General features: G+C 42.8%; 5 protein-coding genes and 1 long non-coding RNA gene across 6 annotated transcripts; all 6 read right to left on the reverse strand.

Moving 5' to 3' along the window:
- Nucleotides 1–110: 110 nt before the first annotated feature.
- On the reverse strand, nucleotides 111–5137 carry LOC311107212 (uncharacterized protein; the record flags this gene model as incomplete). Its single annotated transcript, XM_084149706.1, has 6 exons — nucleotides 111–221; nucleotides 3791–3957; nucleotides 4095–4217; nucleotides 4442–4604; nucleotides 4757–4855; nucleotides 5126–5137. The coding sequence occupies 6 exons, from the start codon at nucleotides 5135–5137 to the stop codon at nucleotides 111–113; spliced, it is 675 nt and encodes a 224-aa protein (XP_084005832.1).
- A 632-nt stretch (nucleotides 5138–5769) lies between these two features.
- On the reverse strand, nucleotides 5770–6563 carry LOC311107558. The gene is made up of 3 exons (XR_014610435.1): nucleotides 6532–6563; nucleotides 6386–6424; nucleotides 5770–5840 (listed from the first exon to the last, which is right to left on the reverse strand). It is a non-coding gene; the product is annotated as an uncharacterized lncRNA (long non-coding RNA).
- Nucleotides 6564–19107: 12544 nt separating this feature from the next.
- Nucleotides 19108–31476, reverse strand: LOC311107503 (adhesion G protein-coupled receptor E3-like). Its single transcript, XM_084150000.1, has 12 exons — nucleotides 31391–31476; nucleotides 31240–31278; nucleotides 30563–30694; nucleotides 30325–30456; nucleotides 29677–29805; nucleotides 29506–29549; nucleotides 29026–29127; nucleotides 21490–21652; nucleotides 21142–21264; nucleotides 20839–21005; nucleotides 20528–20692; nucleotides 19108–19688 (listed from the first exon to the last, which is right to left on the reverse strand). Exons 1-12 carry the CDS (start codon nucleotides 31419–31421, stop codon nucleotides 19530–19532), a joined length of 1386 nt encoding a protein of 461 aa, XP_084006126.1. The 5' UTR covers nucleotides 31422–31476; the 3' UTR covers nucleotides 19108–19529.
- A 7339-nt stretch (nucleotides 31477–38815) lies between these two features.
- Nucleotides 38816–42048, reverse strand: LOC311107214 (adhesion G protein-coupled receptor E3-like; the record flags this gene model as incomplete). The annotated part of the gene is made up of 9 exons (XM_084149708.1): nucleotides 38816–39396; nucleotides 39978–40142; nucleotides 40289–40455; nucleotides 40592–40714; nucleotides 40915–41062; nucleotides 41141–41257; nucleotides 41379–41416; nucleotides 41537–41665; nucleotides 42036–42048. The coding sequence occupies 9 exons, from the start codon at nucleotides 42046–42048 to the stop codon at nucleotides 39238–39240; spliced, it is 1059 nt and encodes a 352-aa protein (XP_084005834.1). The 3' UTR covers nucleotides 38816–39237.
- Nucleotides 42049–44541: 2493 nt separating this feature from the next.
- LOC311107611 (uncharacterized protein) lies at nucleotides 44542–49420 on the reverse strand. The gene is made up of 13 exons (XM_084150132.1): nucleotides 49380–49420; nucleotides 49229–49267; nucleotides 48323–48454; nucleotides 48085–48216; nucleotides 47777–47914; nucleotides 47524–47652; nucleotides 47366–47403; nucleotides 47128–47244; nucleotides 46902–47049; nucleotides 46578–46700; nucleotides 46275–46441; nucleotides 45964–46128; nucleotides 44542–45122 (listed from the first exon to the last, which is right to left on the reverse strand). Exons 1-13 carry the CDS (start codon nucleotides 49408–49410, stop codon nucleotides 44964–44966), a joined length of 1518 nt encoding a protein of 505 aa, XP_084006258.1. The 5' UTR covers nucleotides 49411–49420; the 3' UTR covers nucleotides 44542–44963.
- A 13444-nt stretch (nucleotides 49421–62864) lies between these two features.
- On the reverse strand, nucleotides 62865–67050 carry LOC311107312 (uncharacterized protein). Its single transcript, XM_084149797.1, has 11 exons — nucleotides 66802–67050; nucleotides 66564–66695; nucleotides 66256–66393; nucleotides 66005–66133; nucleotides 65847–65884; nucleotides 65609–65725; nucleotides 65389–65536; nucleotides 65065–65187; nucleotides 64762–64928; nucleotides 64451–64615; nucleotides 62865–63385 (listed from the first exon to the last, which is right to left on the reverse strand). The coding sequence occupies exons 1-11, from the start codon at nucleotides 66947–66949 to the stop codon at nucleotides 63227–63229; spliced, it is 1464 nt and encodes a 487-aa protein (XP_084005923.1). The 5' UTR covers nucleotides 66950–67050; the 3' UTR covers nucleotides 62865–63226.
- Nucleotides 67051–71481: the final 4431 nt, after the last annotated feature.

A 71481-nucleotide genomic window follows, 5' to 3' on the forward strand; every position in this document is an offset into this window, starting at 1 on the left:
TGCAACAACAACAACAAAATGTGCACACCCTGGGGGTCAAACAGGAATGGAAGACCTCTGCCCACCAGACAACACCATCATGCTCAGTACCATTTAAACTCTGTCCCTCCTCAGCTCATGAAGTCAGTGACCGAGGCCTGTCCTGACATCACCCATATATACAGCATCGGGAAGAGCCACATGGGCCTCAAGATGTACGTCATGTAGATGGAAAGCATGAGCTGGGTAAGAAGATATAGTTTTATCATAAGGCAATACTACATAACGTATCTACAGTATCATTGCTATAGTACTTTGTACAGTATGCTCTCAGAGACTGGAGTCAACCCTTGTCTACACTGACATGTCGAAAGTGTTTGCTTTGCGCCCATTGAATCGGTCTGCCAGTACTGGCAACCGCTAATACCCTTTGCCGACAGAATTTATAATGGAAGAGAGAGAGCCAGGAATGCCGCAGCATAGACGGAGAACTGGTTAGCCTGCATACTGGAATAGAGAGGAAAACCCTATTATATAGAGGGTGACTAGTCTTAATATGTCAACACTGGAAATTGTTGGCCTGTTTTGTAAGGAGTAAAAAGCTTTCAATGGTTTTTGTCTGTCAACTTGACTGAATGTGTATTTGTTAATCTCCAACTCTCTTGGCAGAGGTTAAGCCAGACTGTAGTTTAATGTTCCACTGGTAAATGCCTCTGTCTCTTCATGTCATGTGCCAGTATTTACAATGTGAACTCACAGATAGTGGGTTCATAGTGAGAGAAATGTTCCTTGTTTCTTTTTTGTGGGGTTCCTTCCTATGTGATGTAACCCTTAATGTGTTGCTGTAACACAAGGCTTAAAGAACGACTGCACTTCCTGATTTGGCCTCGTTTTGAAGATTTCTCATTAAGAAATGCTAGCGGCCATGACTGAAGCCAAACAAGAGTTGTCTTAAGGGTGAGGTTTGATGTGGGTGTGTTATGTTTGCATATCATACCCTGGCTGGTACTGTTGTTTGTCCCTCCTGAGTCACTGTAGCAACAACATAGCCACTAGTCTGAATTAATCTAAGATAAATCAATAAATCTGTAATTAATTTAGGCCACTCCATAAAGGGCTTAGGGCCAAGGGTTATTTCAACATAACGTTGGTGACGTGTTGTCTTATGTAAACAAGTCTGAGGCTCTGCGTAAAGGGCGGATCTGCTGTCTGGAGATTCTGGCTGCTATCTAGAACCTAAAAGTGTTCTTCTGCTGTCCCCATAGGAGAACCCTTTGGAGAACCCTTTTTGGTTCTAGGTAGAACCCTTTTGGTTCCAGGTAGAAAGAAGAACCCTTTTCACAGAGGGTTCTACATGGAATCCAAAAGTGTTCTACCTGGAACCTAAAAGGGTTCTACCTGGAGCCAAAAAGGGTGCTCCTATGGGGACAGCCGATGAACCCTTTTGGAACCCTTTTCTCTAAGAGTGTATGATTGGATAGAGTGCACAGAGCTGATAAAGCGCAATCACCACAGCTGCTTCTCTCGTGTTAGTGGGCACTGGCCAAGTGGGCATTATTTCAATCCATACCCAACCCTCCAGTAAGTCGAGACGAACTCACTTACAAAACTCTGTTTTGCACGAGACTGACTTTATAACCAAGATTATCCTAATTACACTATGTAGTCAATTTTGACACTAGAATGAATGTTTCTGACTCAAATCGATGCCACATAGGCCCTTTAAAACCAGATAAGTTGATTCTAGGGGCAATTGACCTTTAAGGTATGCTGCTGTTACTGGACCTTATAATCACTTTTATGGCTGTGAAAAATAAAGGCAAGACAACAGAAAGGAGAGGACAGAATTGTAAATAGTATGTTTGAGGGTGTCTGAGGTTGTTGTTGTCAAAAGGATGTTCTGTCTGTAATTTCCATGCTTTGTCACGGTCAGGTCCTGTGCCATTTAGACTCCCTGGACACGTGTTTTCAATCAGCAATGCATTGAATCTGTGGCTAAGACTAGTGGCTTTATTTTATTTTCCAGAGAACACATAGAGCCCCGAGTTGATTAGCTAGCAAGTTTACTAGATAGCTACAGTAGTTGCCATGGTAACCAAACAAACAGACTTGCTAGTTTAGCTAACCAAACCATGCGTCCTAGCTCTCTATTATGAAAATCAAATTCAACAATACCAATACTGTTTTCAATTCAACTTTTACTTTCAAAACCAGCTCAAACAAAACTTGTACAAATGTACTATAGCCATTGAATTCTAACATGCAAATATACTGTGCATTATAGTGAAATAATGCACGCTCTAGAATGCCCTTCAAGCCAATCAGAAAGGAGTATCTCACAATGCTATGGTATAAATGAGGGTAAACCTTTATATATACAGTCATTTGGGTAAACCAGAATGGCATGGAAGAGTAGCATCTAACAGTAAGATACCCCCACCCCAGTGATGAAACCTTCTTCCCGTTAGATTTCAATTGTCTGTCAGTAACCAAGTTTCCATCCACAGTTTTTATGCGAGTAAAGTCATGGCATATAAAAAAACAATCGCGACAAGTGTGATGGAAACAGAAAGTGTCGGTACAATATTATAAATGTCGACAGACAATTTGTTCGTTCGACATGGTGGGATCTTTTTGTGTCGGTAAAATTAATTATGCGATAAACACAAAGTGGCATGATACTGGACAAATGCAGCATTGGGTGTATATACCACTATTCTAGGAAAATTCATGCAACAAATGATAGACCAAACTCATTAACCAATTTGTAATTCGCTCTGGATAAGAGCGTCAGCTAAATGACTTAAATGTAAATGTGAAATGAGCCTAAAATGACTTATGTATTTTGCCACATAGATGAGAGCTCTGCTGTTACAGTCTGGAACTGATTAGAGTTCTATACATGAGATATTTTATATCTATTAACATGAAGTTATGTGTTCTTATATTTTTGTTTGTTTGATACATTTTTATACTACTTAATTAAATAAAAATGCTGGCATTTGTCCTTGCAAGCTAAGAGAGAATGTTACAAATGGATTCCAAGTAAAGCTTTTCTTATAACACCAATAGTTCAAATCCATGTCTTATTTGCTATGGAGCTGTATATCATGTTGCAGTCGGTGTCCTCCACGGCGTTTGCGGCTGACAAATCGACACCATAGGGACATGATCAGGGATAGGACCACAAAGGCCAGTGCCACAGAAATGCCCACCCACATCACCACCGACAGCTACCCGCTTCTCTGCAAACGAGGAATAACAAGCATCAGACACACCATCTAGACAGTATGAACATATCAAACACACAGCCGAGCCCCAAAACAACATCAGCACTCAACAAACATCAAAATCCCCTAAATAATGTGACAAATGGATCAAACACTTCAATAATGTAACACATGCATTAAACACTTAAATGTAGCAATATAAAACATGACATTTCCAGAGGAACCAAAGGAAATCTGACACAGATATCTGGGAATATATTTTCTCCCCCTTCAGAACTGCTACAGTGTTCTCATCACCTTTTTGTGGTGGATTCCCACCAGCAGAGCAAATGTGCTGAGATGGTTTGACATCACAGAGGTGCAACCCCGCCCAGACCACTCCCCCGGTCCATTCCCATCCGACCAATAAACACAAGTGGAGTCAACATCACTGGACTAGGATACAGTGTATATATGAGTTGGGGTTAATTCCATTTTCACTCAGTCAATTCAGGAAAAAATTTGACTTCATGGAAAATATATAAATGAAAAACATGTTTTACTGACAGCCAGAGACTATTAAGAAGAGACACAAGTGTTACCTGCAGGTGATTGAAGGTGAGATTAACCGGTTGGGGCAGGTTTGTTGTGTTGGAGTTGCTAACGGACACCGTCTCAGCACTGGACATGAGCTGCTGGCTCTGATGAGAAAAACTGTCCTTCAGAGTATCCAGATTCTTATAGCTGAGCAGAACGACAAAGGCAAACCCTGCACACAAAAAACAAACACAAGAAAACATAAGGCCTGATACAAAAACATGTGCAACAATATCCCAAGCGAATCCATCAATGTGTGCCTGTAATAATATTTTGAGAAGATGATTGGTACTGTAGGACTGCGGCTACCTGGGTAATTCTGGTAATCTCCAACCGCCGTCTCCCAGGTGGTGTCAAGTTGAGTGTTCTCATTGGTCAGGCTGACTGGTCCTTCAGGTGGAGTCTTGTCTCTCCTCACCATAATCTCAGCCTCTGTTTATCAAGATAGACAAAATCAACACAGATCAGAAATCACCATTACTGAAAGAACACAATCTTGCATTTATTTAATTTTTACATTGTCACAATCTAATGTGCTTGTTAGTGCTCCGTTTACAGTCAGTATGGTGTTCAGATTGTGGTAACCTATGGTACCTGCGTGGTGGTTGGTAAATTGTAAATATGTGGTCAGCGTGTGCTCAGTGTGTGTGTGTTACCTGTGTGGTTGGTCTCTATCCTGGTCACGTTCTCTGTCAGCTGTGGAGCGATCAGTCTGATAGAGATTTCAACTGTCCTCAGTAAGCTAGTCACTTCACTGCTACTACGGTGACCGTTGGACTGGAGGCCCAATTGAAGAACATCAGTGGCATTAACCAGTAACTATAGAAGAGAGACATAAGGGTTGTATACCTATGTTTGTGTGTGTGTGTGTGTGTGTGTGTGTGTGTGTGTGTGTGTGTGTGTGTGTGTGTGTGTGTGTGTGTGTGTGTGTGTGTGTGTGTGTGTGTGTGTGTTTCTGTGTGGTGACTTACTGTCAAAAGCACATTTCCTGTAGGTCCAGACAATGTAGATTTACTCAACATCAAACAGATGTTTCTCAGAGACAAGAAACTGCCAAAGCCTGGTAGAGTCTGGGAGGGAGATAAATAAAGAGAAAGAGAAAGAGGAGCGAGAGAGGAAGAGGAGAGAGAGAGAGAGAGAGAGAGAGAGAGAGAGAGAGAGAGCGAGAGAGAGAGAGAGAGATGTGGGAGAGAGAGAGAGAGAGAGAGACAGAGAGAGAGAGAGGAAGAGGAGAGAGAGAGAACATAAATACATACACTACCAGATCAAGTGAGGTATGCTTCTCTAAATTCCAAGCTTACTCATTATTTAACATGAAGAACTTACCTGTCCAGTCGTACCCTGTGTTTCATCTTGGTCACAATTTAGCTCTGAAGAAAAAACATGAAGGAAAATTATCCCAATACCCCACAAAACCAGGTCTACATACCTGCTCTACCACATGCATGACAAAGGAGTGCATCATGGACGACAGGTGGAATGGTGCTTGTCTCTCACCTACACACTTAGTTTGGTTGTTGCCGAAGTTAGTAAATCCAGCAGAACACTGGCACCAGTAGCTGCCATTCAGGTTTTGGCAGATCCCCCTCTTTCCACATACTCTGTCTATCTTACACTCGTTAATGTCTGAAAGGGAAAGAGAGAGGATGAAAGTGTGGAATGACAAGGAAAGGACGTCACACACACAAACACACACATGAACGCAAGACGCACGCACGCGCACACAAACATTTTGCCAGTGATATTCTTGGGCTCTAATCTAAACCCAGGAAGACACAGTAGTAACTGCCTGTGGTGTTGACGCAAGATCAATTGTCCCCACAGATGGGGAGAATGTCTATACACTCATTGATATCTAAATAATATTGATGAGTCCAAGTGTACAAGAGTTTAAAATGTTTGCACCTGCATCACCGAAATGGTACCTTTTCGGTGGCGCAACTGGCTAGTGTGTTGTCAAGCGGACAGTTATGTGTGTTTGCTAGCTACCAACAGTATTGAAACAAGCTGAATTGTCCCCACAGATGAGTGAGTTGTTACTACACTCATCGATATCTATATGACACAACATATACAAAATAACGTTATGACATGTGTAATGTAGTTACATGGCCATTTAAAAGCACAGGTTTTGGCTCGTCTCAAACTCAAGGTAGCCATAAGACTATTGGTTTAAAGCCATATACATCAGAGGAAAATAATGTTATTTCTCACCTACACACACAAGGTTCATACAGACAGCATCCTTACACTAATCTACGTATATATCTACATGAGAAAGGCCAGATAGGTATTTAAAGTTGTGACAGAGATCATATTTAAGTCAAAATAGATACATATTTTCTGAATAAAGACAACCCTTGAAGTGAATGGTGTTGAATGTTCTTGATCAAGGTCTGGTTAATGCTGGAGAATAAACAAATGAGCCATTTATAAATTGCTGATTTAGGTGAATATTACTGATCAACCTAACAATACAATAATTTAAAAAATGTAAGTCTAAAATACATTACACATGAATATATCATATCACCATCAGTCTTCATCATCATTAACATCACAAATAGCATAATACAAAATCCCCTTAGCTTCATCTCCACCTTTCTGTGGAGCTCCATGACCATGGTCCTTGAGAAGCGCTAAATGAAGACATAAACAAAGGTTGAACTGCAAACATACATACATAGCTTTTAAATAGACTAAATTATGATATTTTAGTCAAATAAAAAGCTGAACATTTACTGACCCAGAATCAGGAGAAATATAATTGCTCCCATGCTCGCAGCTCCAGCAGCGCGCCGACCCCGGCCTCGGGGACGGCCAGGAGGACGCGGAGCAGGGCGAGCCGGATAGTGACGGTGGAAATCCTGCAATAGGGAGGGATCGAGGATATCCCTCACCGGGACCCAGCACCGTTCCTCCGGGCCGTACCCTTCCCACTCCACAAGGTACTGAAGGCCCCACACCCGACGCCTCGAATCCAGGATGGAACAGACGGAGTACGCTGGGGCACCCTCGATGTCCAGAGGAGGTGGAGGGACCTCCCGCACCTCAGACTCCTGGAGCAGACCAGCCACCACCGGCCTGAGGAGAGACAAATGAAACGAGGGGTTAATACGGTAATCAGGGGGAAGTAATAACCTATAGGTGACCTTGTTGATTCTCCTCAGGACTTTGAACGGCCCAACAAACCGCAAGCTCAGCTTCCGGCAGGGCAGGCGGAGGGGCAGATTCCAGGTCGAGAGCCAGACCCGATCACCCGGTACGAAGACAGTGGCCTTACTGCGGTGGCGGTCAGCGTTGGCCTTCTGTCGACGCACGGCGCGTTGGAGTTGGACGTGGGCAGCGTCCCATGTCTCCTCCGCGCGCTGAAACCAGTCATCCACCGCAGGAGCCTCGGTCTGGCTCTGGTGCCACGGTGCCAGAACCGGTTGGTAACCTAAAACACATTGGAATGGCGTTAGGTTAGTGGAGGAGTGCCAGAGAGAGTTCTGGGCATATTTGGCCCATGGCAAGAACATCGACCACTCCCCCGGCCGGTCCTGGCAGTAGGACCGCAGGAACCTACCCACATCCTGATTTACCCATTCCACCTACCCATTACACTCGGGGTGGAAACCAGAGGTCAGGTTGACCGAGACCCCCAGACGTTCCATGAATGCCTTCCAGACTTTGGATGTGAACTGGGGACCTCGGTCAGACACTATATCCTCTGGTACCCCGTAGTGCCGGAAGATGTGTGTAAACAGGGCCTCCGCAGTTTGCAGGGCCGTGGGGAGACCGGGCAGAGGAAGGAGGCGACAGGCCTTGGAAAAGCGGTCCACAACGACCAGGATGGTGGTGTTACCTTGGGAGAGGGGAAGATCAGTCAGGAAATCAACACTCAGGGGAGACTATGGTCGTTGTGGAACTGGTAAAGGTTGTAACTTTCCCGCTGGGAGGTGCCTAGGTGCCTTACTCTGGGCGCACACCGAGCAGGAGGAGACATACACCCTCACGTCCTTAGCCAAGGTAGGCCACCAGTACTTTCCGGTCAGACAGCGCACTGTACGACCGATACCTGAGTGACCAGAGGAGGGTGACGTGTGTGCCCAGTAGATCAGACGATCACGGATAAGAGCAGGCACGTACTGCAGCCCAGCTGGACACTGAGGTGGAGATGGATCTGTGCTTAAAGCCTGCTCTATATCTGCGTCCATCGGCCATACTACTGGCGCCACAATGCAGGAGGCCGGGAGTATGGAGGTATTGTCTCTGGGCCTCTCCTCTGTGTCATACAGCCGTGACAATACTTCTGCCTTCACGTTCTTCGTACCCGGGATGTATGACATTGTAAAATCAAACCGGGTGAAGAATAAATCCAGCAGAACACAGGCAGCAGTAGCTGCCATTCAGGTTTTGGCAGATGCCCCCTGATAGATTAATTTGTATTTTAAGAATAATGATTAAAGGATTTCACACCAAATACAGTATAAATGTGTGAACGGTGTTAGAGTTATAATGTAGTGTCAACCCACTAACAGAGGGGGGGAGTTAGAAACTGCTGAGAAAACATTCCAGGGTGAAGGGGACTGAGAAACTGTTTAAAAGCCTCCTAAAGGTGGGCGGAGCAAAGTGCCTTTGTGTGTCAAGGGGTATAAAAGCTGTATACAGTGGGGGAAAAAAGTATTTAGTCAGCCACCAATTGTGCAAGTTCTCCCACTTAAAAAGATGAAAGAGGCCTGTAATTTTCATCATAGGTACACGTCAACTATGACAGACAAAATGAGGAAAAAAATTCCAGAAAATCACATTGGTTGATTTTTAATGAATTTATTTGCAAATTATGGTGGAAAATAAGTATTTGGTCAATAACAAAAGTTTCTCAATACTTTGTTATATACCCTTTGTTGGCAATGACACAGGTCAAACATTTTCTGTAAGTCTTCACAAGGTTTTCACACATTGTTGCTGGTATTTTGGCCCATTCCTCCATGCAGATCTCCTCTAGAGCAGTGATGTTTTGGGGCTGTCGCTGGGCAACACGGACTTTCAACTCCCTCCAAAGATTTTCTATGGGGTTGAGATCTGGAGACTGGCTAGGCCACTCCAGGACCTTGAAATGCTTCTTACGAAGCCACTCCTTCGTTGCCCGGGCGTCGTGTTTGGGATCATTGTCATGCTGAAAGACCCAGCCACGTTTCATCTTCAATGCCCTTGCTGATGGAAGGAGGTTTTCACTCAAAATCTCACGATACATGGCCCCATTCATTCTTTCCTTTACACGGATCAGTCGTCCTGGTCCCTTTGCAGAAAAACAGCCCCAAAGCATGATGTTTCCACCCCCATGCTTCACAGTAGGTATGGTGTTCTTTGGATGCAACTCAGTATTCTTTGTCCTCCAAACATGACGAGTTGAGTTTTTACCAAAAAGTTCTATTTTGGTTTCATCTGACCATATGACATTCTCCCAATCCTCTTCTGGATCATCCAAATGCACTCTAGCAAACTTCAGACTGGCCTGGACATGTACTGGCTTAAGCAGGGGGACACGTCTGGCACTGCAGGATTTGAGTCCCTGGCGGCGTAGTGTGTTACTGATAGTAGGCTTTGTTACTTTGGTCCCAGCTCTCTGCAGGTCATTCACTAGGTCCCCTCGTGTGGTTCTGGGATTTTTGCTCACCGTTCTTGTGATCATTTTGACCCCACGGGGTGAGATCTTGCGTGGAGCCCCAGATCGAGGGAGATTATCAGTGGTCTTGTATGTCTTCCATTTCCTAATAATTGCTCCCACAGTTGATTTCTTCAAACCAAGCTGCTTACCTATTGCAGATTCAGTCTTCCCAGCCTGGTGCAGGTCTACAATTTTGTTTCTGGTGTCCTTTGACAGCTCTTTGGTCTTGGCCATAGTGGAGTTTGGAGTGTGACTGTTTGAGGTTGTGGACAGGTGTCTTTTATACTGATAACAAGTTCAAACAGGTGCCATTAATACAGATAACGAGTGGAAGACAGAGGAGCCTCTTAAAGAAGAAGTTACAGGTCTGTGGGAGCCAGAAATCTTGCTTGTTTGTAGGTGACCAAATACTTATTTTCCACCATAATTTGCAAATAAATTCATAAAAAATCCTACAATGTGATTTTCTGGATTTTTTTTCCTCAATTTGTCTGTCATAGTTGACGTGTACCTATGATGAAAATGACAGGCCTCTCTCATCTTTTTAAGTGGGAGAACTTGCACAATTGGTGGCTGACTAAATACTTTTTTTCCCCACTGTATGTGTTTTTTGGCGGCAGAGCTCTCCATGATTAAACATACAGATCATTCTTGCCGGTTGTGGACCTTTGTTTAATTCATGATTAAACCTGAGCCTTACACCCTCTGGGAATCATTCAGAGCATTAAGTTTGATTAATAAGAGATAGATATTCTCGTGACAAATGGTCCTTCGAGCCGGATCTCAAAATACGTCTTTATCGTTCTGAGGACACCGAAAACCGTGCACGGGCGGATGATAGCATCCGTATAGAATAGACCTGGCCTTTGACGTTAAGGTTATAAACAGGCCGGTGATTAACCTTATGAACGATAAAGACGTTGACGAGATCTGAAAAAGCATTTAAATCCCAACTGCAAGAAAAAGGTCAGTAATTTTTATTCATGGATTTTGGTGAAATTATTTGAACTTGTTCAAGATGAGTAATTCTTGTGAAGGGCAGAGAATAGTTACCAAAATCTCATAAGGGTATAAAGGAAGGAAGGGGGGGTCCGAAAATGACTCTAGGTAATAGGCCTATACCAAAATAAACTAGTTAATATTGAGATTGTACAAGATACAGTCTTTACAATATAAACAGGAAGGGAGATAATTATCATCGTGTGAGATAGATACATTAAACAAGTCAAGAGTCATAAACAACTGGGGATTTGCTCTAACTCTGTCTATTTCATAAAACAGGAGCAGTTACGACCTCTGGGTTACGGAGAGTGTTAGTAAAAAATTGTATAAGGTTGTATACGTGTGAGACCTAATGATCCATCGAAATACGTGATAATTGTTTCAAGGAAGGGACTAAAATAGGTCGCGTGAGAAAAAAATGGTGGTCCCATCCGTTTCATAAAACTGGTGTCTTAAAAAACTCTGGGTTACGGGTTGGATAATTTAAATGGTTGATTGCAAAAGCAGATCATAAACATTTGCTCAAAAGTCGCACCAAATAATAAATCCCAAAGAAAATTATTTTGATTGAATTATTACTAAACGGGGGAATTTCTTATTTTTCTACCATGGGAAATAAATATTCTAAAGAGGTCCGAGAATTAACGGGGGATGAAAGATATATGTTAGGAAGAGATCGAAGAAATATGTTTTATGGATCCATTTGGGAGAAGAGGTATGGATTTATTGGGCATCTCGATGTAGATAAATTAGAGGCTATGATTAGGCAGATGCATGTAAACTGTGGAACGGATATGAAGAAACAGCGAGGGGAGGGGCTAGAGACAGCGAGAGTATGGCTTTTGGAGGCTCGGAAGAGAGAGGAAGGACAGAAAATAATAAAAATGTTATGCAGAGAGAAAATTAAGTAAAAATTGAGGTTTCAGTGCCTCCCCCAGAGCAGAGGGCAGAAAGGTTACATCCAGTTTTAGTAGAGCAAGCTTGGAAAGAAAGCCCAGATGATAACGTTGTCATGTGTAGGAGAAAATTAGGAGTGGTCCCCGCCCCTCCCCCACCATATGATGGCCAAGCCGGAATGTTGGAAGAGGGGGAGGATGGAGGGGAGAGAAGGGAGACCAATAAAGATAAGAAAGAGGGGGAAGTTTTACAGAAAGAACTTACAGAACTCAGGGAGAGTAGAAAGGAAATAGACAGGCTAAGAGTAGAACTGGATAGAGAGAAAGAGTCAGGAAGGGCTAGAGAATGTAAACATAGATAATTTAAACACAGGGAGTTGAAGACATTAGAAGACTATAATAAGCCAGGGAAGAGAGAGTGGTTAGATGATGAGGAAGGGGATGACCAGTACCCTTTGATAGCCTTGCCGAACCCAAGGGCTGGGGAGGAGCATGCACCAGACACACTGGATGTGTATAGGGCGTGGACACAGCGAGATGTAGTAAGAGCTATAGAGGGTGTAGTGCACCCTAAGACAGGAATAGAGGGGTTCAGGAGGGATTTGGAGAGTCTAGCAGCAAGCTTTAAGTTAAACACAGGGGAAATTGAGAGGGCAGTCAGAACACTAGTTGGGAAAGATTGGGCAGCTGTTCGGGGGTAGTGGGTTTCAGGGGATGCCAATGGAGCAGTCCTGCCATGGGCAGTTGATGGGCAATATGTTGGGAAAATAACTGAGTTGTGTAATAATTTAAGGGAACATTACCATCGACATGCTGACTTCTCCAAAGTACATGAATGTAAACAGGAAGACAGTGAGACCATCAGCCAATACTTAGAAAGACTGAGAAATGTATTTAACGCAAATAGTGGCATACCTGAGCCTCCCCAGTGGCAGGGAAATGATACTCCGTACCATCAGCAGCTGAAAATAGCATTCCTCAGTGGAATGAGACCAGAAATAAGCAGGAATATTAAAAGGACTTTAGTGGGATGGGGAATTACTTCGTTAGCCGAGGTCAAGAGATATGCAATCCATCATGAGCAAAATAGTAGACAGGACAGAGTAAGAAAAGAACAGAAGGGAGCAGAGTATTTAATGACCACTCTAGGGGAAATAGCTGGTAGAGGTAGAACTCCAGAAGAGAGGGGAGAAAGGCCTCACTCTTTCCTGCCCTATGGGGGAGGAAGTAAGTGCTTTAACTGTAACAAGGAAGGGCACAACCATCGCGACTGCAGACATAAAGGAAAGAGTAAGCAAGATAATTGGGGTAGAGAAGGAGAAAGGACCTACAGACACCCATCGCCCAGTTCCGGTAAGGAGGAAAAGGAGGATAACGCATGACTAGAACAAGGGGAAGATAGTAGTACAGATAGTGGAGGAGAGGGGTCAGAGGAACCCATTAATACGGGGTGTGAAGTGTTTGAATTGGCAATGATTGAATTGGCTCTGCAGCAAGAACAGAAACCATACCTCACCTTAACAGTACTGGGAAAAAATATTAAATTATTGTGTGACACAGGGGCATGTCGCACAGTGATCTGTGCAGCCGACAAGCCCGAAGGAATTATAATTAATGGGGAAAAAATCATCTTACGCTCGGCCTCGGGCCATCAATTTATAGAGCGATTATCGGCCCCTGTGACTTTACAACATGAAGATTCAGGGGGAAAGGTATGCATACCTGTACTTGTATCAAGCCTGTGTCCAGTCAATTTACTAGGAAGAGATGCCATGACTCAGTTGAACGTAGCTGTGAAGCCGACTCTGAGTGGTATGAAGGCATATGTAGTAAGGGATAATATGGTAGTGAGCGGGGAGGGAGAACCATGCTATTGGTATAGCCAGGATCTGCTAAGAGGGGGACTTACAGACATAACGAAATCACTAATAGACCTAGCAAATTATTTAGTGATTGGATCAACCAAGATGACAGTAGATTACTTACACTGTACATTATGGTGTAATGAGCACCCAGGCCCTAACCCAGATTATGAGGAAGAATTGTTAAAAACCACAGAAAGAACAATTGGGTTAAAATGGGTTCACTATGATTAAAAAAATGTGCAGCTGTAGAGGTGGAGTTGGGACCACAGAGCCAGAGACTGTACAGAGAAAGGTGGAGCCCCCATGTTTCCCTAGTGAAAGAACCTTCAGAGGAATGGTTATCACTAGGTAAATGGGTAAAACAGGGGAAAAACATCACTGACTGGCAGAATACACCAAATGGGGATCAGTCTAGCCACTCCACTGGGAGATACAGAAGAAAGTTTAATTGGAGAGCAAAAACCCAGCCCGGAGTCCACCTGGAGACAAGTTTTGACGAATGACAGGAAGATATTTTCTTAACTCAGGAACAGGAGGATGAGTTAGCAGCAATTCCGTTCAAATTATGGTCACAAGGACCTGCCGATGTGGGACTAATTAAGGGGGTAGCTCCAGTACAAGTGGTTCCTCGATCCGATCACAGACCATACCAAAAGCAATATCCTATGAAGCCAGAAGCAATAAAAGGGATAACACCTACATTTGAGCATTTACTTAAGGGAGGGGTGATCATTCCTGGAGATGAGGCACAATGCAACTCTCCAGTATTTCCTGTTAAAAAGGCGGCACCTAGCGCCGACTGGAGGATGGTCATGGACTTGCAGGGGGTTAATAAAAATATAATTCCCAGAGCTCCATGTGTACCAGACCCACATACATTGCTGAACCAATTGAAACCAGATAACTCCTATTTTACGGTGATTGAATTAGCTAATGTTTTCTTTAGTATCCCAGTTCATCCAGATAGTCAGGGGTGGTTTGGCTTTACATTTCAGGGAAGGAAATGGACTTACGCTAGGATGCCACAAGGCTACTTGGAAAGTCCTACAATCTTTGCCCAGGCTATAACTAGGAATTTGGGAAAGTTTGAACCTCAGGAAGGAAGCCAAATGTTAGTTTATGTAGATTATATTATATTAGCTAATCCCACTCAGGAGCGATGTAAGCGGGATACAATCCAATTGTTAACCTTCCTGGCAGAACAGGGACACAAAGTGAGCAAAAAGAAACTTCAACTTTGGCAGAGCGAGGTGATTTACTTAGGACACACCATAACTCAGGAGGGGCGAATGTTAAACTCATCCAGGAAAACTGCTATACTTGGAACGCCTAAACCGTTAAACAAGAAACAAATGATGAGCTTTTTGGGGATGATAAACTACTGTAGAGCTTGGGTACCACATTATGCACTGCATACTGGGAAGTTCAGTGATCTTATTATTATTATTTTTTATTTTAGTCATTTAGCAGACGCTCTTATCCAGAGCGACTTACAGGAGCAATTAGGGTTAAGTGCCTTGCTCAAGGGCACATCGACAGATTTTTCACATAGTCGGCTCGGGGATTAGAACCAGCGACCTTTCGGTTACTGGCACAACGCTCTTACCCACTAAGCTACCTGCCACCCTTCTATGGGAAGGCAATGGCAGCCCATGATAAAATCATTTGGAACTCCGAGGCGGAGGAACAATTTAGAGAGATAAAAAGGTTGCTCACTTCCCAAACAGCCTTAGCTTTTCCTAGATATGACAGGCCTTTTACCCAAACGGTGGACTGTAGGGTAGGATATATGACATCGGTCTTGACTCAAAAACATGGGGATAAGAACAAACCCATTGCATATTATTCATCTAAATTAGACCGTAGCACAAGCAATGCCTCTATGCTTACAGTCTGTGGTAGCTGCAGCTCAGGCGGTGCAAGATTCGGCATCAATAGTTTTGTACCACGATTTAACCCTAAGGGTTCCGCATGCAGTATCCATACTGTTGTTGGAGCATAAGATGGCCTATATGTCACCCGCTAGACATTTATCTTGTATGATAATCCTGTTAAATATGCCTAATTTGACCATAGAACGGTGTACAACTCTGAACCCCTCTACTCTGGTTCCTATTGCAATAGATGGCAGCCCGCATGATTGTATAACTGAAACTGAGAAACTTGTGTTGCCAAGACCTGACTTGAAAAACCTAGCCTTAGTAGATGGGGAAGTGAATATGTTTGTTGATGGTTCATCTAGAAAAAAACCTGATGGTACGAATGCTACAGGATATGCAGTTGTAACAGAGACAGACGTCTTGGAAGCTGAATCATTACCTAGAAATTATTCTGCACAACAGACCGAGATAGTGGCTCTCACTCGGGCATGTCATTTGGGTAAAGGGAAAAAGATTACTATTTACACCGATAGTGCCTATGCATTTAATACAGTACACGTATTTGCTGCACAATGGAGAAACAGGGGAATGGTAACCACTTCTGGCAAAACCATTACACATGCCCAGTTAATTTTGAATCTTTTAGATGCTGTACTCCTACCAGAGAAGATAGCTATCTGTAAATGTGATGCTCATACTAAAGGTGTAGATAGCATAAGCAACGGCAACAGAAAGGCAGATGAGGAAGCGAAGAAGGCAGGTCTCAAACCACAAGCACCCACATACTTACATCTGAAAGAAGAGGTGAACATTGATAAAACATTACTGATGGAGAGCCAGTTGAGAGCACCAATGAAGGAAGTGACCAGATGGGAGAAAATGGGAGCAGTCAAGAAGGGGGAAATTTGGCATCAGGGTAATTTACCTATATTACCTAAATCTCTGTTTAGATATGCAGCAATTTTGATACATGGCTTCAATTTTGATACATGGGCAAAGCCATGTATCAACCGGGGGGATGGTGGAAATAATTAGAAAGCACTTTGTAGCGTATAGAATAACAAATTACTTAAAAAATGTTTGTTCTAGGTGTGTTATATGTGCACAAAGTAATCATCAAGGAAAGCAGAGAGCACCAAAAGGGGAATTTCCCCAGGCCAGATATCCATTCCAACAGTTGGAAATTGATTTTATAGAACTTACAAGAAGTGAAGGGAAGAAATGGTGTTTGACTGTAATAGACAAGTATACCAAATGGGTAGAAGTCTTTCCAACCTCCTCCGCTGATGCATTAACAGTAGCTAAAGCTTTATGTCAGGAAATAATCCCTAGATTTGGATTGCCAGAAACGATCTATTCCGACAATGGGTCTCACTTCGCCAACCAGGTGATAGATAATATTGGACAGAAGTTACATATTAATATGAAGAAACATTGTTCATATCATCCGGAATCAGCGGGTTTGATTGAACGCACTAATTCAACGATTAAATCACGTCTGACAAAAACGCACATGAGTACAGGAAGAAATTGGGTACAATGTCTACCAATAGTATTAATGACGATTAGGGTAACACCGGATAAAGATGGGTTATCCCCCTTTGAAAAAGTGTTTGGGAGACCATATAGAATGCCCGAGTTAGGCAGACTAGAGCAGGCAGATATAGAAGTAGAAGGGACGTTGGCAGGACATATGAGAAGACTGTTCATTAACCAAACACATATGTCAAAGATTTTGTGCCCCACAGGAGAACTGTAGTGTGTTCTTAGGGTGTGAGTATGGGGTGGTACCAAACAGAAGCACTAAGGGCAGGAGAGGGTTGGCGGTTTTTGGGAATATGGGTGACCCTGAGCTGCATCATAGTCTCTGCAATAGTCTTGATATGTCAAGATCCACCACCACCCCGCACCAATTACGCTATGCCCTTACCATTATTAAGAAATAAAAGGGAAGCGACCCGACATACTGACCGTCAAGGACGAGTGACCTACAAAATAGGAGTCAGAGAAGTGTGGGGAGTAAGATTCAAAATTAGGATTAGGGATCTTATCAGGGCGGGTAAGCAAGCAACGTGGGATTATAAAATCCCATTTATGTTCAGCTCCCTCGGCGGATTGTTCCTGGGCTCAGGTGTTTAGACATACTGGGGGATGGAGATATGAGACGGGGGGGGGCTGGACGTCCAGATGGAGGATAAGAAGGTATAACGACATCCCCACAGAGATGGTAGTAACAATAGTAAAGGTCACTAAAGAGGACATGAAAATAACTTACTGGGCTTGCGCGGACGAATACGGACGGGATACCTGTCTACGATTACATTTGGTGGAGTCGAAAGAGATGGAGGGCCCAGGTCCTGTCATTAATCCATTAATAGCAATAGACCGAGTAGATCAGTCAAGGGATGACGGAGTCAATTCGACTAACCCGTCCACTATGAAAGATGTTCTCCTCCAAGAATGGAACCAAGGGGAAGTAGAGGGAATCCCTGATGAAAATCTCTGGTTAAAGTGGATGAAGTACACCGCTAGGTCCTTGGGGGAGACCGATTGTTATGCATGCTCCATTGGGCGACCGACAATATTGACCGCCCCAATGCAAGAGGCAATGTTGGACTGCACACATACATACACTACCGTTCAAAAGTTTGAGGTCACTTAGAAATGTCCTTGTTTTCTAAAAGAAAACCTTTTTTTTGTCCATTAAAATAACATCAAATTGATCAGAAATACAGTGTAGACATTGTTAATGTTGTAAATGGCTATTGTAGCTGGAATTGGCTGATTTTTAATGGAATATCTACACAGGCGTACAGAGACCCATTATCAGCAACCATCAGTCCTGTGTTCCAATGGCACGTTGTGTTTGCTAATCCAAGTTTATCATTTTAAAAGGCTAATTGATCATTAGAAAACCCTTATGCAATTATGTTAGCACAGCTGAAAACTGTTGTGGTGATTAAAGAAGCAATAAAACTGGCCTCCTTGAGACTAGTTGAGTATCTGGAGCATCAGCAATTGTGGGTTCGATTACAGGCTCAAAATGGCCAGAAACAAATCACTTTCTTCTGAACTCGTCAGTCTATTCCTGTTCTGAGAAATTAAGGCTATTCCATGCGAGAAATTGCCAAGAAACTGAAGATCTCGTACAACTATGTGTACTACTCCCTTCACACAACAGCGCAAACTGGCTCTAACCAGAATAGAAAGAGGAGTGGGAGGCCCGGGGCACAACTGAGCAAGAGGACGAATACATTAGAGTGTCTAGTTTGAGAAACAGGCGCCTCACATGTCCTCAACTGGCAGCTTCATTAAATAGTACCCGCAAAACACCAGTCTCAATGTCAACAGTGAAGAGGTGACTCCGGGATGCTGACCTTCTAGGCAGAGTTGCAAAGAAAAAGCCATATCGCAGGATGAGTTGCATCCCTTAATTAGACTCTAGTATAGAGGGTCTATCTCCCTCCAAGATTGACATTCCCTACATTGATCTAAAACACCAACATACACAGTATAGACACTATCGATTGCTTATCAACAGGGCCACTTAAACCAGCTGATTTATGAAAAAGCTGACTTAAATATCCATATTTCACTCTGAAGCACCGCTACTTATCTTTTTCTCTCCCTTTCAAAATATCTTGCACAAGGCAAGCCAAAACTCCATCCCACCAAAACAGGCTGACATTTCAGACTGTCTTTTCAAACAGCTCTTAAACTAAAAGGGCATTATCATAGTTTTCACAATTTCACAGTCTTATTCCAACCTCACAGTGTTTAAATATATATAAAACACAGGAAAATCATGTTTTTGACTGCACTGGGCCCTTAAGTCAGTTTGGGTGTTTGGAAGTCTTTACACCATGTGGGCAAGCCTACTGAGGCAAAAAAACAAAAAAATGGGTGTGCAATGAACAAATTCATTGTACTTTCAGTATGGTGTAGTGCTTTAGTTTTTAAGAAATGGACAGCTCATATTTAGATATTTGAATCAGAATGGAGCAAATAATAGCAAGATAATTTTTTGATTAAAATACATTTTAATACACAGGAAAAATATTACTTTCACTTAAAATAACTCGGTTACAACAACAACCAAGTGGCATGATACTGGACAAATACAGCTTTGAGTGGATATACCACTATTCTAGAAAAATTCATGCTACAAATTACAGACCATGCTTATGAGACTAAAATGACTTATGTATTTTGCCATAGAGATGAGAGCTCTGCTGTTACAGTCTGGAACTTTTAAGCGTTATATACATGAGATATTGTATATCTATTAACATAAAGTTATGTGTTCTTATATATTTTTTGTTTGATACATTTTATACTACTTAATTAAATAAAAATGCTGGCATTTGTCCTTGCAAGCCAAGAGACAATGTTACAAATGGATTCCAAGTAAAGCTTTTCTTATAATACCAATAGTTCAAATCCATGTCTTATTTGCTATAGAGTTGTATATCCTGTTGCAGTCGGTGTCCTCCACGGCGTTTGCGGCTGAAATTGCGACACCACAGGGACATGATCAGGGATAGGACCACAAAGGCCAGTGCCACAGAAATGCCCACCCACATCACCACCGACAGCTGGCCGCTTTCCTGCAAACGAGGAATAACAAGCATTAGACACACCATCTAGACAGTATGAACAAAACAACATCAGCAATCAACAAGCATCAAACTCTCCTAAATAATGTGACAAATGCATCAAATACTTAAATAATATGACATATGCATCAAACGCTTACATTCAGAAGTTTAAAAAATGAACATTTCTAGAGGAACCAAAGAAGTCTGACACAGATATCTGGGAATATATTTTCTCCCCCTTCAGATGTGCTACACTAGCTAGGTTTCCATCCAATTGGCGACAGATTTACATGGGAATATTAAACAATCTGCATTAAAACAATATGCGCATTTTCACACCAGAGAGGTGTTTCCATCAAACTGACTTGTTGCAGATAAAATGCTGTGCGTGATGACATAGTGCACATAAAAATACCCTTTGCGGTTAAATTCCCATGTTTCCCAATTGAAAAATACAAGTTAAATGGGTTTCCATGGCATTTTCAACTCTACTGATGGTTTTCTCACAAACATATGTTGCAATATATATGTGCCCACTCCGGTATTGGCACGTGTGCTCTAGTCCACAGCGATGTTTACGGATAAGTATATGTGCGCTGTTGGCTAGAGTGCACGTATTGCCTACATGATGAGATTATTATGGACAAAAGAGCGAGATTGTTTATATTTGTCAAACTATAGCCTAGCATCGATGATCATGTCACCAGAATAAGACCCTTGATATTTATTGCACATTCACCACCCTGTAAAGTTCATCATACATTTATTTAATCTGTTGCCTAATAAACTGCATGCTTTCCAGACGAGTCGTAGTGGGAGGACGGAAAACTGGTTAGTGTTCTCATCACCTTTTTCTGATGGATTCCCTTCAGCAGAGCAAATGTGCTGAGATGGTTGCAGGAGCACACAGTGTGGGTGGAGTTTGACATTACTGAAGTGCAACCCTGCCCAGACCACTCCCCCGGTCCATTCTCATCCGACCAATAAACACAGGTGGAGTCAACATCACTGGACTAGGATACAGTGTATATATGAGTTGGGGTTAATTCAATTTTCACTCAGTCAATTTAGGAAAAAATTTGACTTCATGCAAAATATATAAATGAAAAACATGTTTTACTGACAGCCAGAGACTATTCTGAAGAGACACAAGTGTTACCTGCAGGTGATTGAAGGTGAGATTAACCGGTTGGGGCAGGTTTGTTGTGTTGGAGTTGCTAACGGACACCGTCACAGCACTGGACATGAGCTGCTGGCTCTGATGAGAAAAACTGTCCTTCAGAGTATCCAGATTCTTATAGCTGAGCAGAACGACAAAGGCAAACCCTGCACACCAAAAACAACACAAGAAAACATAAGGCCTGATACAAAAACATGTGCAACAATATCCCAAGCGAATCCATCAATGTGTGCCTGTAATAATATTTTGAGAAGATGATTGGTACTGTAGGACTGCGGCTACCTGGGTAATTCTGGTAATCTCCAACCGCCGTCTCCCAGGTGGTGTCAAGTTGAGTGTTCTCATTGGTCAGGCTGACTGGTCCTTCAGGTGGAGTCTGGTCTCTCCTCACCATAATCTCAGCCTCTGTTTATCAAGATAGACAAAATCAACACAGACCAGAAATCACCATTACTGAAAGAACACAATATTGCATTTATTTAATTTTTACGTTGTCACAATCTAATGTGCTTGTTAGTGCTCCGTTTACAGTCAGTATGGTGTTCAGATTGTGGTCAACCTATGGTACCTGCGTGGTGGTTGGTAAATTGTAAATATGTGGTCAGCGTGTGCTCAGTGTGTGTGTGTTACCTGTGTGGTTGGTCTCTATCCTGGTCACGTTCTCTGTCAGCTGTGGAGCGATCAGTCTGATAGAGATTTCAACTGTCCTCAGTAAGCTAGTCACTTCACTGCTACTACGATGACCGTTGGACTGGAGGCCCAATTGAAGAACATCAGTGGCATTAACCAGTAACTAGAGAAGAGAGTGTGGTGTATTAACATTATGACTGTTTTGGAGGAACAATGAATGTTGTTTATGTTAGTATCAAAAGGGAATGTTTTAGGGTGACGCCCCAGGGGAGACTGGTGATTGGCCAGAAGAGGGAGCATCATTGTTATAAATAGGGGGGAAAACGAAGGAGAGGGCAGAACGAGCAGCCATTCTGAGGCGTCACTCTCCGGGTGTCATGTCACCTGTCACTCATGCTGAAGCTTCTGATCTGAATAAACCTTATGATCAACGTTCAGTATGAGCAGACTCCTTTTGTTCATCAGCAATAATTGCCACCACTCACTCGATACGACAAATGGCGAGCTTGCCAGGAGGGGTCTGCAATCCTCCTTTGCTGCATTTGGAGCCGCCAAGCTAACTCAAGCTAACTTCGGTCTGGAGTCATGACCCGACCAAACACAGCTAAGTTGTTAGTTTTGTTACTGCTTGTGTACACTGGAGGAATGTACCATTACGACCGTGACTCGGGTGGTGTTTTTGCTGATGACTGGGGGGTCTGGCTAATCATTATACAATTTTAAAAACAGCGCAAAAGTGGTTAGAGTTTATGGATTGTTTATAGAGATGTGTTGCTTGAATAGTAAGTCAAGAACAATCGGGGCCAAGATATGTATACAATTTTAGAGCATTGCAGGTTTAGATAAGCCCTCATGACGAACGGGGCGACCGCAGGGTGGGCCACAAAATCCTGGAAACGCATTAGGAATTTTCAGGTCAGTCTTGGACTGGGGTTGGTGGGACATTTTCTTGGGGATGGCTTGCTCAGCTTCTGTCCGACGGGATATTTGCATTGGGGGGGATCGCTCATAGAAATAGCCATACTCACGGCAGAATAAATTTAGGACAAACTAAACAGTAATCAATTAAAGACGCAATGCGGGTTTTGTTACATGTTGTAGGCCGCAGTTAGCTAAAGGCTAATGCTAAATGCTAAATGTGTTGCGTGCTACATGATAACCTCAACCTTAGAGGTCCACTGCGATGGATTCAAGCCTCTTAAACTTGTTTGTATGTGACGCAAATGTGAGTTCTGTTATGTGTTATTGTCTGGCTATAAGTGTAAAATAGAGAAACTGAGGTAGAACGCGGGCGTTCTATGATGTGGTAAGCATGGGGTTAAGGGGATGTGCACATGCGCTTGATTTTACGGGGCTAAAACTACGACATGCGGTTGTGCTAAGCCTACAAAACACTGCATTATGGGTAAAGGTCATAGGTCCCATCTAGGGTTACCCGGCAGGGGGAGACAGAAACAGACAGACAGAGGAGAAATTTTAACACGAGTATTCTAGTTGTTACATCGGCGGTTGGTTAAAGATGAAACTTGTTTTGTGACCTATTGAATTTATAAATTAAATATATGTTGACGGAGTATAATGAATTAAATTAAATGACGGATTAAAATAAAATAAAAATGTTTTTGAGCGATCTATTTAGTTCTGAGGTTAGTCTTAGAGTGAATAATGGGTGAACGAAGGAATATTGAATATGGTTGAAATAACTCAGTGATTGCATTGACTACTAAAATGTGATTCTGTGTCTCTATTTTTCTGTCATATAAGAGGAGCAATACGATACGACAGGAGAGAGGAGGGGCTAACGTGTGACTGACGTGTGTCACGTGACAAGGTGTGACGCGGCAGACGATCGGATCAGATATCAGGCTAGTTCACAAAATCATCCCTAATAAAATATGTGAGGTTATGACGATTTTACATAGGCTTGGCAAATACTATTTCATTAAAAATTGCATTTTGGAGCCTCTGTGCATCACTGGGGTTTGATTGGAATTGTGTTGGGAATCAAGGACTGACATTATTCTGTAAATTTAAGATAATTAGGTGCCTATAGAGCAAGGGGGTTTATGGGAATTATAGTATTGAAGGGTTAGAGGCTTTGTTTATGGGTATTTTAGTCTGAAGTTGATTAACTTGCATTTACTTGCATTTGATGGGTTGTGGTAAGATAGCCAACACTAATTGATAAATGGGTAAGTTAGGATATAGAAATAAAAATTGGTTTTAAATTATTCATAATTTTTAATTGATTTTTTGATTGATTTTTTATTTTAATTGGAAATGGTTTTTGAATAAAACATTTAATTGAATTTTTTAATATTCATATTTTGGTTGATTTATTTAAAAAAAAAAAAAAAAACTTTTTTTTTTTTTTTTTTGGAGTTGTTAGTTTTATATTAATAATTACAGGGGGGGAAGCCATAGGCTATACAGTCTAAAATAAAATAGTTCACAATAAAGGAATATAAAAGGGTTGATATAGGGGAAAAATAGTAATCCTTTAACTAAAGTAGTGTTAGAAAGTAGTGTTAGAAAAACTAAGGGCAGAAGTTAGTACACCTTTCTCACATACGGATTCAGCAAAAAGGAGAGCTTAGGGATGTTTATCCTCAGCTTTCAGTGATCATCCAGCAGGGTGATTGTTGCATCAGAGATGAAGATGAATAATAGATAGAGGACAAGCAGAAACGACGATGAAGATGAATCAAAACTCCAGAAGGAAGAAAATGTGATGTCTGGAAGAAAAGAGGGAGGTAAGGAGGATGGAACTTAAAGAAGATGAGGATGGTGAAGATGAGTGATGATGAAGAGGTCATGGGTGGATATGACTCTGTGATCAGAAGGAAGTTGGCAAGAGAGGAAAGAAGAAGGATACACGAGATTTGATCTCTGATGGAAGTTGAAGGAAGAAGGATACACGAGATTTGATCTCTGATGAAAGCAAAGATGAAGAAAGCGATGAAGATTTGGAGATTAAAGGTGCTTTATGTTCAAGAGGAGTTTGTCCTACAAGGACTGGCACAGAAGAAATAGAGATATAGACCGATGTTTATCATGCCTGGATAAAGCAAATAGTTTAGAAGAAGTAACACAGCTGAAGATACAGAAGAGGAGAAACTGCTGAGAAAAGGATTCCAAGAATTGGAGAAGAAGAAGGAGAAGAGAAGCTTTGGTTATGAAGAATCAGAGTGAACCAAATCAACAATCACTGTTACAGCTTCAACTGAACAATATCAAATGCAATTATACCAGCCAAGGGGGGTACCAAATGTTCCATATCCACAGCCAGTTTCTGGACAGACACAGAATTGGAGAGGAAGAGGACGAGAAGACTTAGGAGGAGGAAGATTTCAGCTACACTTCCAGCAACTTTCAGAAGACTGTTATAATTGTGGACAGATTGGGTACTTTACCTGTGAGTGCAACAAGTCAGGAGGAAAAACAGAGAACATTTTTAAGGAAGATACAGGGGCAATTCAAGATCACCTGTTCTCCAGGTGAACCCTAAGGATTCTAGAGTGCTTAGAAGATCCGGAAGGGGGTTGTCAGCTGATAGCATCGATTAGAGAAGAAGAGAAAATAGCTAATAATTGAAGTAAAAAAAACGACCATTAGAAGTGATGGTGAATAGTGGAAAAACGTATCTGTGTTCAGCCTAAAGAGGTTAAACATCTCACTATGTAAAATTGACTAATTAGGATAGGGATTTGAGGTAGTAAACAGCTAATTACTCTTAGGGAACCAATGGAGCTCTGCTATAAAAAATCAAGGAGAATTTAAAATAGACATACTAATATTATACCTATTGCAGTGTTGGGAAAAGATGCATTGTTTAAATTGAACTGTACAATAGGATGTGCACTAAACGGCTGTCTGGTAGAGGATTTTAAAGAGTCTGGGTTACATTCTTACACCAAGGGATTTCAGGCTAGGCTAAAAGGTGTTTAGACGTTTGCCAAGTCTGTGTGTAATGAGTCAAAGGCAGGTGGAGACTTTCTCTATCACATATTCTAAAAATGTGGTGGTAAAGGGATTTTGTGAATAAATCAGTGGAAAATGTTTTTAAAGGTTATGAGAGAAAAGATTAGATTAAAATAAGTTAGGAGAACTAGGTTGAAGGAACTCTGAGACAGTAAGCTAAGTTTCAAAGTTAGTAGTAAGAGGGAGAGAGAACAGTGATGAAGGACATTTTAGAGTTTAGTGGGAAGATATGGTAGGAGTTAAGATCTGTTAGGAGCAGATGCATTGATAAGAGAAGATTGAGGGTGATTGAGTATCTATAGTTACAGTTCCCAGCAGGGAGATCAAGGTAATTATAGGTGTATTTTTTATAATCAAAAGTTTGAAAGTCAGGGATTAGAGATAGGACTGAGATTTGGGGAAAAAGTGACACTAGTGGTGATAGATGGAAGTACAAGCGAAGACAACCAATACAGCACCAATTTTAGGGAAAAAATACTTATTAGGGTTAGGATGGGGACGTTTCTCTCATATGGAGAGATAATTATGGAGAAGAAGTATACTTATCTAGTGCAAGCATTAGAATTTGTTCCGGTTAAGAATTATTGGTTAAAAGGCTATGTAATTCATAAAGTAACGCTTATGATGGAAGATTTTAAATCTGTTGAAGTTCCACAGTCACCAAAGGAGTTCAGGAAGAATATGTTACAGTAGTCACTCCAACAGTGAATAATACACATAGGATATTGGTAACTTTGTCACTAGAAATAATTAAGGTTGATACATCAACTACTTTAATGGTAACTTTGGAAGGGATTAATGATACGATGGCAATAGCAAATGTAGGGAGTATGACACCGACAACAACTTTTCTGAAATTAAAGGGGGTCGCAAGAAGGACTCAGGGTTTATGTTACGGATGGAGAGTGCTGTCAATGATAGTACGAATAGGGTTAAAATAGGAGAACAGATAGTAGTAGAGAGAATATAGATCCATCATGGAGGACAGGATGAGGTCTTTGATTTTGATGACAGACAAGGAGAGGTATCTGCAGTACCGCTCGTTGGGGAAGAGAGAAACTATATGCATGTGGTTTGATTCTTCTGTTGTGAAAGTTAGAGATGGATGGCAGGTAGGAATCTTTGGTTCCATGTCTGGTGAGAATTCCAGCACCAAACATGTTAGAGACGGTCGCTCGACCTCTATCAAGTATGTGTCAATCTTATGCGTTGTCATGACTGTTGTATCAGCAGCAACAGTCAGTAACAGATAAAATAATGTCGTTGTCAAAACATTTGTTTAAGCCTAGGGTTTAGGTGTAATTGGGTTAAGTGAATTAACTTGGGTGCATTTGTTAGATGGAAAGAAAATCAGGTAACAGCGTAATTGAAGCATTTGAGGTGTAACCATTGAGGGCTAAAAGTTGTTTTTGTTCTAATAAAACATATGAGGTAAGGGGTATGTTTATGGGAATATCAGATTGTGATGTTATATGATAACTTTGGATAAGCATGAACATAAGGTTAGAGATGACAAATATGTTACTTTTTATGTACCAGTTAGTAGGAACAGCAGGACTTTGATGGTTAAAAGATTAGCTTTTGCCTGACAATGTGACTATGGGGAATTTTAGAGATATTTTGAGGGTTTGTGGTGATAAAGTATATATATTCTGACACTATGGATAGACAGGATGTTGTTAGATGTCAACGTTGAAGCTTCCATATGAGGTTTTTACCATTATAAGAGGGATAGCACCGGACACAGCTAAATCTAGGGTTAAAAGGGTGACATGGCTACATGTCATAGTCTTCAAGCCTATCATTGAAGGATAAATCTAAGGGAGAAGGGGGGATTTTTTTCCATGGTATGGTGTAACATTTGGGAAGATCCTATTGATGATAATAGTTATACTTTGAGTCCAGATAGTTATATATGCATTGAAGAATATAAGGGATGTGTTTGGGAGATCTGAAAAGATTTGGTTGCAAGATCAGTTAGGCCCAGTAGGGGCAGTGATGGGTCAGATTTTAGTTTCAGCTTTGATAACACTGTGTGATGTTTGTAATTTGTTACTGACCTTTGAGAAAGCTATGATATTGAGATAGGTTGGAGAGTCATGTCTGGAGACAACACTCAGATGCCGGTGTTGACTGTTCCTGATCTGGATAAAGATGGACCAGTGGAACTGAATGGATAAATATCATTTTGTTATGTTTTGATCATTTTTCAAAAAAGAAAAATCAATATTAGGGTGATATTGGTATGATTTATGAATCAAGGGGGGAATAGGTTTATGTGATTCATGCATCATTTATATATCAGTTCTATATTCTTAGTGGATATTGATGTTCAATTTGAAAGTGTTTTTTTTGGAAAAGATACTGTTTGGTCTTTCCTTTTCTTCCAGAAGCATTTGGGGGAACATATGGAGATTGAAATACTCAAACAACGACAATATGAGGGGACAATATGACTGGAGGAGATGAAACAAGGAGGGTGTGGAAAGATTCCGATTCCATCATCAACAGTCCATTGGAAGAGGAGACTACGGGGAGATGAAGTGTAGTGGACTACATTCCAGTGTCTGCAATGAAATATAGACATGTGTAATACATAATTGTGTCATATTCTTAGGGATTAATTTTTGTAGAAGGATATTTGATGTTATTGAATACATGTGAGGATCTTAGATGTTTTTGTTTATTTCGTGAATGTTTAGGGACAGGAAAGTCTAGGCAGGGAGAGGTTCACTGTAAGGTCCAATGGGTTGACCAGCCTTACAAGTGGATGTTTTTGGATTGGATTTTGTTTGCAGGGGCTTACATGTGTATTTAATTGCATCATAGTTTCAAATGCATTTACATGGTTTATGAGGTTATCTGGAGTACCGAAGGTGGTTGTCTGGGGCAGAGGGACCGTGAGAGAATTTTACTGTCTTGATTGATGGATGGAAGGTTGCCGGACAGTTTTTCGCTCTTACACTCCATAGAGATTTGTTCATATTTCATAGTAATGTATTCACACTTCATAAACAGTTATTCATATTTCATAGAAAGGTATTTACACTCTAGAGGAGAATGTTTTTAGTTTAATGTTAAAGATACTCAATAAGATAAATTGTTACTGGTCATAATCCTATTCTGTTTGTTTTCGAGACGTTTAGTTCGTCTCGAAGGGGGGAAATGTGGTGTATTAACATTATGACTGTTTTGGAGGAACAATGAATGTTGTTTATGTTAGTATCAAAAGGGAATGTTTTAGGGTGACGCCCCAGGGGAGACTGGTGATTGGCCAGAAGAGGGAGCATCATTGTTATAAATAGGGGGGAAAACGAAGGAGAGGGCAGAACGAGCAGCCATTCTGAGGCGTCACTCTCCGGGTGTCATGTCACCTGTTACTCATGCTGAAGCTTCTGATCTGAATAAACCTTATGATCAACGTTCAGTATGAGCAGACTCCTTTTGTTCATCAGCAATAATTGCCACCACTCACTCGATACGACAAGAGACATAAGGGTCGTAGATGTGTGTGTGTGTGTGTTTGAATGTGTGTGTTTCTGTGTGGTGACTTACTGTCAAAAGCACATTTCCTGTAGGTCCAGACAATGTAGATTTACTCAACATCAAACAGTTGTTTCTCAACAGAGACAAGAAATGGTCAAAGCCTGGAAGAGTCTGGGAGGGAGATAAATAAAGAGAAAGAGAAAGAGGAGCGAGAGAGGAAGAGGAGAGAGAGAGAGAGAGAGAGAGAGAGAGAGAGAGAGAGAGAGAGAGAGAGAGAGAGAGAGAGAGAGAGAGAGAGAGAGGGGGAGAGAGATAGAGAGAGAGAGAGAGAGAGAGAGAGAGAGAGAGAGAGAGAGAGAGAGAGAGAGAGGTGGGAGAGAGAGAGAGAGAGAGAGACAGAGAGAGAGAGACAGAGAGAGACAGAGAGAGAGAGAGAGAGAGAGAGAGGAAGAGGAGAGAGAGAGAACATAAATACATACACTACCAGATCAAGTGAGGTATGCTTCTCTAAATTCCAAGCTTACTCATTATTTAACATGAAGAACTTACCTGTCCAGGCGTACCCTGTGTTTCATCCTGGTCACAATTTAGCTCTGAAGAAAAAACATGAAGGAAAATTATCCCAATACCCCACAAAACCAGGTCTACATACCTGCTCTACCACATGCATGACAAAGGAGTGCATCATGGACGACAGGTGGAATGGTGCTTGTCTCTCACCTACACACTTAGTTTGGTTGTTGCCGAAGTTAGTAAATCCAGCAGAACACTGGCACCAGTAGCTGCCATTCAGGTTTTGGCAGATCCCCCTCTTTCCACATACTCTGTCTATCTTACACTCGTTAATGTCTGAAAGGGAAAGAGAGAGGATGAAAGTGTGGAATGACAAGGAAAGGACGTCACACACACAAACACACACATGAACGCAAGACGCACGCACGCGCACACAAACATTTTGCCAGTGATATTCTTGGGCTCTAATCTAAACCCAGGAAGACACAGTAGTAACTGCCTGTGGTGTTGACGCAAGATCAATTGTCCCCACAGATGGGGAGAATGTCTATACACTCATTGATATCTAAATAATATTGATGAGTCCAAGTGTATGAGAGTTTAAAATGTTAGCACCTGCATCACCGAAATGGTACCTTTTCGGTGGCGCAACTGGCTAGTGTGTTGTCAAGCGGACAGTTATGTGTGTTTGCTAAGCAGAGGATAACTAGTTTGAGCCATGGTACGGTCAGGGACAGTAAAGACTGTTACACAAGGAGTAAATAAAAGTTTCAACAGAATGTTATGGGTCAGTCAAAATAACACAGCAGTGGATGGGAGAGTCAGAAGACTCTAGAAAAATCGTCTTTCTCTCACCTACACACTGAGTTTGTCCGTCGCCAGTGTTTCTAAATCCATTGGGACACTGGCACAGGTAGCTACCCACCTGATTAAGACAGGTTCCCCATTCCCCACAAATATGTTGGTACTCAACACACTCTTCTATGTCTGAAAGATAAAGAGAGTGTTGAGATTGATGAGGATGAAGTGGAGATGGAGAGATGATGGTGAATGTGTCTGATTATAAGGATGATACTAAAGACAGAATTCTTACCCAAGCATTGTCGAGTGGCACCAGCGACGTCCATAAACCCAGGAAGACACTCACAGTAGTAGCTACCAACAGTATTGAAACAAGCTGAATTGTCCCCACAGATGAGTGAGTTGTTACTACACTCATCGATATCTATATGACACAACATATACAATATAACGTTATGACATGTGTAATGTAGTTACATGGCCATTTAAAAGCACAGGTTTTGGCTCGTCACAAACTCAAGGTAGCCATAAGACTATTGGTTTAAAGCCCTATACATCAGAGGAAAATAATGTTATTTCTCACCTACACACACAAGGTTCATACAGACAGCATCCTTACACTAACCTACGTATATATCTACATGAGAAAGGCCAGATAGGTATTTAAAGTTATGACAGAGATCATATTTAAGTCAAAATAGATACATATTTTCTGAATAAAGACACCCCTTGAAGTGAATGGTGTTGAATGTTCTTGAGCAAGGTCTGGTTAATGCTGGAGAATGAACAAATTAGCTATTTATAAATTGCTGATTTAGGTGAATATTACTGATCAACCTAACAATACAATAATTTAAAAAATGTAAGTCTAAAATACATTACACATGAATATATCATATCACCATCAGTCTTCATCATCATTAACATGACAAATAGCATAATACAAAATCCCCTTAGCTTCATCTCCACCTTTCTGTGGAGCTCCATGACCATGGTCCTTGAGAAGCGCTAAATGAAGACATAAACAAAGGTTGAACTGCACACAGACATATATTATATAGCTTTTAAATAGACTAAATTATGATATTTTAGTCAAATAAAAAGCTGAACATTTACTGACCCAGAATCAGGAGAAATAGAATTGCTCCCATGCTCTATAACAGGCAGTGAGTTAATGTCACATGTCAGCTTGGCTTGAATTCTAAATAATAATTTGGTAACCTCACGCATGTGGTAAGCACAGGGAAGTAACAATAGTTCATCATAACTAGCAACTTCTTTCTCAATAAAGAGCAACCGCCCCTATAAACCAAATTCTCATTTAGAAAACAGCCTGTGTCATTAATATGAGTCTGAAACATTTATTCTATACTGTCAAAATTTGCTACAAAGTGTAAATAGGATAATTTGTCAGAAAGTCAGTCTTTAACTGAGTTCTGTGAGATTGTGGTCGTGACTACTGCATCACAACTGTGAGAGTGTGATTTGAAGGAGTCAGGCGCAGGAGGGTAAATCACAGAAGACAGAGTTTATTCCATAGTACATACATTTACATTTACGTCATTTAGCAGATGCTCTTATCCAGAGCGACTTACAAATTGGTGCATTCACATTATAGCCAGTGGGATAACCACTTTACAATATGTTATTTTTTTGGGGGGGTGGGGTAAGGGGGGGGGGGGGGTAGAAGGATTACTTTATCCTATCCCAGGTATTCCTTAAAGAGGTGGGGTTTCAAGTGTCTCCGGAAGGTGGTGAGTGACTCCGCTGTCCTGGCGTCGTGAGGGAGCTTGTTCCACCATTGGGGTGCCAGAGCAGCGAACAGTTTTGACTGAGCTGAGCGGGAACTGTGCTTCCGCAGAGGTAGTGGGGCCAGCAGGCCAGAGGTGGATGAACGCAATGTCCTCGTTTGGGTGTAGGGACTGATCAGAGCCTGAAGGTACGTAGGTGCCGTTCCCCTCACAGCTCCGTAGGCAAACACCATGGTCTTGTAGCAGATGCGAGCTTCGACTGGAAGCCAGTGGAGTGTGCGGAGGAGCGGGGTGACGTGAGAGAACTTGGGAAGGTTGAACACCAGACGGGCTGCAGCGTTCTTGTCAAAGGCTGATGTCGATGTGTGGTGGGAGTCAGGCGCAGGACACAGAGGCTCAGTCAAAACGACTTTACTGGACTGAGAAAACAAACACTCAATACAAAGAATAAAGACCTCGACACAGGAGGTAAAACGAACACGCAAACCATGCGTAACAAGAATAATCCGATCAAGGAAAACCAAACTGACAACACCAGACAGGCGGACAATTACACACAAATACCCACAAACAAAACGAGAAACTTATAGGGGACATAATGAACACTAACTAGACACCGGTGTACAAATAAGACAAAACCAAACAAACATCGATAACATTCAACGGTGGCAGCTAGTACTCCGGGGACGACGAACGCCGAAGCCTGTCCGAACAAGGAGGAGGAGCAGTCTCGGCAGAATTCGTGACAGTACCCCCCCCCTTGACGCGCGGCCCCAGCCGTGCGCCGACCCCGGCCTCGGGGACGACCAGGAGGACGCGGAGCAGGGCGCATAGGATGACCACGGTGGAACTCAGTCAGGAGGGATGGATCTAAGATGTCCCTCCTAGGCACCCAGCACCGTTCCTCCGGGCCGTACCCCTCCCACTCCACGAGATATTGGAGACCCCCCATCCGACGTCTCGAATCCAGGATGGACCGAACTGTGTACGCCGGAGCCCCCTCGATGTCCAGTGGGGGCGGAGGGGTCTCTCTTATCTCACAGTCCTGGAGTGGACCAGCTACCACCGGCCTGAGAAGAGACACATGGAACGAGGGGTTAATGTGATAATCAATAGGCAGTTGTAACCTGTAACACACCTCGTTCAATCTCCTCAGGACTTTAAATGGCCCCACAAACTGCCGACCCAGCTTCCGGCAGGGCAGGCGGAGGGGCAGGTTTCGAGTCGAGAGCCAGACTCGATCTCCAGGTGCATACACCGGACCCTCACTGCGGTGGAGATCGGCGCTCGCCTTCTGTTGACAGATGGCCCGCTGCAGATGGACGTGTGCAGCATTCCACGTCTCCTCCGAGCGCCGCAACCACTCATCCACCGCAGGAGCCTCGATCTGGCTCTGATGCCATGGTGCCAGAACCGGCTGATACCCCAACACACACTGGAAAGGGGTTAGGTTGGTGGAGGAGTGGCGGAGAGAGTTCTGTGCCATCTCTGCCCAGGGGATATACCTCGACCACTCCTCCGGCCGGTCCTGGCAATAGGATCTCAAAAACCTACCCACATCCTGGTTCACTCTTTCTACCTGCCCATTGCTCTCTGGGTGGTACCCCGAGGTAAGGCTCACCGAGACCCCCAAGCGTTCCATGAATGCCCTCCAGACTCTGGAGGTGAACTGGGGACCTCGATCAGACACTATATCCTCGGGCACCCCGTAGTGCCGGAAGACGTGGGTAAACAGTGCCTCAGCGGTCTGTAGGGCAGTAGGGAGACCCGGCATTGGGAGGAGACGACAGGCCTTAGAGAACCGATCCACAACGACCAGTACTTAGCGCTAAGGCAGTGCACTGTCCGGACAATACCTGGATGTCCAGAGGAGGGTGACGTATGAGCCCAATAAATAAGACGATCACGAACTTCGAGCGGAACGTACGTCCGACCCACAGGACACTCTGGCTGAGCTTCTTAGAATAGAAAGCACAGGGGCGGAGTTTAGGTGGCGTGCCGGACCGTTGCGACAGTACTGCCCCAATACCGGCCTCTGACGCGTCCACCTCTACCTGGAATGGTAAAGCGGGGTCCGGATGCGCCAGCACCGGAGCCGAAGTGAACAGGTCCTTCAGTTTACCAAATGCCCTGTCCGCTTCAGCTGACCACTGCAAACGCACCGGGCCCCCTTTCAGCAGGGAAGTTATGGGAGCTGCCACCTGTCCAAAACCCCGGATAAACCTCCGGTAGTAATTGGCAAAACCCCAAAACTGCTACACCTCTTTAACAGTGGTTGGGGTTTGCCAATTACGCATGGCTGACACACGGTCAACCTCCATCTTCAACCCTGACGCGGACAACCGATAACCCAAAAAGGAGACAGACTCCTGGAAAAACAGACATTTCTCTGCCTTGACATACAAGTCATGCTCCAACAACCTACCCAACACTCGGCGCACCAGGGCTACATGCTCGGCTCGTGTAGAAGAGTACACTAGGATGTCGTCAATGTACACTACCACACCCTGCCCATGCATGTCCCGGAAGATCTCGTCCACAAAGGATTGGAAGACTGAAGGAGCATTCATTAACCCGTATGGCATGACGAGATACTCATAATGACCCGAGGTGGTGCTAAATGCTGTTTTCCATTCATCTCCCTCCCTAATGCGCACCAGGTTGTAGGCGCTCCTGAGATCCAATTTTGTGAAGAACCGCGCTCCGCGTAATGATTCAGTCATACTCGCAATCAGAGGAAGAGGATAACTGTATTTAACATGGTCTGATTGAGACTACGGTAATCAATACACAGGCGCAAACCCCCATCTTTCTTCTTCACAAAGAAGAAACTCGAGGACGCCGGGGAAGTGGAGGTCCGCATGTATCCTTGTCTCAGGGACTCGGCTATGTAAGTCTCCATAGCCGCCGTCTCCTCTTGAGACAAAGGATACACATGGCTCCGCGGAAGGGCTGCTCCTATCTGGAGGTCTATCGCACAATCCCCCTGTCTATGAGGTGGCAACCGCGTCGCCCTCGTTTTGCTGAACACGAGTGCTAAATCCTCATACTCAGGGGGAATGTGCATTGCGGGCACTTGGTTAGGACTCTCCACCGAGGTCGCCCCCACGGAAACACCTAGACATCGCCCTACACACTGGGCAGACCACTCCTTGAGAGCCCTCTGTTGCCACGAAATGGTGGGATCATGGGTGATTAACCAGGGAAGCCCCAGCACCACGGGATACGCAGGAGAGTCGATCAGATATAACTGAATGGTCTCCTCATGACCCCCCTGCGTATTCATCTTTAGTGGTGCTGTGACTTCTCTAATCAACCCTGATCCCAACGGGCGGCTATCTAGTGCATGGACAGGGAAGGGAGCATCAACAGGCAGGAGGGGAATCCCTAACCTTACACAAAATTTCCGATCAACAAAATTCCCAGCTGCGCCTGAATCGACTAGCGCCTTATGCTGGGAATGAGGTGCAACCTGAGGAAATCTTACAGGTATACACAAGTGAACAACAGAGAGCTCTGGGTAAGTGGGGCGCCTACTCACCTGAAATGACTCCCCAGTGCGTGACCTGTTGTCCCGTCCCCCTGGAGACCCTCCCCAGCACCTAGCCGCAGTGTGCCCTCCACGGCCACAGTTGGTGCAGGGGACGGCCCCCCTCGGGCTCTCTCTCCTCCTCTCTCTAGCGCCAGCACCCCCGAGCTCCATAGGGCTCGGCTCGGAGGTGCTGAAGGATGGAATGGACGGCCCCAACTCGGGACGTCCGCGGGTGGCCAGCAGGGTATCGAGACGGATGGACATGTCCACCAACTGGTCGAACAATAGGTTGGTGTCCCTGCAGGCCAGCTCTCGACGAACGTCCTCCCACAGACTGCATCGATAGTGGTCGATGAGGGCCCTCTCATTCCTCCCCGCATCCACCGCTAGAGTCCGGAAATCCAGGGCGAACTCCTGTGCGCTCCTCTTCCCCTGTCGGAGGTGGAACAGACGCTCCCCTGCCGCTTTCCCCTCAGGTGGATGATCGAACACTGCCCTGAAGCGGCGGGAGAACTCTGCGTAGGTGATGGTGGCGCCGTCTATTCCCCTCCATTCGGCATTGGCCCACTCCAACGCCTTGCCGGAGAGACAGGAGATGAGGGCGGAAACGCTCTCGTATCCCGAGGGCGCCGGGTGTATGGTGGCCAGGTAGAGTTCCACCTGCAGGTGGAACCCCTGACACCCGGCTGCGGTGCCATCATACGCCCTCGGGAGCGAGAGCCGAATCCCACTGGATTCCGGTGCTGGGATGTGAAGACTGGCCGATGGTGGTGGTAAGGTTGGAGGAGGTGTGGGCACCCCTCCTCTCTCCCATCGGCGCAGTGTTCATCACCTCATGCAGGGCGGATCCGAGTTGTTGGATCCTAGCGTCTTGACCGCTGACCCGATCCTCCAGCGACTCGGGTGCCGCCGCTGCTCCTGCTGACTCCATAATGGTGTGTAATTCTGTCAAAGGCTGATGTCGATGTGTGGTGGGAGTCAGGCGCAGGACACAGAGGTTCAGTCAAAACGACTTTACTGGACTGAGAAAACAAACACTCAATACAAAGAATAAAGACCTCGACACAGGAGGTAAAACGAACACGCAAACCATGCGTAACAAGAATAATCCGATCAAGGAAAACCAAACTGACAACACCAGACAGGCGGACAATTACACACAAATACCCACAAACAAAACGAGAAACTTATAGGGGACATAATGAACACTAACTAGACACCGGTGTACAAATAAGACAAAACCAAACAAACATCGATAACATTCAACGGTGGCAGCTAGTACTCCGGGGACGACGAACGCCGAAGCCTGCCCGAGCAAGGAGGAGGAGCAGTCTCGGCAGAATTGGTGACAGTTCTGGATGAGTTGTATGGGTTTAATGGCACAGGCAGGGAGCCCAGCCAACAGCGAGTTGCAGTAATCCAGACGGGAGATGACAAGTGCCTGGATTAGGACCTGTGCCGCTTCCTGTGTAAAGTAGAGTAGTACTCTGCGAATGTTGTAGAGCATGAACCTACAGGATCGGGTCACCGCTTTGATGTTAGCGGAGAACGACAGGGTGTTGTCCAGGGTCACGCCAAGGTTCTTTGCACTCTGGAAGGAGGACACATTATGTTCTGAAAAAATATCTCACTACTAAACAGTACATAGTGTTGAATGTTCCTAAACAAGGTCTGTTTAATGCTGGAGATTATCAGAGGTCAACATTCCTGATCAAAGTACATTAGTAAAGCAAAATACTACACATGAAAATATAATCATATTCTCCATCATTACCAATACAATTCAGAAACCATGGTTTGGGATACGGTTGAGTAAAACCATTCCCACATCTAGTAACTCTTGCTCCTTGGTCCTTGAGTAGCGCTAAATGTGGACATAAAATAAAGGTTGAACTGCACACATACATACATATATTATATAGGTTTTAAGTAGACTCAATGATGATGTGTTGGTCAAATAAAAAGCAGAAAATTGACTGACCCACAATCAGGAGAAATAGAATCTCTACCAGGCAGTGTCACACGTCAGTTTGCCTTCAGTTCTAAATAATAATTTGGTAACCTCATGCATGTTCCCACACTCACAGGGAAGTAACAATAGTTCACCATGACTAGCAACGTATTTTTATTTTAAGTCAAAAACAAGGAGGAACTGTCTGGGTATCACAAGAAGATAAATTCAATAGCAATTCGCATCAGGTTGATTTGTCTAGTTTCGCGTAGACCGCTTCCACTTTCCTAAATTATGGTCTATCTAGAGGAGGTACACAATTCCAGTTAATCTTCCCTCGTTTGGCCAGGGATTGCACCCACTTATTTGCACCTACTTACTTACTAGATTTCACCCAGGTACAATAATTCAGTTTCTGATTAAAAGGGAAGCTTGAAAACCAGCAGACACTGATCAGGGATGAGTTGCATCCCTGAATTAGACTCTAGTCTAGAGGGTTTATCTCCAAGATATACCCTCCAAGATTGACATTCCCTATATACATTAGAGTGTCTAGTTTGAGAAACAGGCGCATCACATGTCCTCAACTGGCAGCTTCATTAAATAGTACCCGCAAAACACCAGTCTCAATGTCAACAGTGAAGAGGTGACTCCGGGATGCTGACCTTCTAGGCAGAGTTGCAAAGAAAAAGCCATATCGCAGGATGAGTTGCATCCCTTAATTAGACTCTAGTATAGAGGGTCTATCTCCCTCCAAGATTGACATTCCCTACATTGATCTAAAACACCAACATGCACAGTATAGACACTATCGATTGCTTATCAACAGGGCCACTTAAACCAGCTGATTTATGAAAAAGCTGACTTAAAATCCATATTTCACTCTGAAGCACCGCTACTTATCTTTTTCTCTCCCTTTCAAAATATCTTGCACAAGGCAAGCCAAAACTCCATCCCACCAAAACAGGCTGACATTTCAGACTGTCTTTTCAAACAGCTCTTAAACTAAAAGGGCATTATCATAGTTTTCACAATTTCACAGTCTTATTCCAACCTCACAGTGTTTAAATATATATAAAACACAGGAAAATCATGTTTTTGACAGCACTGGGCCTTTAAGTCCGTTTGGGTGTTTGGAAGTCTTTACACCATGTGGGCAAGCCTACTGAGGCAAAAAAATTAAATTGGGTGTGCAATGAACAAATTCATTGTACTTTCAGTATGGTGTAGTGCTTTAGTTTTTAAGAGATGGACAGCTCATATTTAGATATTTGAATCAGAATGGAGCAAATAATAGCAAGATAATTTTTTGATTAAAATACATTTTAATACACAGGAAAAATATTACTTTCACTTAAAATAACTCGGTTACAACAACAACCAAGTGGCATGATACTGGACAAATACAGCTTTGAGTGGATATACCACTATTCTAGAAAAATGTATGCTACAAATTACAGACCATGCTTATGAGACTAAAATGACTTATGTATTTTGCCATAGAGATGAGAGCTCTGCTGTTACAGTCTGGAACTTTTAAGCGTTATATACATGAGATATTGTATATCTATTAACATAAAGTTATGTGTTCTTATATATTTTTTGTTTGATACATTTTATACTACTTAATTAAATAGAAATGCTGGCATTTGTCCTTGCAAGCCAAGAGACAATGTTACAAATGGATTCCAAGTAAAGCTTTTCTTATAATACCAATAGTTCAAATCCATGTCTTATTTGCTATAGAGTTGTATATCCTGTTGCAGTCGGTGTCCTCCACGGCGTTTGCGGCTGAAATTGCGACACCACAGGGACATGATCAGGGATAGGACCACAAAGGCCAGTGCCACAGAAATGCCCACCCACATCACTACCGACAGCTGGCCACTTTCCTGCAAACGAGGAATAACAAGCATTAGACACACCATCTAGACAGTATGAACAAAACAACATCAGCAATCAACAAGAGAGGTGTTTCCATCAAACTGACTTGTTGCAGATAAAATGCTGTGCGTGATGACATAGTGCACATAAAAATACCCTTTGCGGTTAAATTCCCATGTTTCCCGAATGAAAAATACAAGTTAAATGGGTTTCCATGGCATTTTCAACTCTACTGATGGTTTTCTCACAAACATATGTTGCAATATATATGTGCCCACTCCGGTATTGGCACGTGTGCTCTAGTCCACAGCGATGTTTACGGATAAGTATATGTGCGCTGTTGGCTAGAGTGCACGTATTGCCTACATGATGAGATTATTATGGACAAAAGAGCGAGATTGTTTATATTTGTCAAACTATAGCCTAGCATCGATGATCATGTCAACAGAATAAGACCCTTGATATTTATTGCACATTCACCACCCTGTAAAGTTCATCATACATTTATTTAATCTGTTGCCTAATAAACTGCATTCTTTCCAGACGAGTCGTAGTGGGAGGACGGAAAACTGGTTAGTGTTCTCATCACCTTTTTCTGATGGATTCCCTTCAGCAGAGCAAATGTGCTGAGATGGTTGCAGGAGCACACAGTGTGGGTGGAGTTTGACATCACTGAAGTGCAACCCCGCCCAGACCACTCCCCCGGTCCATTCTCATCCGACCAATAAACACAGGTGGGGTCAACATCACTGGACTAGGATACAGTGTATATATGAGTTGGGGTTCATTCCATTTTCACTCAGTCAATTCAGGAAAAAATTTGACTTCATGCAAAATATATAAATGAAAAACATATTTTACTGACAGCCAGAGACTATTAAGAAGAGACACAAGTGTTACCTGCAGGTGATTGAAGGTGAGATTAACCGGTTGGGGCAGGTTTGTTGTGTTGGAGTTGCTAACGGACACCGTCACAGCACTGGACATGAGCTGCTGGCTCTGAGGAGAAAAACTGTCCTTCAGAGTATCCAGATTCTTATAGCTGAGCAGAACGACAAAGGCAAACCCTGCACACCAAAAACAACAAAAGAAAACATAAGGCCTGATACAAAAACATGTGCAACAATATCCCAAGCGAATCCATCAATGTGTGCCTGTAATAATATTTTGAGGAGATGATTGGTACTGTAGGACCGCGGCTACCTGGGTAATTCTGGTAATCTCCAACCGCCGTCTCCCAGGTGGTGTCAAGTTGAGTGTTCTCATTGGTCAGGCTGACTGGTCCTTCAGGTGGAGTCTTGTCTCTCCTCACCATAATCTCAGCCTCTGTTTATCAAGATAGACAAAATCAACACAGACCAGAAATCACCATTACTGAAAGAACACAATATTGCATATATTTGATTTGAACATTGTAACAATCTAATGTGCTTGTTAGTGCTCCTTTTACAGTCAGTATGGTGTTCAGATTGTGGTCAGTAAATGGTAAATATGTGGTCAGCGTGTGTTCAGTGTGTGTGTGTTACTTGTGTGGTTGGTCTCTATCCTGGTCACGTTCTCTGTCAGCAGTGGAGCGATCAGTCTGACAGACATTTCAATTGTCCTCAGTAACTTAGTCACTTCACCATTGGACTGGACGCCCAGGTGAAGAACATCAGTGGTATTAACAAGTAACTAGAGAAGAGAGACATAAGGGTTTTATACGTGTGTGGTTGCATGTGTGTGTGTGTGTGTTTCTGTGTGGTGACTTACTGTCAAAAGCACATTTCCAGTCAGCAGCTGTCTTGAAGGTCCAGGCAATGTAGAGTTGCTCAATACCAAACAGTTGTTTCTCAACAGAGACATGAAACTGTCAAAGCCTGGTAGAGTCTAGGAGGGAGGGAGGGAGGGGCATGTGCAGCCGTGGGAAAAATGCATTAAACATTTCAAGATCAAGGAAAAATACCCTTTTCTCAATTCTTAGTGTAATAATTTTAAAGTAAAGCTTTACCTGACCAGGCAGTGTTTCATACTGGTCACAATTAAGCTCTAAAGTAAAAACATGGAGACATATTATCTCAATACCCTTCTACAGTACACTATGTCCAGACCCGTGCATGACAAAGGAGTGCATCATGGACGACAGGTGGAATGGTGCTTGTCTCTCACCTACACACTTAGTTTGGTTGTTGCCGAAGTTAGTAAATCCAGCAAAACACTGGCACCAGTAGCTGCCATTCAGGTTTTGGCAGATCCCCCTCTTTCCACATACTCTGTCTATCTTACACTCTTTAATGTCTGAAAGGGAAAGAGAGAGGATGAAAGTGTGGAATGACAAGGAAAGGACGTCACACACACAAACACACACATGAACGCAAGACGCACGCACGCGCACACAAACATTTTGCCAGTGATATTCTTGGGCTCTAATCTAAACCCAGGAAGACACAGTAGTAACTGCCTGTGGTGTTGACGCAAGATCAATTGTCCCCACAGATGGGGAGAATGTCTATACACTCATTGATATCTAAATAATATTGATGCGTCCAAGTGTACGAGAGTTTAAAATGTTTGCACCTGCATCACCGAAATGGTACCTTTTCGGTGGCGCAACTGGCTAGTGTGTTGTCAAGGGACAGTAATGTGTGTTTGCTAAGCAGAGGATAACTAGTTTGAGCCATGGTACGGTCAGGGACAGTAAAGACTGTTACACAAGGAGTAAATAAAAGTTTCAACAGAATGTTATGGGTCAGTCAAAATAACACAGCAGTGGATGGGAGAGTCAGAAGACTCAAGAAAAATCGTGTTTCTCTCACCTACACACTGAGTTTGTCCGTCGCCAGCGTTTCTAAATCCATTGGGACACTGGCACAGGTAGCTACCCACCTGATTAAGACAGGTTCCCCATTCCCCACAAATATGTTGGTACTCAACACACTCTTCTATGTCTGAAAGATAAAGAGAGTGTTGAGATTGATGAGGATGAAGTGGAGATGGAGAGATGATGGTGAAAGTGTCTGATTATAAGGATGATACTAAAGACAGAATTCTTACCCAAGCATTGTCGAGTGGCACCAGCGACGTCCTTAAACCCAGTAAGACACTCACAGTAGTAGCTACCAACAGTATTGAAACAAGCTGAATTGTCCCCACAGATGAGTGAGTTGTTACCACAGATGAGTGAGTTGCAGCAGAAACAGAGGAAGAAAATGTAGAGAGGAGGGAGTGAAAAGATGCCAGGTCCGCAGGGAGTCTAGTTTTCCTCCATTTCCGCTCGGCTGCACACTTATACATGTACTAATGAGGGGAATATGAACCAGGTGTGTGTAATTGACAAGACAAGACAAATGGAATGATGAGATATGGAGCGGCAGTGGCTAGAAGGCCGGTGACGACAAGCCTAAGCCTGCCCAAACAAGGAGGGGAGGCAGCTTCGGAGGAAGTCGTGACGGTACCCCCGGGAGATGACAAGTGCCTGGATTAGGACCTGTGCCGCCTCCTGTGTAAGGTAGGGTCGTACTCTGCGAATGTTGTAGAGCATGAACCTACAGGATCGGGTCACCGCTTTGATGTTAGCGGAGAACGACAGGGTGTTGTCCAGGGTCACGCCAAGGTTCTTTGCACTCTGGAAGGAGGACACATTATGTTCTGAAAAAATATATCACTACTAAACAGTACATAGTGTTGAATGTTCCTAAACAAGGTCTGTTTAATGCTGGAGATTATCAGAGGTCAACATTCCTGATCAAAGTACATTAGTAAAGCAAAATACTACACATGAAAATATAATCATATTCTCCATCATTACCAATACAATTCACACATCTAGTAACTCTTGCTCCTTGGTCCTTGAGTAACGCTAAATGTGGACATAAAACAAAGGTTGAACTGCACACATACATACACATATTATATAGGTTTTAAGTAGACTCAATGATGATGTGTTGGTCAAATAAAAAGCAGAAAATTGACTGACCCACAATCAGGAGAAATAGAATCTCTACCAGGCGGTGTCACACGTCAGTTTGGCTTTAGTTCAAAATAATAATTTGGTAACCTCATGCATGTTCCCACACTCACAGGGAAGTAACAATAGTTCACCATGACTAGCAATGTATTTTTATTTTAAGTCAAAAACAAAGAGGAACTGTTTGGGTATCACAAGAAGATAAATTCAATAGCAATTCGCATCAGGTTGATTTGTCTAGTTTCGCGTAGACCGCTTCCACTTTCCTAAATGATGGTCTATCTAGAGGATGTACACAATTCCAGTTAATCTTCCCTCGTTTGGCCAGGGATTGCACCCACTTATTTGCACCCACTTACTTACTAGATTTCACCCAGGTACAATAATTCAGTTTCTGATTAAAAGGGAAGCATGAAAACCAGCAGGCACTGATCAGGGATGAGTTGCATCCCTGAATTAGACTCTAGTCTAGAGGGTTTATCTCCAAGATAGACCCTCCAAGATTGACATTCCCTATATACATTAGAGTGTCTAGTTTGAGAAACAGGCGCCTCACATGTCCTCAACTGGCAGCTTCATTAAATAGTACCCGCAAAACACCAGTCTCAATGTCAACAGGGAAGAGGTGATTCCGGGATGCTGACCTTCTAGACAGAGTTGCAAAGAAAAAGCCATATCGCAGGATGAGTTGCATCCCTTAATTAGACTCTAGTATAGAGGGTCTATCTCCCTCCAAGATTGACATTCCCTACATTGATCTAAAACACCAACATGCACAGTATAGACACTATCGATTGCTTATCAACAGGGCCACTTAAACCAGCTGACTTATGAAAAAGCTGACTCCATCCCACCAAAACAGGCTGACATTTCAGACTGTCTTTTCAAACAGCTCTTAAACTAAAAGGGCATTATTATAGTTTTCACAATTTCACAGTCTTATTCCAACCTCACAGTGTTTAAATATATATAAAACACAGGAAAATTATGTTTTTGACAGCACTGGGCCTTTAAGTCAGTTTGGGTGTTTGGAAGTCTTTACACCATGTGGGCAAGCCTACTGAGGCAAAAAAAAAAATAATGGGTGTGCAATGAACAAATTCATTGTACTTTCAGTATGGTGTAGTGCTTTAGTTTTTAAGAAATGTACAGCTCATATTTAGAAATTTGAATCAGAATGGAGCAAATAATAGCGAGATAATTTTTTGATTAAAATACATTTTAATACACAGGAAAAATATTACTTTCACTTAAAATAACTCGGTTACAACAACAACCAAGTGGCATGATACTGGACAAATACAGCTTTGAGTGGATATACCACTATTCTAGAAAAATGTATGCTACAAATTACAGACCATGCTTATGAGACTAAAATAACTTATGTATTTTGCCATAGAGATGAGAGCTCTGCTGTTACAGTCTGGAACTTTTAAGCGTTATATACATGAGATATTGTATATCTATTAACATAAAGTTATGTGTTCTTATATATTTTTTGTTTGATACATTTTATACTACTTAATTGAATAAAAATGCTGGCATTTGTCCTTGCAAGCCAAGAGACAATGTTACAAATGGATTCCAAGTAAAGCTTTTCTTATAACACCAATAGTTCAAATCCATGTCTTATTTGCTATAGAGTTGTATATCCTGTTGCAGTCTGTGTCCTCCACGGCGTTTGCGACTGAAATTGCGACACCACAGGGACATGATCAGGGATAGGACCACAAAGGCCAGTGCCACAGAAATGCCCACCCACATCACCACCGACAGCTGGCCGCTTTCCTGCAAACAAGGAATAACAAGCATTAGACACACCATCTAGACAGTATGAACAAAACAACATCAGCAATCAACAAGCATCAAACTCTCCTAAATAATGTGACAAATGCATCAAATACTTAAATAATATGACATATGCATCAAACGCTTACATTCAGCAGTTAAAAAAATGAACATTTCTAGAGGAACCAAAGAAGTCTCTGACACAGATATCTGGGAATATATTTTCTCCCCCTTCAGATGTGCTACACTAGCTAGGTTTCCATCCAATTGGCGACAGATTTACATGGGAATATTAAACAATCTGCATTAAAACAATATGCGCATTTTCACACCAGAGAGGTGTTTCCATCAAACTGACTTGTTGCAGATAAAATGCTGTGCGTGATGACATAGTGCACATAAAAATACCCTTTGCGGTTAAATTCCCATGTTTCCCAATTGAAAAATACAAGTTAAATGGGTTTCCATGGCATTTTCAACTCTACTGATGGTTTTCTCACAAACATATGTTGCAATATATATGTGCCCACTCCGGTATTGGCACCTGCGCTCTAGTCCACAGCGCTGTTTACGGATAAGTATATGTGCGCTGTTGGCTAGAGTGCACGTATTGCCTACATGATGAGATTATTATGGACAAAAGAGCGAGATTGTTTATATTTGTCAAACTATAGCCTAGCATCGATGATCATGTCACCAGAATAAGACCCTTGATATTTATTGCACATTCACCACCCTGTAAAGTTCATCATACATTTATTTAATCTGTTGCCTAATAAACTGCATGCTTTCCAGACGAGTCGTAGTGGGAGGACGGAAAACTGGTTAGTGTTCTCATCACCTTTTTCTGATGGATTCCCTTCAGCAGAGCAAATGTGCTGAGATGGTTGCAGGAGCACACAGTGTGGGTGGAGTTTGACATCACTGAAGTGCAACCCCGCCCAGACCACTCCCCCGGTCCATTCTCATCCGACCAATAAACACAGGTGGGGTCAACATCACTGGACTAGGATACAGTGTATATATGAGTTGGGGTTCATTCCATTTTCACTCAGTCAATTCAGGAAAAAATGTGACTTCATGCAAAATATATAAATGAAAAACATGTTTTACTGACAGCCAGACACTATTAAGAAGAGACACAAGTGTTACCTGCAGGTGATTGAAGGTGAGATTAACCGGTTGGGGCAGGTTTGTTGTGTTGGAGTTGCTAACGGACACCGTCACAGCACTGGACATGAGCTGCTGGCTCTGAGGAGAAAAACTGTCCTTCAGAGTATCCAGATTCTTATAGCTGAGCAGAACGACAAAGGCAAACCCTGCACACCAAAAACAACAAAAGAAAACATAAGGCCTGATACAAAAACATGTGCAACAATATCCCAAGCGAATCCATCAATGTGTGCCTGTAATAATATTTTGAGGAGATGATTGGTACTGTAGGACCGCGGCTACCTGGGTAATTCTGGTAATCTCCAACCGCCGTCTCCCAGGTGGTGTCAAGTTGAGTGTTCTCATTGGTCAGGCTGACTGGTCCTTCAGGTGGAGTCTTGTCTCTCCTCACCATAATCTCAGCCTCTGTTTATCAAGATAGACAAAATCAACACAGACCAGAAATCACCATTACTGAAAGAACACAATATTGCATATATTTGATTTGAACATTGTAACAATCTAATGTGCTTGTTAGTGCTCCTTTTACAGTCAGTATGGTGTTCAGATTGTGGTCAGTAAATGGTAAATATTGTGGTCAGCGTGTGTTCAGTGTGTGTGTGTTACTTGTGTGGTTGGTCTCTATCCTGGTCACGTTCTCTGTCAGCAGTGGAGCGATCAGTCTGATAGACATTTCAATTGTCCTCAGTAACTTAGTCACTTCAGCATTGGACTGGACGCCCAGGTGAAGAACATCAGTGGTATTAACAAGTAACTAGAGAAGAGAGACATAAGGGTTTTATACGTGTGTGGTTGCATGTGTGTGTGTGTGTGTTTCTGTGTGGTGACTTACTGTCAAAAGCACATTTGCAGTCAGCAGCTGTCTTGAAGGTCCAGGCAATGTAGAGTTGCTCAACACCAAACAGTTGTTTCTCAACAGAGACACGAAACTGTCAAAGCCTGGTAGAGTCTAGGAGGGAGGGAGGGGGGGGCATGTGCAGCCGTGGGAAAAATGCATTAAACATTTCAAGATCAAGGAAAAATACCCTTTTCTCAATTCTTAGTGTAATAATTGTAAAGTAAAACTTTACCTGACCAGGCTGTGTTTCATACTGGTCACAATTAAGCTCTAAAGTAAAAACATGGAGACATATTATCTCAATACCCTTCTACAGTACACTATGTCCAGACCCGTGCATGACAAAGGAGTGCATCATGGACGACAGGTGGAATGGTGCTTGTCTCTCACCTACACACTTAGATTGGTTGTTGCCGAAGTTAGTAAATCCAGCAGAACACAGGCACCAGTAGCTGCCATTCAGGTTGTGGCAATTGCCCCCCTTTCCACATACTCCTTCTGTGTTACACTCGTTAATGTCTGAAAGAGAAAGAGAGAGATGAGTTAGTCGCCTGAGGAAGAAATATGGATATTAGGGTGATGACAAGGAAACAGTGCACACACACAAACACACACACACACACACACATTAAACAATACTTACCCAAACACTGTCCAGTTGCAATATTTGTGGGCTGTAATGTGAACCCAGGAAGACACTCACAATAGTAACTGCCAATGGTATTGAGGCAAATTGAATGGTCCTCACAGATTTGGGGATTGGCCATACACTCATTGATATCTAGATGACATAACATGGAGACCAGGGGGTAAATAAAACTTAACACAGAATGTTAGGGTGGTTCAGTACAGTCAGCCAGTACATGGAAGACAGACAAGTTAAGGTAGCCATCTTAGAATATTTAGACAAAACCCAATACAAGAAGACCCAATAATAATTGTTTCTCTCACCTACACAGTGAGTTCGTCTGTAGTTGTAGTTACTGAATCCTGTGGGACACTTGCACTGGTAGCTACCCACCTGATTGAGACAGATGTCCCATTCCCCACAAATATGTTGGTTCTCAGCACACTCATCTATGTCTGAAAGAGAAAGAGAGTGTTGAGATTGATGAGGATGAAGTGGAGATGGAGAGATGAGGGTGAAAGTGTCTGATTATAAGGATGATACTAAAGACAAAATTCTTACCCAAGCATTGTCGAGTGGCACCAGCGAAGTCCTTAAACCCAGTAAGACACTCACAGTAGTAGCTACCAACAGTATTGAAACAAGCTGAATTGTCCCCACAGATGAGTGAGTTGTTACTACACTCATCGATATCTATATGACACAACATATACAAAATAACGTTATGACATGTGTAATGTAGTTACATGGCCATTTAAAAGCACTGGTTTTGTCTCGTCTCAAACTCAAGGTAGCCATAAGACTATTGGTTTAAAGCCATATACATCAGAGGAAAATAATGTTATTTCTCACCTACACACACAAGGTTCATACAGACAGCATCCTTACACTAATCTACGTATACAGTGAGGGAAAAAAGTATTTGATCCCCTGCTGATTTTGTACGTTTGCCCACTGACAAAGAAATGATCAGTCTATAATTTTAATGGTAGGTTTATTTGAACAGTGAGAGACAGAATAACAATGGATTTTGTTGTTGTTATTCTGTCTCTCACTGTCTCTCACTGTTCAATAAATCAAATAAACCTACCATTAAAATTATAGACTGATCATGTCTTAGTCAGTGGGCAAACGTACAAAATCAGCAGGGGATCAAATACTTTTTTCCCTCACTGTATCTACATGAGAAAGGCCAGATAGGTATTTAAAGTTATGACAGAGATCATATTTGAAGTGAATGGTGTTGAATGTTCTTGAGCAAGGTCTGGTTAATGCTGGAGAATGAACAAATGAGCCATTTATAAATTGCTGATTTAGGTGAATATTACTGATCAACCTAACAATACAATAATTAAAAAATATAAGTCTAAAAGACATTACACATGAATATATAATATCACCATCAGTTTTCATCATCATTAACATCACAAATAGCATAATACAAAATCCCCTTAGCTTCATCTCCACCTTTCTGTGGAGCTCCATGACCATGGTCCTTGAGAAGCGCTAAATGAAGACATAAACAAAGGTTGAACTGCACACATACATATATTATATAGATTTTAAATAGACTAAATTATGATATTGTAGTCAAATAAAAAGCTGAACATTTACTGACCCAGAATCAGGAGAAATATAATTGCTCCCATGCTCTCTGATAGGCGGTGAGTTAATGTCACATGTCAGCTTGGCTTGAATTCTAAAAAATAATTTGGTAACCTCACGCATTTGGTAAGCACAGGGAAGTAACAATAGTTCATCATAACCAGGGGCGGTGTGTTCAATAGGGCGATATGGGCGACGCACTGCCAAACGGGAAAAGGAAGGGATTTCTTTTCTAATCAATTATATCACGGCAACAGTAGTTATCAGTGTTGTAATCTAGACGCCTGATCTGCCACAGTGCCACTAAATGTCCAATCAGGCTAAAGTCGTGCTTCAAATGCCCCCCCCCCCCCCCCCCCCCCCCTTTTGGGGCGATTTCAGTCAGGTTGAAAATCGCCCAGAAGTCTGTCATAGACTCCCATGTAAAATCTATTTTTTTCAAATATCAGAGCTTTCAATACAATCTCTGTGGGTTTCTGAGGGCTTGCACTTACGCGCTTTCGTCATACGTAACGTAACCATGAACGTAACTAAGAAAAGAACGGGTAGCAGCGTCAATCAATTCACTACTACTATCAAAATGGCTAGGCTTCAGTGCAACTCGATTGTGTCTTTGAAAAAAGTTCCTTTTTGTCGGCGAACAAATGAAGATAAATTGGCAACGAAACAATTAGGACCTCCCAGACCAAATTTAATAATTCAACAGGTTTCTACTAAAGGGGGGAAGTCCTACACCCGAGGATTTTCCAGAAATTGGTATGAACGAAAAACCTGGCTAGCAGGCTGCGATGTAGCTAATGCAGTTTTCTGCTACCCCTGCTTACTCTTTCACCCTGATGGCGGCACGGCAGACAGCACCGCTTGGACAGCGACTGGTGTGTAACGGACATGCACCATCTTTCAGGAAAGATTAAGAAACATGAGCTGTCAAAGACCCACATGGATAGCTGTTTGAGATTGCTTTGGGGAGAGTGAACATTGCTACTCAACTGGATGAGGGATACAGGCTAGCTGTCCGCCGCCACAACGATGAGGTTAGTGTTGATAATCACAAGTTTACTGGAGAACTGAAACTGACAAGGCTGACAAGATAGGACCGTTTTGTCCATTGTTATTGGATAGGAACAGAACTTATAACCAGCTCCTGACCTAAATAGATCTTAGCACAACATTTTACTCAACATATCATATTCCATATTCACTATAACAAATATATTTACTACGACATTAGCAAGAACCGCCACATCCTCAGCCGGCTAATCCAGTGTGTGAAGTTTTGCGGAGTGTTTGAGTTAGCTTTGCGAGGCAAAGATGAAACTGAGGGCTCCACCAACCCTGGTAAGCCAACACTTTTGAGATCAGTCAATAAATGCTTCTGGTATTGACTTATATGCTGCCCCTGTCTTCATGTTGTTGCTGGACATATCTTTTTTAAAATGTGTGTAGGTCACCTAAATCATCAGAAAAATTGCCCCCCCTGAGAATTTTTTCAGGAGCCGCCACTGATCATAACTAGCAACTTCTTTCTCAATAAAGAGCAACCGCCCCTATAAACCAAATTATCATTTAGAAAACAGCCTATGTGTCATCGATATGAGTCCGAAACATTTATTCTATACTGTCAAAATTTGCTACAAAGTGTAAATAGGATAATTTGTCAGAAAGTCAGTCTTTAACTGAGTTCTGTGAGATTGTGGTCGTGACTACTGCATCACAACTGTGAGAGTGTGATTTGAAGGAGTTAGGCGCAGGAGAGTAAAACCATTCAAACATCTAGTAACTCTTGCTCCTTGAGTAGCGCTAAATGTGGACATAAAAGAAAGGTTGAACTGCACACATACATACATATATTATATAGGTTTTAAGTAGTGTAGTGTATTGACAATATGATGGTGTTAAATGTTTTTTAAATGGAACTGAAAGAATGTTGATTTTTGGTATCAAGAGGGAAGGTTTTAGTGTGACGCCCCATATGACAGACAGGAAGTGTGTTGTAGACACGGGGATTGGACAGTAGAGGGAGCCACCCACATCTTGGAAGGCTATATATAAGGGGGGAACAACGACGGAGGGGCAGAACACAGTAAGATTTATTTGGGACTGTTTCTCCGGATCTCCGCGGGTCTGTGAACTTATGCTGTAACCTCGTGGTATTAATAAAAGTCTCTAAAACACGATACAGCCTAAGGGGATTCTTTGATCGACAGCAATACCCACCAGCATTCGACGCGATACCACAAATGGAGGTCCTACCGAGATTCTGATTGCATTGTTCTGGTTCCTTCCTGAGACGCGAGGTTACTACTGCCCAAGCCGGCTTTAAAGGTGAGATTACTCACAAAATTCGGGCATTAGTGATTCCGTTGATTGGGGAGAGGGCATTGAAGGTGTACAGATTAAAAATACTTGGATCGTTGTTGATGTGGGGTGTTGCGGTCGATTACGGGTCTTTAAAAATATTCTAAAATATATTCCATTGGTAAACGGCAGGTAATTGGAAATTTATAGCATTAAACGGTAGGATTTAAGTATTGAAAGTGTACAATTAAGGTCGATATGCATTCATCTTTAGGGCACTGGAACGCTTTAAGACCCCGAGGGGGCCATTTTAGATAATGGGCTGGCAAAATCCGCGTGTACGATAGAATGTACATTCGGTGAGTTTTTGAAGAGAACTCAGGTTGATGGAATTTATCTGATTGTGATTATGATTTGACTCTCGTCCGACGGGATGTTTGATTGGGTCTAATTTCTCGGTGTAATGGTCGTTAATTTTCGGCAACAAAAACGGTAGGAGAAATAGGTTCAGAATAATTAGGCCAGTGCAGGGTGTGTGGTTGTGTAGTAGGCCGCAGTTAGCTAGAGGCTAAGGCTAATTTAAATGCTTGATTGTTTCAGGCCACGTGGTACATCGTGGCTAAGGCTAATTCTCAATGCTAAAGTGTGAATCATGCTACATTCTACATAGTGGCTAAGGTTAATGCTAAATGCTAATGCTAAATGCTAATTGTGTTGTGTGCTACATGCTAACGTATCCTTAGAGGTCCATTGCGATGGGGTAAAGCCTCTTAACTTTGTTTGCATTTGGGTGGAATTCAGAGTTCTACGCAAATGTAAGGTCTGTTGTGTAATTGTCTGATTCTAAGTGTAAAATAGAGAAACTGAGGTAGAATGCGGGCGTTCTATTGTGTGGTAAGCATGGGCTTAAGTGGATGTGCGCATGCGCTTGATTTTACAGGGCTAAAACTACGACATGCGGTCGCGCTGAGCCTACAAAACAAAATGGTGGCAGGGGTGAAATAGCTACAGATAAAGGGAAGGTGGTCACGAATCTTTTAAATCGTTAAAGTAACTGTTATTCGAACGTGAAACTATTTGTTGAGATGTAGTAAATTTATAAATTAAATATATGTTGACGGAGTTTAATTAATTGAATTAAATGACGGATTAAAATTAAATTAAAATGTTTTGAGCGATCTATTTATTCCTGGGTTCAGTTTTGTAGCAAATGTGAGTGGGGAATATTGAATGTGGATAACTTGGTTAAGTGTATAAACTTTGAATGCTTGTCTGTACTGTTTTCTTTCCTTGTCATATGAGCCTATAGAACAGAGCAAAGGAGAGAGAGGGGGGCTAACGTGTGCGTGACGTGACGTGACAAGGTGTGACGCAGGCAGAGGATCATTCAAAATCAGGCTAGTACTTTTTTGTCTACAAATCTTTCCATAGGATGTTGGATGCAATGACACTCTCTTAGACGCTTGGCAACGGACTGATCAGTTCAATAAAATTTGCAGTTTGGGGTCTCTGTGCATTACTGGGCCTGACTGGGGGGTTCGGTTGGAAAACAGGTACTGACATTATTCTGTGATATTAAAATATTTGGGTTCATATTAAACAATGGAATTTATTGGTGTGGTATTGTTGTAGATTGGAAGTCCTTTATTCTGTGATATTAAAATACTTGGGTGCATATTAAACAATGGAATTTATTGGTGTGATAGTGTTGTAGATTGGAAGTCCATGTTATTTTGATTGCTGTGAAGTTGACTACTGGTATTCACTTTCCGGAGGGGTTAAGGTAAGTGGGCCACTAATTGATAAATTGGTAAAATAGGTGTAGAAATAAAGAATTGGTCTTAATTATTCATAATCATTCATAGTTTTTAATTGAAATTTTAATTGATTTTTAATTGATATTTCTGATTGATATTTTTATTTTTTGAATAATTTAATTGATTTTTTTTTAAGGGGTTTTATTTTTAATAAAAAAATAAAAAAAACTTTGACTAATTTTTTTGATTAAATTTTTTTGATTAAATTTTAAATATTCATATTCAAAATTTTCCTTTTTTTTTTCTTTTTTTTTCTCTGTTTTCTCTCGGGTTGCTTAGGTTATATTAATAATTAAAGGGGGGGAAGCCATAGGCGATATAGGCTATATAGGCTAAAATAAAATAGTTCACAATAAAGGAATATAAAAGAGTAGTTACAATGGGGAGAAAGGATAGCAAGGCTATGAAAGTTATTACACCGGTTGATATAGTGGAACATAGTAATCCTTTAGTTAAGGGTATTGCGAGATTATCCGGCAAATGGAACAAACGTTGGCCTGACTTTGAACAACCATGGCCAGCGGAAGGGACTCTTAACCCGGACGTCATCAACATCATGAAAGTGCTTCTGTCAATTTACAAGGCAGATCAGAAGAAGGGAAAACAGAAGGAACGACGTAAAGAGAAGAGACAAAGGGAGCTGGGTGTTCTTAAATTGTTTGAAGATGAAGGACAAAAACTGATGAAAGATACCAACGACAAGGGAAGCAAAGGTATGGAGAAAAAGCTAAAGGAAGAGATGTCGACAGAGAAACTGAGGGTAGAGGTCGGTATACCTTTCTCACATACGGATTCGGCGAGAAGACCCCCACCTTATGAGAAGGAAGTCGAGCTTAGGGATGCTTATCCTCAGCTTCCAGTGATCCTCCAGCAAGGTGATTATTACATCAGAGATGAAGATCAACAAATAATAGAGAGAGGACAAGCAGAAACGACCATAAAAATGCATCCAAGCTCCAAAGGTGAAAAGAAAACGAGAAGTCTGAAAACTAAGGGTGGTATGAGGTTAAGTAGGATGGAACTGGAAAAGGACGATGATGATCAGAGTGATTTAGAGGGGATCATGGGTGGATATGATCCTGTCATCAAACGGAGGTTGGCCAGAACGGAGAGAAGGGGTAAGGAAGGTTTGAAGAAGAAGGATACAAGATATTCCAGGGCTGAGGAAGGTTTGAAGAAGAAGGATACAAGATATTCCACGTCTGAGGAAAGCAAAGATGAAGACAGCGATAAAGACGAGACTAAAGGTGCTGTGTATTCGAAAGGAGTTTATCCTGCAAAGACTGACACAGAAGAAATAGAAGGAGATATAGACCGATGCTTATCAGAACTGAAGAGTGCAAGGACTGCAGGAGAGGTAAGAGAGCTCGAGGAAGAGCTCCAGACGCTGACCATACAGAAGGAGAAACGGCTGAAAAGAGAATCCAAAAAAGATGAGACAAGATATGCATTAAGGTCAAGGAAAGATACCACGAGTAAAATGGTACCAGTTATCATTCGAGGTCAAAACTTTGAATATAAGCCGTTGCAAAATACCGATATGTCAAACATCACAAATTGATGGACTTTCGACAGCAGGTGTTTTAAGGACAACAAAAAACCCTCGGAGTAACACGCCTTTGTGGCCTGTAGAAAAACCAGATGGAAGTTATCGTGTAGCTCATGATTTGAGAGCAGTAAATGAGGTAGTGATTGACTTTCCAGCAGAAGTGCCAGACCCTCATACCTTGTTAGCTCAAGTTCCTCCGGATGCGACACATTTTACAGTACTGGACTTATGTGGAGCATTTTTCAGTGTTCCACTTAGTGTAGAGAGTCAGGATTTATTTGGGTTCACCTATAAGGGACAGTTCTATGAGTACAATAGAATGCCACAAGGGTACCGGCATTCGCCGCATATCTTCAATAAAGTACTGAAGGAAGATTTGGTAGGGATAGATCAGATATTGCAGAGCACTGTCATTCAGTACGTGGATGATATAATGCTTTACTCACAAAATAAGGAAACATGTCATAGGGACTCAATTTAATTACTACAGGTATTGGCAGAAAAGGGGCATAAGGTGTCACAGAAAAAGCTGCAATATTGTCAGGAGAAAGTTGTATATTTAGGTCAAAACATAACTCATGGCCACAGAAACATTTCGGACAAGCAGGTGGAAACTATTCGTAAGGCTCCAAAACCTAGAACAGTCAGAGAAATGATGACATTTCTGGGTATTGCTGGTTATTCCTCAGCTTGGGTAGAGGATTATACTAGTTTGATGGCACCGTTGAGGGCTATGGTGAGGGGTACTGAGAGTGGTCAACTCCATAGCAATCTTTCCTGGACACAGGAAGGTCATGTGGCATTTGAAACGATCAAACAGAGGTTGCAGGAGGCACCTGCACTTGCACTACCAGATTACTCGAAGAACTTTTTGCTATATGTGTCTACTTCTACTGGAGGTAGATATGCGTGTGCGGTTCTTTGTCAACCGACAGGCACGGGGACGAATCCTCAGCCTATTTCCTACTACTCTACTGCTTATTCAGAGGTAGAACTAGGGTTACCACTATGCTACAGAGCAATGGTGGGGGTATATTCAATGTATGACAAAGCATCATCGGTCACGATGGGTTACCCAGTGACAATTCTTACCCATCATAGTCTCAGAAATCTTCTGAACTATGGGAAATATACATTGACTATGCCTAGGCTCAGAGACTATCATAGGCTCTTAGAGCAGGAGGATGTCACCCTTGTGAGATGTGATACAGTAAATCCAGCCGAGAGTTTACCAACTTCAGAGGATGGTGAGCCACATGATTGTGTCCAGGAAGCAGAGAGATATTCGAGGCTTCGATCAGATTTACAAGCCTTTCCATTACGTGAGGCAGACCTGGAGTATTGGACGGATGGGTCTTGCTATCGGGTGGGAGATAAATTATTTGCTGGGTATGCAGTAGTTAGAGGCAGAGGGAAGGATTTGTTGTGGAAAAGGCTGAAGTAATACCACAGCCTGCATCTGCACAACTTGCTGAACTTGTGGGGCTAACAGAAGCATGTTTGTTAGCAGAAGGAAAGCGAGTAACCATATACACTGATTCAGCATATGCACATAGTGTATGTCATTTGTTTGGGGCGGTATGGAAAGGTCGAGGGTTTAAGAAAACGGATGGTTCTCCGATACAACATCATGTACAAATAATGAAGTTGTTGCATGCTATGATGAAGCCTACAGAGATAGCGATAGCTAAGTGTGCAGCTCACAAGACAGATATGTCAAGAGTGACACAAGGGAACAAAGCTGCTGATGAAGCTGCAAAAGCCGTCGCAGGAGCGGATAAATTGGGAAAAGTTTTGCTGGTAACTCATGTAGTGGACTTGGAAGACAAAATTACGCTTCGAGATGTAATTTTGATGCAAGAAGCCGCTTCTATGATCGACAAACAACTATGGCTAGACCGAGGAGCGGTCAAAGATGCTACTGGTCTGTGGAGAAACCATGAGGGGTTGATAGTAGCGCCTCTAGACCTCTTAGGTCTGATGATTCAAGAAGCACATGGCTTAGCTCATGTTGCGAGGGGGGAGGTTAACAGAAAGATCACAAAGGAATATGGTTTTTGGGCTCCATATTTGTTTGAACAAATTTATTATTTGATAGGAAGGTGCACTATCTGTCTTAAAAATAATGTTCGAAGAGGGATACCGGTTCATCCAGGTTACATTCCTACACCAAGGGGTCCTATGCGGGAGTTGGTCATTGACTTTGTTGATATGATACAACCAGTTGATGGGAAAAGATACATGTTGGTGGTTGTAGATAGATTTTCACGATGGACGGAAGCTTGTCCAACCAAGCGTAAGGATGCTCAGTCGGTTGCCAAGTTCTTATGTAAAGAAGTCATAAGCAGGTGGGGATTACCCGATCGAATATCCTCAGACAATGGAAGGGAATTTGTGGATAAATCAGTAAAATTGATGTTGCAAAAATTGGGAATTAAGCAACGTCTTGGAGCAGTTTATCACCCACAAAGTCAAGGGATGTGTGAAAGAATGAACGGGGTCTTGAAAAATCGCATTGTGAAAATTTGTCAACATACAGGTCTAAACTGGATAGCGGCGCTTCCTTTAGCACTAATGGTGTGTCGCTCAAGTGAGTTACGTGATCTACGTATGACACCCCATGAGTTGGTAACAGGAAGAAGGATGCCAACGCCTTGTTTACGAACAAGTGGAAAGGGTCCAAGCTTGGCCCTGTTGGAAGATGAAATGAGAGCGTACGTTACATATATGGCCAATTTTCATAAAAAGTTGTCCACATATGTTTCTGACAGGCAAAGACAAGAAGAGGTGCAGAAGGCGCCTGAGGAGGATAAGAGGAATACTGTACAACCGGGAGACAAAGTATTCGTAAAGGTATTCAGAAGGAAGTGGTATAACGAACGTCGTGAAGGACCATTTGAAGTGGTTCGTAGTACTGGAACAGCTGTCCAGGTTAAGGGGTCTCCTACATGGTATCATTTGTCACATTGTGTTAAAGCACCTACAGAAGAGGTGCCACGCGCAGAGAGAGAGGATGGAGATAGGGGACAACAGGAAGAAGGAGAGATTGTCAATGTTGGGGTTAACGTTGATAATGGTGACACTTCTGATTATGCCAGAGATGGCTATGCAGGGGATGGAAAGGAAAGAGGATTTGGGGAAATTGATTTTCAATTCGTCCCAGAAGCAACAGGGAATATTTCAGTGGGATGTGAAGCAGCAAAGATCACCAAGGGCAACTCTGTTGCAGGAGAAGCTAGTGATTCAGTTGGACAAAGTAGGCCTAGACCAGTTAGGAGAAAAGTCAGACCAAAACGTTACGAAAACTAGGAATGTAATAACAACCATAACACCAACACGTCAGTCTGTTATAACAACGGTGGGAAACAATTTAACTCTTTCAACATTGACAGTTGTTAAAGCCATAAATATATCGCATTCGATTACAAGGGATCCAATAGTGCCAGCACCAATGTTAGAACAAAAGACTGTTATTAAGGTTAATACATCAACTACTTTAATGGTAACTTTGGAAGGATTTACTGGTACGACGCCAATAACAAATGTAGGAGGTATGATACCGACACCGACAACAACTTTTCTAAAAGTAAACGATGTAACAAAAATGACTCAGCAAATAGTGGTAGAGAACAATATAGGTTCGTCTGAAATAGTACAGGATAATATAATGGAAGTACAGGAGGATTTCTTTGGGTTCAACTTAACATCAGAAGATACATCTGATCAATACCGCTCGTTAGGGAAAAGAGACGCTAAATGGAAAGCATTTGGATTTGATTCGGCTGTTTTGAAAATTAAAGATCAATGGGCGGGGAGAAATCTTTGGTTCCAGCAGTTAACTCATGCTGTAAGATCAGTGAGGAATTTTGAGGGTCCATATCTGTTGAGAATTCCAGCACCAGAGACGTGGGGTTCGATTTTGGAGACTGTCGCTCAACCGTTGTCGGGGGGGTGTCAGGCCTATGCGTTGAGATGGCTGTTGTATCATCAACGAGCATTGACTGATAAGGAAATGTCGTTGTCAAAACATTTGTTTAAGCCTAGGTATAAGTGTTCTTGGTTAAATGAATTTCCCTATGTGGATATGTTGGATGGTAAAGAAAGTCAGGTAACAGCGATCCCTGAAGCATTTGAGGTGAAAGCAGTGAGGGCTAGTAGTTGTTTTTGTTCTAATAATACAGATGATGTAAATGGTATGTTCATGGGAATATCAGATTGTGATGATTATATGATGACTTTGGATAAGCACGGACAAAAAGTTACAAAGGACAAATATGATGTAACTTTTTATGTACCAGGTAGTAAGAACAGCAAGACTTTGATGGTGAGAGATCACCTTTGGCCTATCAATGTAACTATTGGGAATTTTAGAGATATTTGGTGGGTTTGTGGGGATAAAGCATATATATTCTTACCCCATGGATGGAAAGGATGTTGTTACATGTCAACGTTGAAGCTTCCATATGAGGTTTTTACAATTAGAAGAGGAGTAGCACCGAACACAGATCAATCTGAAACTACTGTTGGAAATAGGGTTAAAAGAGACATGGCTAAATTTAATAATCTTGAAGCCTACCATTGGAGAATAAGTCTGGGAGAGAAGTGGGGACTTGGTCTTTTTCCATGGTATGGTGTAACATTTTTAGCAGATCATATTGATAATATTACATATACGTTGCAGGGCTTTGCGAATGAAACAATAAGAGGGTTTCACCTTCTGTCTAATACTCAAAGAAGTCACAGACTGACGCTGTTGAAACATGACATGGCTCTTGATTATATTTTGGCAAAACAAGGTGGCTTATGTTTGGCTATGAATCTGACGGGGGATGATTGTTATACTTTGATCCCAGATAGTTCCGATAATATCACTAGTGTTATAGATGCCTTGAAGAATATCAGGGATGCATTTGGAAGATCTGAGAAAGCTGGATGGTCAGCGAAGTCTTGGTTGCAAGATCAGTTAGGCCCAATAGGAGCAGTGATGGTTCAGATTTTAGTCGCAGCTCTGATAGCGTTGTGTGTCATGTTTTGCTTTTGTACTTTGTTACTGACCTTTGCAAAAGCGATGATATTAAGATGGGTTGGTGTTGTGATGCCTGGAGACAACACTCAGATGCCGTTGTTGATTGTTCCTGATCTGGACGAAGATGGACGAGGGGGTCTAGATGGACTACTGATGGATAAATATCATTTTTGATTATTTGATCATTTTTCAATTTTTTCAATATTAGTGTGATTTTTAGTATGATTTATGAATCAAGGGGGGAATGGGTTTATATGATTCATATATCATTTATATATAATTTTTTATATTATTAGTGGATGTTGATGTTTAGTTTCAAAGTGTTTGTTTTGCAAAGGATACTGTTTGGTCTTTTTCTTTTCTTCCAGAAGCATTTGGGGGAACATGGGAAGGGACAATATGACTGGAGGAGATGAAACAAGGAGGGTGTGGCCGATTCCATCAACAAATCCATTGGAAGAGGAGACTACAGGGAGATGAAGTGTAGTGGACTACATTCCAGTGTCTGCAATGAAATATAGACATGTGTAATACATAATTGTGTCATATTCTTAGGGATTAATTTTTGTAGAATGATGTTTGATGTTATTGAATACATGTGAGGATCTTAGATGTTTTTGTTTATTTCGTGAATGTTTAGGGACAGAGAGGCTAGGAAGGGAGAGTTTCATTGTACGGTCCAATGGGTTGACCAGCCTTACAATGGATATTTATTGGATAGGATTTTGTTTGCAGGGGCTTACATGTGTATTTAATTGCATCATAGTTTCAAATGCATTTGCATTGTTTATGAGGTTATCTGGAGTACCGAAGGTGGTTGCCTGGGGCAGAGGGACCGTGAGAGAATTTTACTGTCTTGATTGATGGATGGATATCTGAAAAGATGGCTGCCGGACAGTTTTTCGCTCTTACACTCCATAAAGATTTGTTCATATTTCATAGAAAGGTATTTACACTCTAGAGGAGAATGTTTTTGGTTTAATGTTAAAGATACTAAATAAGATAAATTGTTACTTGTTATAATCCTATTCTGTTTGGTTTCGAGACATTTAGGTTGTCTCGAAAGGGGGGAATGTAGTGTATTGACAATATGATGGTGTTAAATGTTTTTTAAATGGAACTGAAAGAATGTTGATTTTTGGTATCAAGAGGGAAGGTTTTAGTGTGACGCCCCATATGACAGACAGGAAGTGTGTTGTAGACACGGGGATTGGACAGTAGAGGGAGCCACCCACATCTTGGAAGGCTATATATAAGGGGGGAACAACGACGGAGGGGCAGAACACAGTAAGATTTATTTGGGACTGTTTCTCCGGATCTCCGCGGGTCTGTGAACTTATGCTGTAACCTCGTGGTATTAATAAAAGTCTCTAAAACACGATACAGCCTAAGGGGATTCTTTGATCGACAGCAATACCCACCAGCATTCGACGCGATACCACAGTAGACTCAATGATGATGTGTTGGTCACAATCAGGAGAAATAGAATCTCTACCAGGCAGTGTCACACGTCAGTTTGCCTTCAGTTCTAAATAATAATTTGGTAACCTCATGCATGTTCCCACACTCACAGGGAAGTAACAATAGTTCACCATGACTAGCAACGTATTTTTATTTTAAGTCAAAAACAAGGAGGAACTGTCTGGGTATCACAAGAAGATAAATTCAATAGCAATTCGCATTAGGTTGATTTGTCTAGATTCGCGTAGACCGCTTCCACTTTCCTAAATTATGGTCTATCTAGAGGAGGTACACAATTCCAGTTCATCTTCCCTCGTTTGGCCAGGGATTGCACCCACTTATTTGCACCTACTTACTTACTAGATTTCACCCAGGTACCATAATTCAGTTTCTGATTAAAAGGGAAGCTTGAAAACCAGCAGACACTGATCAGGGATGAGTTGCATCCCTGAATTAGACTCTAGTCTAGAGGGTTTATCTCCAAGATATACCCTCCAAGATTGACATTCCCTATATACATTAGAGTGTCTAGTTTGAGAAACAGGCGCATCACATGTCCTCAACTGGCAGCTTCATTAAATAGTACCCGCAAAACACCAGTCTCAATGTCAACAGTGAAGAGGTGACTCCGGGATGCTGACCGTCTAGGCAGAGTTGCAAAGAAAAAGCCATATGAGTTGCATCCCTTAATTAGACTCTAGTATAGAGGGTCTATCTCCCTCCAAGATTGACATTCCCTACATTGATCTAAAACACCAACATGCACAGTATAGACACTATCGATTGCTTATCAACAGGGCCACTTAAACCAGCTGACTTATGAAAAAGCTGACTTAGAATCCATATTTCACTCTGAAGCACCGCTACTTATCTTTGTCTCTCCCCTTTCAAAATATATTGCACAAGGCAAGCCAAAACTCCATCCCACCAAAACAGGCTGACATTTCAGACTGTCTTTTCAAACAGCTCTTACACTAAAAGGGCATTATCATAGTTTTCACAATTTCACTGTCTTATTCCAACCTCACAGTGTTTAAATATATATAAAACACAGGAAAATCATGTTTTTGACAGCACTGGGCCTTTAAGTCAGTTTGGGTGTTTGGAAGTCTTTACACCATGTGGGCAAGCCTACTGAGGCAAAAAAAAAAATAATGGGTGTGCAATGATCAAATTCATTGTACTTTCAGTATGGTGTAGTGCTTTAGTTTTTAAGAAATGGACAGCTCATATTTAGATATTTGAATCAGAATGGAGCAAATAATAGCAAGATAATTTTTGGATTAAAATACGTTTTAATACACAGGACAAATATTACTTTAACTTAAAATAACTCAGTTACAACAACAACCAAGTGGCATGATACTGGACAAATACAGCTTTGAGTGGATATACCACTATTCTAGAAAAATGTATGCTACAAATTACAGACCATGCTTATGAGACTAAAATGGCTTATGTATTTTGCCATAGAGATGAGAGCTCTGAGTTACAGTCTGGAACTGATAATAGTTATATACCTTAGATATTGTATATCTATTAACATAAAGTTATGTGTTCTTATATTTTTGTTTGTTTGATACATTTTTATACTACTTAATTAAATAAAAAATGCTGGCATTTGGATGTCCTTGCAAGCCAAGAGACAATGTTGCAAATGGATTCCAAGTAAAGTTTTTCTTATAACACCGATAGTTCAAATCCATGTCTTATTTGCTATGGAGCTGTACATCATGTTGCAGCCGGTGTCCTCCACGGCGTTTGCGGCTGAAATTGCGACACCACAGGGACATGATCAGGGACAGGACCACAAAGGCCAGTGCCACAGAAATGCCCACCCACATCACCACCGACAGCTGCCCGCTTCTCTGCCAAGGAGGAATAACAAGCATTAGACACACCATCTAGACAGTATGAACAAAACAACATCAGCACTCAACAAGCATCAAACTCTCCTAAATAATGTGACAAATGCATCAAATACTTAAATAATATGACATATGCATCAAACACTTACATTTAGGAGTTTAAAACATGAACATTTCCAGTGGAACCAAAGGAAGTCTCTGACACAGATATCTGGGAATATATATTTTCTCCCCCTTCAGATGTGCTACACTAACTATGTTTCCATCCAATTGGCGACAGATTTACATGGGAATATTCTAAAATGCGCTTTAAAACACTAAACATTTTCCCACCAGAGAGGTGTTTCCATCAAATTGACAGATAAAGGGCTGTGCGTGATGACATAGTGCACATACAAATACACTTTGCGGTTAAATTCCCATGTACCAAAAAAAAGTTTAATGGCTTTCGATGGCATTTTCAACTCTACTGATATTGGAAGTGTGCCCACTCCGGTATTGGCACCTGCGCTCTAGTCCACAGCGCTGTTTACGGATAAAGTATTTGTGCGCTGTTGGCTAGAGTGCACGTATAGCCTACATGAGATTATTATGGACAAAAAAGCGAGATTGTTTTATTTGTCAAACTGCAGCCAAGCATCGATGATCATGTCACCAGAATAAGACCCTCGATATTTATTGGAGAGCTCATGACCTTGCACATTTACCACCTTGTGAAGTTCATCATAAATGTATTTAATCTGGTGCCTAATAAACTGCATGCTTTCCTGACGAGTCGTAGAGGGAGGACCACACACGTCATAGCGTGACTCCAAATTTACTTCGATATGATGGTTATTATATCAATATTTACGCATAAAAGCGTTTCCGCCTACATTTCTTGCATAATTATTTTTACCGAAACAAAAAGATCCCACCTTGTCTAGCGTATTTTGTTTTCTTGACATTTTGAAAGTTTACCAAAACATTTTCTGTTTCCATCAGTTCTGTCATGACATTTTTTAACCGACATGTACTTTACTCGCATAAAAAAGTTGGATGGAAACTGGTTAGTTTTATCATCACCTTTTTCTGATGGATTCCCTTCAGCAGAGCAAATGTGCTGAGATGGTTGCAGGAGCACGCAGTGTGGGTGGAGTTTGACATCACTGAAGTGCAACCCCGCCCAGACCACTCCCCCGGTCCATTCTCATCCGACCAATAAACACAGGTGGGGTCAACATCACTGGACTAGGATACAGTGTATATATGAGTTGGGGTTCATTCCATTTTCACTCAGTCAATTTAGGAAAAAATGTGACTTCATGCAAAATATATAAATGAAAAACATATTTTACTGACAGCCAGAGACTATTAAGAAGAGACACAAGTGTTACCTGCAGGTGATTGAAGGTGAGATTAACCGGTTGGGGCAGGTTTGTTGTGTTGGAGTTGCTAACGGACACCGTCACAGCACTGGACATGAGCTGCTGGCTCTGAGGAGAAAAACTGTCCTTCAGAGTATCCAGATTCTTATAGCTGAGCAGAACGACAAAGGCAAACCCTGCACACCAAAAACAACAAAAGAAAACATAAGGCCTGATACAAAAACATGTGCAACAATATCCCAAGCGAATCCATCAATGTGTGCCTGTAATAATATTTTGAGGAGATGATTGGTACTGTAGGACCGCGGCTACCTGGGTAATTCTGGTAATCTCCAACCGCCGTCTCCCAGGTGGTGTCAAGTTGAGTGTTCTCATTGGTCAGGCTGACTGGTCCTTCAGGTGGAGTCTTGTCTCTCCTCACCATAATCTCAACCTCTGTTTATCAAGATAGACAAAATCAACACAGACCAGAAATCACCATTACTGAAAGAACACAATATTGCATTTATTTGATTTGAACATTGTAACAATCCAATGTGCTTGTTAGTGCTCCTTTTACAGTCAGTATGGTGTTCAGATTGTGGTCAGTAAATGGTAAATATTGTGGTCAGCGTGTGTTCAGTGTGTGTGTGTTACTTGTGTGGTTGGTCTCTATCCTGGTCACGTTCTCTGTCAGCAGTGGAGCGATCAGTCTGATAGACATTTCAATTGTCCTCAGTAACTTAGTCACTTCACCATTGGACTGGACGCCCAGGTGAAGAACATCAGTGGTATTAACAAGTAACTAGAGAAGAGAGACATAAGGGTTTTATACGTGTGTGGTTGCATGTGTGTGTGTTTCTGTGTGGTGACTTACTGTCAAAAGCACATTTGCAGTCAGCAGCTGTCTTGAAGGTCCAGGCAATGTAGAGTTGCTCAACACCAAACAGTTGTTTCTCAACAGAGACACGAAACTGTCAAAGCCTGGTAGAGTCTAGGAGGGAGGGAGGGGGGGGCATGTGCAGCCGTGGGAAAAATGCATTAAACATTTCAAGATCAAGGAAAAATACCCTTTTCTCAATTCTTAGTGTAATAATTGTAAAGTAAAACTTTACCTGACCAGGCTGTGTTTCATACTGGTCACAATTAAGCTCTAAAGTAAAAACATGGAGACATATTATCTCAATACCCTTCTACAGTACACTATGTCCAGACCCGTGCATGACAAAGGAGTGCATCATGGACGACAGGTGGAATGGTGCTTGTCTCTCACCTACACACTTAGTTTGGTTGTTGCCGAAGTTAGTAAATCCAGCAGGACACAGGCACCAGTAGCTGCCATTCAGGTTGTGGCAATTGCCCCCCTTTCCACATACTCCTTCTGTGTTACACTCGTTAATGTCTGAAAGAGAAAGAGAGAGATGAGTTAGTCGCCTGAGGAAGAAATATGGATATTAGGGTGATGACAAGGAAACAGTGCACACACACAAACACACACACACACACACATTAAACAATACTTACCCAAACACTGTCCAGTTGCAATATTTGTGGGCTGTAATGTGAACCCAGGAAGACACTCACAATAGTAACTGCCAATGGTATTGAGGCAAATTGAATGGTCCTCACAGATTTGTGGATTGGCCATACACTCATTGATATCTAGATGACATAACATGGAGACCAGGGGGTAAATAAAACTTAACACAGAATGTTATGGTGGTTCAGTACAGTCAGCCAGTACATGGAAGACAGACAAGTTAAGGTAGCCATCTTAGAATATTTAGACAAAACCCAATACAAGAAGACCCAATAATAATTGTTTCTCTCACCTACACAGTGAGTTCGTCTGTAGTTGTAGTTACTGAATCCTGTGGGACACTTGCACTGGTAGCTACCCACCTGATTGAGACAGATGTCCCATTCCCCACAAATATGTTGGTTCTCAGCACACTCATCTATGTCTGAAAGAGAAAGAGAGTGTTGAGATTGATGAGGATGAAGTGGAGATGGAGAGATGAGGGTGAAAGTGTCTGATTATAAGGATGATACTAAAGACAGAATTCTTACCCAAGCATTGTCGAGTGGCACCAGCGAAGTCCTTAAACCCAGTAAGACACTCACAGTAGTAGCTACCAACAGTATTGAAACAAGCTGAATTGTCCCCACAGATGAGTGAGTTGTTACTACACTCATCGATATCTATATGACACAACATATACAAAATAACGTTATGACATGTGTAATGTAGTTACATGGCCATTTAAAAGCACTGGTTTTGTCTCGTCTCAAACTCAAGGTAGCCATAAGACTATTGGTTTAAAGCCCTTTACATCAGAGGAAAATAATGTTATGTCTCACCTACACACACAAGGTTCATACAGACAGCATCCTTACACTAACCTACGTATATATCTACATGAGAAAGGCCAGATAGGTATTTAAAGTTATGACAGAGATCATATTTAAGTCAAAATAGATAAATATTTTCTGAATAAAGACACCCCTTGAAGTGAATGGTGTTGAATGTTCTTGAGCAAGGTCTGGTTAATGCTGGAGAATGAACAAATTAGCTATTTATAAATTCCTGATTTAGGTGAATATTACTGATCAACCTAACAATACAATAATTTAAAAAATGTAAGTCTAAAATACATTACATATGAATATATCATATCACCATCAGTCTTCATCATCATTAACATCACAAATAGCATAATACAAAATCCCCTTAGCTTCATCTCCACCTTTCTGTGAAGCTCCATGTGTCACACCCTGGCTCTGGGACTCTATAAGTTGAGCCAGGGTGTTGTTCATTCTATGTGTTAATTTTCTATGTTGGGTGTTCTAGGTTGTGTATTCTGATTGGGAGCCATATTTAAACTGTATGTTTTCCCTTGGGTGTTGTGGGTTTTTGTTCCGTGTCGGTATTTGTTTACCGTGGACTTCACGAGTCGTGTTTTGTTTGGTATACTTTAACGAATTAAAGTAATGTTTGTTTCACACGCTGCGCCTTGGTCTACTCACTCCTACGACGATCGTGACAGAAAAACCCACCAAACCAGGACCAAGCAGCGTGTCCAGGAACACACGCAGGAGGTAACGCTGGTGGATGTCCTCCTCGGCTGGGGGCAGATTACGAAGGAGGAGGCCGTCCGGTACCGGAAGGCGATGAAGGGGGAGACCCAGGCAGGAGAGGAGCAGCGGCGTCAGCAGGGCCATCGTCGGACGGACGAGAGGCACCCCCAATAATTTTTTAGGGGGGGGCACACGGCATGGGCGACTGGGCAGCAGGAGGCTGCCACAGGGCGAAATAGGAGACGAGGAGAGAAGGCCACCGGGTTACGGGAGCCATTGGTGAGAGGAGGGAAGGAAGTTGTAGAGGCACGGCGAGAGGTACTGAGGTGTATTGCCAGTCCGGTCCGATCCGGCCCGTTCCTGATCCCCGTTTAAAGCCAGTGGTGTGTGTTCCCAGTACGGTCCGGCCTGTTCCTGCTCCACGCACCAAGCCTACGGTGTGCGTCGACAGCCCGGCCCGGCCTGTTCCTGCTCCACGCACCAAGCCTACGGTGTGCGTCGCCAGCCCAGCCCGGCCTGTCCCTGCTCCACGCACCAAGCCTACGGTGTGCGTCACCAGCCCAGCCCGGCCTGTCCCTGCTCCACGCAACAAGCCTACGGTGTGCGTCGCCAGCCCAGCCCGGCCTGTCCCTGCTCCACGCACCAAGCCTACGGTGTGCGTCGCCAGCCCAGCCCGGCCTGTCCCTGCTCCACGCACCAAGCCTACGGTGTGCGTCGCCAGCCCAGCCCGGCCTGTCCCTGCTCCACGCACCAAGCCTACGGTGTGCGTCGTCAGCCCTGTCCAGCCTGTCCCTGCTCCACGCACCAAGCCTACGGTGTGCGTCGTCAGCCCTGTCCGGCCTGTCCCTGCTCCACGCACCAAGCCTAGGATGTGTGTCGTCAGCCCTGTCCGGCCTGTCCCTGCTCCACGCACTAAGCCTACGGTGTGCGTCGTCAGCCTGGTCCAGCCCGTTCCTGCCACTCGCACCAAGCCAGGGGTGCGAGTCGTCAGCCTGGTCCAGCCCGTTCCTGCCACTCGCACCAAGCCAGGGGTGCGAGTCGTCAGCCTGGTTCAGCCCGTTCCTGCCACTCGCACCAAGCCAGGGGTGCGAGTCGTCAGCCTGGTCCAGCCCGTTCCTGCCACTCGCACCAAGCCAGGGGTGCGAGTCGTCAGCCTGGTTCAGCCCGTTCCTGCTACTCGCACCAAGCCAGGGGAGCGAGTCGTCAGCCTGGTCCAGCCCGTTCCTGCTACTCGCACCAAGCCAGGGGAGCGAGTCGTCAGTCCGGTGAGGCCCGTTCCGGCTCCACGCACCAAGCCAGGGGTGCGAGTCGTCAGTCCGGTGAGGCCCGTTCCGGATCCACGCACCAAGACAGGGGTGTGTATCGTCAGCCCGGTTCGGCCAGGTGCTACTCCACGCACCAAGCCAGGGGGGCGCATCGTCAGCCCGGTCCGGTCCGTTCCTGCTCCACGCACCAAGCCAGGGGTGCGTGTCGTCAGTCCGGCTCCGGCCAGCGGGGCTAGACCGGACCAGGGGCGCTATGGGGGGTTGATTGGAGGGTGGTGGGCAAGGCCAGAGCCAGAACCGCCGCCGAGGAGGTATGCCCACCCAGCCCTCCCCTGTTTAGCTCTTATTGAGGCGCGGTCGCAGTCCACGACTTTAGGGGGGGGTACTGTCACACCCTGGCTCTGGGACTCTATATGTTGAGCCAGGGTGTGTTCATTCTATGTGTTCATTTTCTATGTTGGGTATTCTAGGTTGTGTATTCTGATTGGGAGCCATATTTAAACTGTATGTTTTCCCTTGGGTGTTGTGGGTTTTTGTTCCGTGTCGGTATTTGTTTACCGTGGACTTCACGAGTCATGTTTTGTTTGGTATACTTTAACGAATTAAAGTCATGTTTGTTTCACACGCTGCGCCTTGGTCTACTCACTCCTACGACGATCGTGACAGCATGACCATGGTCCTTGAGAAGCGCTAAGTGGAGACATAAACAAAGGTTGAACTGCACACATACATATATAGCTTTTAAATAGACTAAATTATGATATTTTAGTCAAATAAAAAGCTGAACATTTACTGACCCAGAATCAGGAGAAATATAATTGCTCCCATGCTCTCTAACAGGCAGTGAGTTAATGTCACATGTCAGCTTGGCTTGAATTCTAAATAATAATTTGGTAACCTCACGCATGTGGTAAGCACAGGGAAGTAACAATAGTTCATCATAACTAGCAACTTCTTTCTCAATAAAGAGCAACCGCCCCTATAAACCAAATTCTCATTTAGAAAACAGCCTATGTGTCATTAATATGAGTCTGAAACATTTATTCTATACTGTCAAAATTTGCTACAAAGTGTAAATAGGATAATTTGTCAGAAAGTCAGTCTTTAACTGAGTTCTGTGAGATTGTGGTCGTGACTACTGCATCACAACTGTGAGAGTGTGATTTGAAGGAGTCAGGCGCAGGAGGGTAAATCGCAGAAGACAGAGTTTATTCCATAGTACATACATTTACATTTACGTCATTTAGCAGATGCTCTTGTCCAGAGCAACTTACAAATTGGTGCATTCACATTATAGCCAGTGGGATAACCACTTTACAATATGTTATTTTTTTGGGGGGGTGGGGTAAGGGGGGGGTAGAAGGATTACTTTATCCTATCCCAGGTATTCCTTAAAGAGGTGGGGTTTCAAGTGTCTCCGGAAGGTGGTGAGTGACTCCGCTGTCCTGGCGTCGTGAGGGAGCTTGTTCCACCATTGGGGTGCCAGAGCAGCGAACAGTTTTGACTGGGCTGAGCGGGAACTGTGCTTCCGCAGAGGTAGGGGGGCCAGCAGGCCAGAGGTGGATGAACGCAATGTCCTCGTTTGGGTGTAGGGACTGATCAGACCCTGAAGGTACGTAGGTGCCGTTCCCCTCACAGCTCCGTAGGCAAGCACCATGGTCTTGTAGCAGATGCGAGCTTCGACTGGAAGCCAGTGGAGTGTGCGGAGGAGCGGGGTGACGTGAGAGAACTTGGGAAGGTTGAACACCAGACGGGCTGCGGCATTCTGGATTTGTAGGGGTTTAATGGCACAGGCAGGGAGCCCAGCCAACAGCGAGTTGCAGTAATCCAGACGGGAGATGACAAGTGCCTGGATTAGGACCTGTGCCACTTCCTGTGTAAGGCAGGGTCGTACTCTCCGAATGTTGTAGAGCATGAACCTACAGGATCGGGTTACCGCATTGATGTTAGCGGAGAACGACAGGGTGTCTCAAGAGTTTTGGAGAGAAAAGAAAGAAGGGATACTGGTCTGTAGTTGTTGACATCGGAGTGATCGAGTGTAGGTTTTTTGAGAAGGGGTGCAACTCTCGCTCTCTTGAAGATGGAAGGGACATAGCCAGCGGTCAAGGATGAGTTAATGAGCGAGGTGAGGTAAGGGAGAAGGTCTCAGGAAATGGTCTGGAGAAGAGAGGAGGGGAGGGGATAGGGTCAAGCGGGCAGGTTGTTGGGCGGCCGGCCGTCACAAGTCGCAAGATTTCATCTGGAGAGAGAGGGGAGAAAGAAGTCAAAGCATAGGGTAGGGCAGTGTGAGCAGGACCAGCAGTGTCATTTGACTTAACAAACGAGGATCGGATGTCGTCAACCTTCTTTTCAAAATGGTTGACGAAGTCATCCACAGAGAGGGAGGAGGGGGGGAGTGGGAGGAGGA

Source organism: Coregonus lavaretus (genome assembly GCF_964263955.1).
Source record: "Coregonus lavaretus genome assembly, chromosome: 32".
NCBI lineage: Eukaryota > Metazoa > Chordata > Actinopteri > Salmoniformes > Salmonidae > Coregonus > Coregonus lavaretus.

Coding starts and splice junctions, on each gene's coding strand:
- LOC311107503 (XM_084150000.1), bottom strand. CDS start 31,421: ATGGGAGCAATTCTATTTCTCCTGATTCTGG. Junction 31,279..31,390: donor TCTATTTCTCCTGATTCTGG/GTCAGTAAATGT, acceptor GTCTTCATTTAG/CGCTTCTCAAGGACCATGGT. Junction 21,653..29,025: donor CAGGAAATGTGCTTTTGACA/GTAAGTCACCAC, acceptor TCTCTTCTCTAG/TTACTGGTTAATGCCACTGA.
- LOC311107611 (XM_084150132.1), bottom strand. CDS start 49,410: ATGGGAGCAATTATATTTCTCCTGATTCTGG. Junction 47,915..48,084: donor CAGACGAACTCACTGTGTAG/GTGAGAGAAACA, acceptor TATGTCATCTAG/ATATCAATGAGTGTATGGCC. Junction 46,129..46,274: donor TCACCTTCAATCACCTGCAG/GTAACACTTGTG, acceptor ACTGTATCCTAG/TCCAGTGATGTTGACCCCAC.
- LOC311107312 (XM_084149797.1), bottom strand. CDS start 66,949: ATGTTGTGTCATATAGATATCGATGAGTGTAGTAACAACTCACTCATC. Junction 65,188..65,388: donor GATAGAGACCAACCACACAA/GTAACACACACA, acceptor CTTGATAAACAG/AGGTTGAGATTATGGTGAGG. Junction 64,929..65,064: donor AGATTACCAGAATTACCCAG/GTAGCCGCGGTC, acceptor TTTGGTGTGCAG/GGTTTGCCTTTGTCGTTCTG.